The 70,866-nt window shown below is 35.3% G+C and overlaps 1 pseudogene; it reads right to left on the minus strand.

The window, feature by feature from the left end:
- Positions 1-7,770: 7,770 nt before the first annotated feature.
- Positions 7,771-30,551, minus strand: LOC103010415 (platelet glycoprotein 4-like; annotated as a pseudogene).
- Between the last annotated feature and the right edge of the window lie 40,315 nt (positions 30,552-70,866).

The following is a 70,866-nucleotide window of genomic DNA, read 5'->3' on the forward strand; positions in this document are numbered from 1 at the left end:
ATATACAATCTGGGTGCCTCCTGTTCTGCTACTTCTGTACCTGCTCCTGGGGCAGGTGAATCTGAGTGTGTGAGCCCTTTAAGAGTCATTTCTCTGTTTGTTATACCCTTGTGGGTCTCGTGGATGCAAGACCTGTTGGCTTAGAAAGCTGGATGTTCTGGGGGCTCATCTTTCAGGTGCAGATATTAAAAGCTAAGGTGCTCAATGTAGGGTTCAAACTCTTCGCTCCTTTGGGAAGAGATTTGGATTTTAAGTCTCCTCCTGAATGTTGGTTGCCATGCTGGGGGTGGGATTTTTGACGAGATTGTGTCTCAGCCTCTCCTGCCTGCTTTGTTGTGGAGTCTTTCTCATTTGCTCTATGTGTAGGAATTGCTCAGCTAGCGTTTAGTTTATTCAGAGAAAATTGTTTCTTATATAGTTGTAGATTTGAAGTGTCTGTGAGAGAAGGTGAGTTCAGGATCTTCCTATGTTGCCATCTTCAACTGGAACCAGAGGTAAATATTCAGTAATAACACAACAACTATAAATAATACAGAAAAATAACACATTTCAGCAATAAATTGTTTGTAGAAGAAATTTCTGAATCCTAGTGACTCAACTGCCTATTCAGTTGGTTACTCCTCTGATACCCCTCCTTATACTTCTATAAACATGCTGCATGTGTACTGGTGGCAGGCTGGGGTGGGAATGGAATGGGGGATGGGCAAAAGGAAGTGGCTGACTATCAATACAGATAGTTCTCACTATCTTATAGGACCTTTAATTTTAAATGATTATTCAGATATCTATGGAAAAATAAGCAACATTAACGTATGTTAATATTTCAAAAAAGTTTCAGAAGAAAGAAAATTTTTAGAATCCTGCTCCCTGGTCTCTATCAAAATCTGAAGATATTTAATACTTTCTCACAATCCAGATTTCTATTTTAAGATGGTTCCTCAGAAGTCTCCAATAATTAAATTCTCCTCTTTAATACTTAGGAGGTGGAGTTTATAAAACTACCCACCACTGATTTCCTATCCTTTCATGTAGGCCCATCTTTTTGTAATGACCATAGTCCTCAACTATGTAGACTGAGGGTAGATTAGAGAAAAACAGTAGCTGTCAACTTGGCTCTTTGAGCCTAGATAGTTCTCTCCTCCACACTGACCTTATTTATTCTTCTATAACTGTATAGACACTCATTCTTCTCTAGAAATAAGCCCTCATCTTGGTATTCTTCTCCTTTTCTCCTGCTCCTTATCCCACTCTAGACATCCTCCAAACTAGCAATCCAGAGCACTATTTTGCCCAGAGTAAAGCTCCATAGCTGTTAATATATTCCTTATAACTTATATTAATACGTAAAACTCCTAGATGCTGAAGAGTCCCTTTATTCCAGTGGATAATTTCCATCTCAGATAAATTCTGGAGACTATCTCCAGTGTTAGGTCAAAGGCAGGTAAGAGATACTATCTCCTACTTTACATGCAGTCAGTATGAATATTTGTCATAAATATTGTCAAGCAGATCAAATAACATATTCCAGAAAATTGAGACAGTAAAGTCAGTAGCACTTCATCTTCTACCCTGCCATATAGATTAGCTCTAATACTATCTGAAAATACCATTTACAGGCTCAACAAGGCAAATGACAAAACTTAGTGGAATATTTATAGCAGATTTTCAAGTCTGATGCGTTTCCTTTTGTCTCAGTATGCTTATATAGCTTTGCTCTCTTAAGTCCTTGATAAATCAAAGTAATACCAGCAACAAGTCAAATAAAACTGTTACATAGGTGGTCCAATTTCTGTATGACTTAAATCAGGACTTTTCCAATTTTTTTTTTAATATGTGAATCACTTGAGGATCCTATTAAACTACAGGTTCTTATTCAGTAGGTCTGGGTTAGCATCTGAGATTCTGCATTTTTAAAAAAGTTCTCAGGTGTTCTGAGGCTGCTGACTCAGATTTCACAGAATTAAAGAAACAAAACTTTAAAACATTTATGTTTTCCTAGCTATGTCACAGTTCTGCTTCATGAGTGTGTAGAATGGAGCATTTCTGAAATGTGCACACATAAGCTTAGTAGCATCTGAGAACAGTTGGGAAAAGAATATAGGAGTTAATATGTCAATAATTCATGCATAGAGAAAAGCAGCTAATATATAATTATAGTAGCAATATCAAACAACTTTGAAGTCAAACACATTCAAAAATTATAAATGAAAAGTAAATCATTATTCTAATCATGGAAGTCTTTATGTTCACAAATATTTAAAAATGCAGCTACCTTTGAGCCAGGAAAGGAAAAGCAGAGTATGCCTGTATGTATTTGATAACAATATTCAACACTAATTCATTTTTAGTTCATTAGCTCAGCTCACTGCAAATAACTCAGAAAAACAATCATAGGTAATTCTGTTAGTGTATGCAGAAAAGGGTAAGGAACAGTGATCATTTAAGTGGAGTGAATGAAGTGGTTATTTAGAGTTGTAGACGGGCCAGAAGAGGCAGACGAAGAGAGAGCAGCCACAGTGTCTCTAATACATTGAACTTCAACCAGAAACACTGAACTGAGAGTTGTAACACACCTGCAACGAACTCCAGCTCCAAAGATAATTAATGTGTAGCTCAGATATGGATGATGGGACAGATTATTGCACGTGTAAAAATCTAAACACAAATATCCAGCACCTTCACAAGAGTAAAATTTCAGGGATAACTAGTTTGCCTATAGCTACATTTTTTTCCTGAAATGAAATCCTCTTTTTTTCTGAGAACTGAAAGCTGTGTACATTCTTCTCTTTCTTCATGTACTTGTCAGCAAGAGTAAACATTAACCCATTTTAATATGCTATAGATTCTCTAATTTGTGTTAACGCCTTTGCAGATGCTATAGATTTTCAAACTTTTGAACAGCTAGAGTTTTGTGGTGATTTACAAAATGGTGCTGTTTTTCTATGGAATAAAGCATACAAATTCATCCATGTGTGAAATTACACTTTCTGTAGGGCAAACTACAAGTCATACATTGAATGCATTCCCAAAAGTGCCTCATCCCATCTCAGTGCGTGCACACACACACACACACACTCACACACATCCAAATATATTTTTCATTAAAAAATCTATAATTTTTTAAAGAAAGTATCATATTTTCTACTGGGTATTTTTAATGTATTTCACTATTGTTTGTGTATGGATTTTCTTTCATCTTGTTCATAATTTATAGAGTTTAAAGAAAATATGGTGAGGAATGATAAAGATTAGAATATGCATATATTTATTTAAATAATACTAAAGACACGTAAGCCAAAATCTTTTTCCTGATGTATAAATACTATGAGATTCATTTCTGTGTGAAGATTTAAAAATCTGAGTCATTGATTGGTTATATGGTTCTACCATGAGGTGGATATGCAATTTCTCACTCACTTCTTTTGAAGAGTTTCTACTTTACATCATTCAGCCCTACTTATTTTAAGAACTTAAAAAGTATCCTTTATATTCCTCCTAGATCAACATGTCCACAAATATCCTAATGCAAAGGGAGTAGACTTTCAAGTATCAGAAGAGGATGTCTAGGATCTCACATGTCCATATCTTAGGAGGATACTTTTTTTCCCCTCCCAATTAAATGAAAGGACATTACATCAGTATATTTTGAGTATCTTCAGATTTTCCAAAGATCCTTCAGAAATGGTAGTATCTTGGTTTGGGGTTTTCAGTATTTACTGTGGCACCTAATATGAGGAGACTGAATTATTCTTGATTTTAGTAGCCAAGCAAATCAGTTACAAATACTTTGTCCTATAAATTTCTGTTTGTAAAACATAAGACAGAATGTGGTCCATCTTCCCTTTCTATGGGGAGCCTTTTTAGGAGAACTCGTGCTCTCTGCCAAAAGTGAACCCCTGCTGAAGAAAGTAGGGTTATCCTTCACAGTCTAGAACTTAAATCCTGCTGCTGAAAAGGATGAAACCAAGTATCTTTTATTCCTTTTCCCCCAACTTGCTTTAAAAGTTAGCTTAGTGGTCAAGATTGAATTAGTGGTCAAGAGTGAATTTAGAAAGAATGTTTCAGAAGAAAATGTTTCAGAAAGGAATATAGATGCATAAAGAAATAAAAGTTCAAATAGACTACTTCAGACATAAAATTAGAGTGTTTTGTGACATAACAGGAACTAGGCAAAACACAGGAATTTAAGAAAGGACATCTTTTAATGATTGAAACCAGTCTTTCTGCAGTTACTATGAAAGCAAGAAATATTACAACAAATAACTATGAATGCACATTCTACACTTTGTACTCTTCCACACAATAATTTCTTTATTATCATTTATATCTCTTAATACTAGCACAGCATTCTGAAGTTGCCAAGCATAAATTGTATGCAACTGAGTGAAAAGATCAAAATCTACTCAGTTTTCCAGAAGAGCTGCAGAACATGGAAAATGACAAAGTCCTTCTACATGTCCATTTGCAGAATCATTGACAAAAATATAAGCCATATTCTTATAAAGAGCATGGTTGTAGTGCCTACTGATACTGTACAAAGGATTCCATAGAGAAGGAAACTTAAGTAATGTATAATAAATGGTTCATAGGCCAAACATTTGGTTACCATTCTTAAATGTCTTTCAGAATAGTTGATGCTTGTGAAATGCAATGTCCTGACAGTCCTGGGGTCTGTGTGTTGCAGGGACACTGATGAGGGTAATGGTATTTCCTCTTTGATGAGGAAGACAAGAGTTCAGGGTCCAGGATTTGTTTATATTGCCTACTCTTCTGCCAGATTTGCTACCAGGGAATGATTTAGTGAATCAATACCAAATAAAAATAATGGGATCATGAATAAGTGAAGTCTATAGCAACTTAAATCAATTCAATTGTGTGTACCTGTTGAATTTTAAAAGGTACCTATTTTTGTTCAAAGTATGGACTTCAGTGGCATCCTAATAATCCTTTAGAAATGTGTGATGCTCAGTGCAAAAAAAAGTGCCCCCAGTTCTTCAACTATAAGATAAGGTGTGTTTTGCAAAAATAAAGCATACAAATCTTCATTTTGTAGGTCGATATTAAGAATGGTCCTGACCTATTTGGTGCGTGAATGTAGAGACTCATTTGCTTCCTGGAAAGTGGAAGAGAGGTAAGTACTTAGTACTTATCAGAAAGTTGTGAAAAAATAAAACAGGTAATACTCAAATTCTATATATATATATAAGATATCATATTTTCTATAAGTTAGCCCAGTTTCTCAAGCTGTGGAGAAAAGTTCTCTGATGAACTTCATGGATAAGGCAATTATTTTCCCATTCCAGGATACACGGTAGGCTGCTTCCCAGCTCTCAAGAGCTACGCATGGCCAGCTAAGGAGGGGTAGCGCGTTCAATCTGCTCTGGATGAGCATTTCCACTCTTTGCTGTCCCTTCAGACCATCCTCCACTTAGCGGTGTATATACTGCTACTTTCCAAAGGACTATTGGCTTACTCTCTTTGTGATTCATTGAGTAAAAGCACACCTTAGCTCCACTATCTTTGCTTTATTCCCTCTTGTACACCCATTTCCTTATTTTTTCAATTGTGTGTAAATCTGCCCAAAGGCATAATTATAACAATACTAAAACTGAGGCTTGTTTAAGGAAATCTATATCTGTGATTCTTCTAAATCTAGTAAATCAAGTAATCTACAGAGAACAGTGTTCTTCTCTATGTGTAAAGAAAAAAAGAGACAAATCAAATGTGTAAAGAGCAGTAACTTTTCCTTGTAACTGTCAAATGCTTAAGCCAAGTCAATATACCTGTTGACGAAGACACTCTAGAAAGTTTTCAATCTTTCACCTTAATTTAGCCACATAGAGACCCAAGATATTGGACACTCAGAGCTCATTAAGCACTGATGAAATAGATCATATAATTTTAGTAGAGAATAGTATCAGAAAAGTTTTACAATTACAATACTTCATTTTGAAAAACATATTTTCCCACTAGAACAAGGTTTTGTTGTAATTTGGCTTTTAAGTGGATAATCTTTTCTGTTATATAAACAGTTGTATGAATTACTTTGTTTAATCATAACTTATCTGTTAATTGACTAATGACAGGTCTTAAAGGTGATGCAGTATTTCCTTTATTATAATGTGAATATATTAGATTAGCATTTTGAATATATTCTGTTCAAAGGATTGTAGGCAGAATTGTTCAGTCTTTTTTTTAGTGAATAAATATAGGCAGAAAGCATCAGAACAAAAGATTGAGTTGCCTTCCTAGGCCCAAGCTCTCAGTCTCACATACACACTAATATTGTTCCAAATGTTCCGCTTTATGTTTTTAATATTAGATTTGATTCACATTTTGAAAATGGACAGTTTTACACTGTTAAAATTTTAAATTTTCTGGAATGTCTCAAATAGAATGGTTGCTGATGAATCCCTGGCTATTGGAAACATAAAATTTTATTAGGGATTAATTGTGATAATTCATGTAAAATAGCATACTTTTGGTGCATAATAGAAGCTCAGTAATTATCAGTGGCAGCTCCAGAACTTCTGTATAAGACAGCTTACAGTCAGCAATCTGATTGGAAGTAGGGTAAGAAGACTTGTTTTGAAGTTGTGATTTTCATACTAAGTATATTGCTTTTATTTTGACTGTATATATTTTTTGAGGTTCCAGGGAAGGGAGGGTGGATGGAAACTATGGTTAAGTGGAAAATTACCCCCCTCAGGCCATACTTATGCCACGTATGATTATTAAAGAAAGGCTTCCATTTAGGGGAGATAAGGTCAGACAGTCATTCCTCTATGTACAAGGGGCAGAGGCAGTAATGTCCAAAACGCAGAGGCCTGAACCACCTCTACAGTTTTGCTAAAACTCCTACTGTCCACATTTACCTGATTCTTTTCCTGTAAACTCTGAGTAATTCAGTTTTCCTGCATTGAACATTGTTTTTATTCTATTTTCTTGTACTGTTGTATTCAGTTTTAGTTCATGAATTGTAATCATTGATCAGGGCATCCACATTAAACATATAGGGTACACGCCGTGATTTTGGATGGCATGTCTATATGCTAAAATCCTGTTTCTGTATTAATATGTTATCTTCATTTTAAAATAGCATATTTATCCTATTTTATCTCTATCATTTACTGAGTTTTTATTTCTCATTAATTTCTAGGTTATTAATTTTGCTTTTTATTTTCTTTTCTCTTGTAAATTTCAGTCTCCCGAAATATCTACCATTTTCATTTTTACATAACCTTTCCTAGTCAGAGATGTATTAAATTAATTGTTTGTGATTTCTAAAAAGCTAGAAATAATCAAGAAATGAAATGCTGGGCTTCCCTGGTGGCGCAGTGGTTGAGAATCTGCCTGCTAATGCAGGGGACACGGGTTCGAGCCCTGGTCTGGGAAGATCCCACATGCCACGGAGCAGCTGGGCCCGTGAGCCACAATTGCTGAGCCTGCGCGTCTGGAGCCTGTGCCCCGCAACGGGAGGGGCCGCGATGGAGAAAGGCCCGCGCACCGCGATGAAGAGCGGTCCCCGCACCGCGATGAAGAGTGGCCCCCGCTTGCCGCAACTGGAGAAAGCCCTCGCACGAACCGAAGACCCAATACAGACAAAAATAAATAAATTAATTAATTAAAAAGAAAATCCTTAAAAAAAAAAAAAAAAAAAAAAAAAAGGCAAAGCAGCTTTTAAAAAAAAAAAAAAAAAAAAAAAGAAATGAAAAGTTAGCACATATATAGCTTTTGTGCAACATTCTAACTTTTCAAGGGTGACAATTTCATATTTGAGCCCATTCCTCCCAGAATAAACATGTAATATAGTGATATGCTTGATATTAATAGGCCTTATTACTCATTCAGCCTTCATTTATGTTTTAACTTACATTAAGCATCTCAAAACTTCAAGAATGTATTAAAAACATTAGTGACTAGACATATTCAGAAATATTTGCAGCCTAATTTATAACCTCTTTTTGATAAAATGAAAACAGGTAATATATAAACTAATGTTATTGAAGCTGTATATAATTTTTGTTATATACTTACTTACATTACTTTGATCTGCATGCACAGTATGAAATGATAAAAGCAGTAAACATCACACCAACACTAAGATCATTTCTACCAGACCAAGGAGGTTTATTTTTCCAGTCACTTGATTTATGAACATTGCTCTCTTCTTATCACCCAATGGTGCCAGTCTGTAATCAAGTTAATAATTTTTAGCATTATTTGGGTAGTTTAGTGGAACAAAATACTCAAAACCCTCCACTTATGTATCAGTCTTTTTTCAAAACACTGCATAAATTTTAGTTGTCTTTATCTGTAAGACAAACCAATGGAAGTCCTTTTGCATGTCAAACAAGGTAATAAATGACAAGGTGGAATATTTAGAGAGAGAACTATAATCCTCTTCCCTTTAAACATGTTATATAGCAGTTTTCAATACACTGGCTTCACTGATCAATACAATGGTCTTACAGAAATATTTTCCAGTTTTCCAAAGGATGTTTCCTAGTGACAGAGGGAAATGGCAAAGGTCAACAGTTTCCTTCCTCTAAAGGCTTATGAAATGCGTTTCCTAATTCTGTGGCTAATCAGTTCCATGATTCACAATAAAAATATCTTGTCAGGTAATAGATAAACTGCCTATACCTACTCAGACCTGGTCTTTATAAACTTGGTTGGCTTTTATTAGCAGTTCAAAATTCACATTGTTATTTGGAGTTTCACGTTTGCCTGACTCTTTCCCATCACAGGCAGTATGACAAGAAGTAGTGTTAAATAGATGCATTATGAAAATAATCTTAAATGATAGGAAGTACTTTGTTTTTCTAAAATAAAAGCACTGAAATCTAACATAATCCTGACATTTCTGTGTGGCTTGGTTCTCTCAAAATAATTAATTATATAATTAATAATATATAAACTTGTCCATATGGGTAATGGAAACTCATACAACTTCAAATACTATACACACTTATTCAATTTTCAAACATCAAAAGCTTTTTCTATATACAAAGAAGTTTACTGTTTTTGGTGACTAATAGATTAAAAAATACTAACCTCATTAAGCCAAAGAATAGGCATCATATAGTTCTGCTTCAGACCCCTTAATGCTCTGTTATATACATTGAAAATAATTATGAAAATTTATACTAATACATTACACATATATAACAGAAATGTTAGTAATTACTAGTGTAAATGAATGTTCAGAAATTAGCTGCTCTTGCAACTAATTTTTGTTCCCTGTAATGAATCATTTAAATTTTAATATGGCTGTTTCTCAGACATCTTTCACTCTTATAAATCTTTCTAATACAGATTTCTAATTAGATTAACTTTTTCTAAGCATATATTTTCCCTTTCAACAAATTATGCCTAGGAAACTAAAATATGATTCTAGAAACTATTGTCATGGAAATATTTGGACAGCTAGCAAAATGAGCAATGCCACCATATACTCATTCCAAAATGTGTGTAAATACCATTTCAATACAAAATATATATAATTCTAAATTACAAATGAAAGTTACAAGCATTTAATAATTATTTAATGACATTAAGCCAAAGAGAAGTTGAAATTTTATATTCTTTCCCCTTCCTTTCATAGATATATTCTTACAAGAAAATACTAAAAATCATAATGAAGCTTGTTCAAGAGACTCACTCAATTTTTCTTGCTGGCTTAACCAGTATATTGATCTGCAGCTGTTTTGTAAATCATAAAGTAAATCCAGATATCTAAAAAGAGAACAAACTAAAATAATTACCAACTTCCTTTAAAAAAAAAAAGTCTTTTATAAATCCAAAATTTTTTTTTACTGTTATGTAGAACCTAAGGTGAAACTGTACTACTTGAAACTTATGAAATTTATTAAATAATTAATTGAACATACTAAATATCACATACATAACTCTCCATAATTAAATTTTATGTGTATATGCCTGTGCATATACAGATGTATACGCATATGCATATACATGCACACGCACAATTCCTTTTCCCAGCCTCGTGTCTAAGCTTTGGTTAGATTTGTGATATTTGTCTGAGCTGGTTTTGGAGGATGAACAACAACAACAACAACAATACTGTTACCTAGAACTCATATAGTCAATTTAAATACTGAACTATGCATGTTCAACTATATATCAGCCAGAACCTGTGTATCATCAGTATAATTATAATACTACTTCTATCATTATTTAAACTGAAACATGCCTGCTAAAATTCTGGCATGTCGTTTAAATTTTGAAAAGGAGAATATTAAAATAAATTAAAAGGTGAAACTGTTACACTACAGGAAATTTAATAGATTTTTCCTGATGCTAAGTATAATAGATCTTGCCTCAAATACACATATACCCATAAAATCTCTTTTAATCCTTTGTAATCTACAGTGTCACTTCATATAAGCAATGCTTGCAATTAAGTATATAATGAGCATAAAATTGTAATTTATACCAAATTGTTTTAAGCCAATTAGAATCATTCCATCATTGCTTTCCCTGACCTGTGAACAATTAAAAAGGTCTATAAAATTCCACCTGCTAAAAAACTAAAATAGAATTACTGTGACATTTCATAAGCAACAATAGGAAGAGATCAATGTAATTTTCATTGAGATAAAAGTAAGTAATTTATCAATATTGTGATGTAATAAATAGGATCAATAAATGTGATTGAGAAAATGGAGATAATTTAATTTTTCCTTCATTTTTAGAAAACAGTATTAAACCAATCAGATCAATAATGTAGTTGCTTACAGGTTCAGCATCTAAGTACGTACTATGTTCTTCTTCATTTGGATCTAAGCCTTCAAAAGGTTCTGTAATTTCAGGACTTGCATGTAGAAAATGAGGAAGTGAAATGTACACAGGTTTTCCTGAAAACAAGTTTTAACAGACAATTGGGATAAATCATTTTCCTCATTACACATACCTCTCAGAAAAGATTTCCTTGAAAATAAAGCTTTTTCAGTTAAAAAAAGAAATGCAAATTTGGCTTTGAATACTAATTGGAGGGCCAGGGTAAGGGAAGATGATAACATCTAATCACTTTTGAACAAAAATAAAATATAAACTTCTCCTAGTAACCAGTCAGTTGATGTCTGTTGTTCATCGCTTAGGTGTTTATTTTAAATATGTAAAGCTTAGCTGTTGAACACAAAGTTACAACCATATACCTTCATGTTTCAGGCAGTAATATGTCTATGGACTGAGAATTTATTCAAGAGGTTTTTCTCTCTTTAGTCACACTAACTCCAACATGAAGTAGGTGAGCAAAATAAGATAGACTCCAAATTTCATGTTTGAGCCAATTCTTGTTTCAGAGACATCCTGAAATATACTTATTTTTATTTACCATTTTCTAGGGTAGAAAAAGTTAGAAAAATGTCAGCTGGATAAGTTGGGATGCTCAAAGTATTCTGGGAACTATTTTCATTTTACCCTAAATCTAAAAGGAGCACAGGGATTCTGCACAGCAAAGAAAACCATCAAAAATGAAAAGGCTACCTATGGGATGGGAGAAAATATTTGCAAACCACATATCCCATTAGTGATTAACATCCAAAATATACAAGGGATTTACACAACTCAAAAACATAAATAATCCAATTAAAAAATGCGTGAAGGACCTAAAGTTATATTATCCAAAGTAGCACAGGGAAATATCAGTATGGTTTTACCTCTAAGTTTTGTAACACTGAAACAACTGGGAGCTTGAAAGCGGTACAAAAATCAGAACAAAAATACCCTGCCATCACCCTAACCTTCTGCCCTTATTGCTTTCTCACTTTAAATTTCTGGTGGAAAGGAATCCCGGGTGAAGTTTACATTTTAAAGAATAATGCAAATTATGCCATGGATAGTGACACTGAGAACTTGTACTCACCTTCTTTGCATTTGCTAACATCTAGCACACCATATAAGGTACAGTTTTTGGAGGTAATTTTTTCTGTGCAGAAACAATCGTTGTCTGGATTTTGAAGTGGAGATGCAAAAGCCCTGGATGGAAAAATGAATCTATACACAGGGATTCCTATCAGATCAATTTTGGCTTCAAACACAGCATAGAATGACCTAAACACAGATAAGAAAGAGCTTCATTCTGGGAAACTGAACTTCATTCTGGAGATCCATTTTTTCCTATTTTAAAACTTATATTATAGCTTTAACTTACAAAAATTAGATATAATCTTGTTAGAATTCAGGCTTAAATCTTAGGGGAAAAAAATCTTGGGAAATTTTAAGGCATAGCAGAACTCAGTACTTGAGTATGAGCTATTCTTGTCTTTGTTTTCAAAAGCTCCTGAGATTATTTTTTTGCTTATGAACTACCAGAGAGTATTTATATTGAAGACATTTCTCATAGTTAGTTTCCTCTATGGACTAAATATTTATATGACTCCCTCAAATCCTTTATTTGTGCCCAGTTTAAATGAAATAAACATAAAGTTTCAATCTTCCAAACTTAATCCTGGAGAGAAAGGCTGCTCACTTGCTGGGGTGCGCGCATGTGGGTGTTTATTGTATATCTGCTACGCTCCATCATTTACTACGTGTCCACCATAACCCCTAAATTTGTTGTCTAAGCTGTGAGTCTGTTTCTGTTTTGTAAATAAGTTCATTTGTATCATTTTTTTTAGATTCTACGTATAAGCAATATCACGTGGTATTTGTCTTTATCTGTCTGACTTACTTCACTTAGTATGATAATCTCCAAGTCCATCCATGTTGCTGCAAATGTCATTATTTCATACTTTCTAATGGCCGAGTAATATTCCATTGTATATAGGTACCACATCTTCTTTAACCATTCATCTGTCCATGGACATTTAGGTTGCTTCCATGTCTTGGCTATTGTCAACAGCGCTGCTATGAACATTGGGGTTCATGTATCCTTTCGAACCACGTTTTTCTTCGGATATATGCCCAGGAGTGGAATTGCTGGATCATATGGTGGCTTTATTTTTAGTTTCTTAAGGAACCTCCATACTGTTCTCCATTGTGGCTGTACCAGTTTACATTCCAACAAAGAGTGTAGGAAGATTTCCTTTTCTCCACAACTTCCCCAGGCTTTATTTGTGGATATTTTGATGATGGCCATTCTTATCAGTGTGAGGTGATATCTCATTGTAGTTTTGATTTGCATTGCTCTAATAATTGGTGATGTTGAGCATCTTTTGATGTGCCTCTTGGCCACCTGTACGTCTTCTTTGGAGAAATGTCTATTTAGATCTTCTGCCCAATTTTTGATTGGGTTGTTTGTTTTTTTGAGCTGCATGAGCTGTTGAAGATTTTGGACATGAATCCCTTGTTGGTTGCATTGTTTGCAAATATCTTCTCCCATTCTGTGAGGTGTCTTTTCATTTTGTTTGTGGTTTACTTTGCTGTGCAAAAGCTTCTGAGTTCAGTTAGGATTTGTCTTGTTATTTCCATTACTGTAGGAGATGGCTCAGAAAAGATATTGCTATAATTTACATCAGAGAGTGTTCTGCCTATGTTTTCCTCTGAGAGTTTTATAGTATCCAGTCTTACATTTAGGTCTTTAATCCATTTTGAGTTTATTTTTGTCTATGGTGTTAAAGGGTGCTCTAATTTCATTTTTTTTTAACATGTAGCTGTCCAGTTTTCCCAGCACTATTTATTGAAGATACTGTCTTTTCTCCATTGTACAGTCTTGCTTCCTTTGTCGTAGATTAATTGACCACAGGTGTGTGGGTTTATTTCTGGGCTTTCTAGCCTGTTCCATTGATCAATATTTCTGTTTTTGTGCCAGTACCATACTGTTTTGATGACTGTAGCTTTGTAGTATAGCCTGAAGTCAGGGAGCCTGATCCTCCAGCTTCGTTTTTCTTTCTCAAGATTGCTTTGGCTACTCAGGGTCTTCTGTGTCTCCATACACATTTTGAAATTTTTGTTCTAGTTCTGTGAAAAATGCCATTGGTAATTTGATAGGGATTGCATTGAATCTGTAGATTGCCTTATGTAGTATAGTCATTTTGACAATATTTGTTCTTTGAATACAAGAACATGGTATATCTTTCCATCGGTTTGTGTCATCTTCAGTTTCTTTCATCAGCATCTTATAGTTTCAGAGTATAGGTCTTTTGTCTCCTTCAGTGGGTTTATTCCTAGGTATTTTATTCTTTTTGATGCAGTGGTAAATGGCGTTGTTTCCTTAATTTCTCTTTCTGATCTTTCCTTGTTAGTGTATAGAAATGCAAGAGATTTCTGTGTATTAATTTTGTATCTTGCAACTTTACCAGATTCATTGATGAGCTCTAGTAGTTTTCTGGTAGCATCTTTAGGATTTTTTATGTGTAGTGTCATGTCATCTGCAAACAGTGACAGTTTTACTTCTTCTTTTCCAATTTGCGTTCCTTTTATTTCTTTTTATTCTCTGATTGCCATGACTAGGACTTCCACAACTATGTTGAATAATAGTGGCAAGAGTGGACATCCTTGTCTTGTTCCTGATCTTAGAGGAAATGCTTTCATCTTTTCACCATTGAGTATGATGTTAACTGTATTTTTGTCATATATAGCCTTTATTATGTTCAGATAGGTTACCTCTATAGCTACTTCCTGGAGAGGTTTTTATCATAAATCATTGTTGAATTTTGTCAAAAGCTTTTTCTACATCTGTTGAGATGATCATATGGCTTTTATTCTTCCATTTGTTAACATGGTATATCACACAGATTGATTTGCGGATATTGAAAAATCCTTGCATCCCTGGGATAGATCCCACTTTAGCATGCTGTGTTGTCCTTTTAATGTATTGTTGGATTTGGTTTGCTTGTATTTTGCTTAGGAATTTTGTGTCTATGTTCATCAGTGATATTGGCCTGTAATTTTCTTTTTTTGTGGTGTCTTTGTCTGGTTTTAGTATCAGGGTGATGGTATCCTCATAGAATGAGTTTGGGAGTATTCCTTCCTCTGCAACTTTTTGAATAGTTTGAGAAGGAGAGGTGTTAACTCTTCTCTAAATATTTGATAGAATTCGCCTGTGTAGTCATCTGATCCCGGACTTTTGTTTGTTGGGAGATTTTAATCACAGTTTCAATTTCAGTACTTGTGATTGGTCTTTTCATATTTTCTATTTCTTTTTGGTTCAGTCTTGGGAGACTGTACCCTCCTAAGAATTTGTCCATTTCTTCCAGGTTGTCCAATTACTGGCATATATTTGCTTGTAGTTGTCTCTTATAATTCTTTGTATTTCTGTGGTGTTTTTTGTAACTTCTCTCCTTTTTCACTTCTAATTTTATTGATTTGAGCCCTCTCCCTTTTTTTACTTTATGAGTCTGGCTAAAGGTTTATCAATTTTGTTTACTTTTTCAAAGAACCAACTTATAGTTTTATTGATCTTTTCTATCATTTTCTTCATTTCTATTTCATTTATTTCTGCTCTGATTTTTATGATTTCTTTCCTTCTACTAACTTCAGGTTTTGTTTATTCTTCTTTCTCCAACTGCTTTATGTGTAAGGTTAGGTTGTTTATTTGAGATTTTTCTTGTTTCCTGAGGTAAGATTGTATTGCTATAAACTTCCCTCTTCGAACTGCTTTTGCTGCATCCCATAGGTTTTGGATTGTCAGGTTTTCATTTTCATTTGTCTCTAGGTATTTTTTAATTTCCTCTTTGATTTCTTCAGTGATCCATTGGTTGTTTAGTAGCACGTTGTTTAGCCTCAAACTGTGTTTTTTTACTTTTTTTTTTTTTTATTATAGTTGATTTCTAATCTCATAGCATTGTGGTTGGAAAAGATGCTTGAAATGATATCAGTTTTCTTAAATTTACCAAGGCTCATTTTGTGGCCCAATGTGTGATCAATCCTGGAAAATGTTCCATGTGCACTTGGAACAGTATATTCTGCTGCTTTTGGATGGAATGCTCTCTAAATATCAATTAAGTCCATCTGGTCTAATTTGTGTTTTAAAGTCTGTGTTTCCTTTGGTCTTCTGTCTGGATGATCTGTCCATTGATGAATGTGGGGTATTAAAGTCTCCCACTATTATTGTGTTACTGTCGATTTCTCCTTTTATGGCTGTTAGTATTTGCCTTATATATTAGGGTGCTCCTATTTTGAGTGCATATATATTTACAATTGTTATATCTTCTTGGATTGATCCCTTGATCATTATGTAGTGTCCTTCCTTGTCTCTTGTAAGTCTTTAACGTCTATTTTGTCTGATATGAGTATTGCTACTCCCCCTTTCTTTTGATTTCCATTTGCATGGAATATCCTTTTCCATTCTCTCTTTTCAGTCTGTATGTGTCCCTAGATCTGAAATGGGTTTCTTGTAGACAGCACATATACAATTTTTGTTTTTGTATCCATTCAGCCAGTCTATGTCTTTTGGTTGGAGCATTTAATCCATTTACATTTAAGGTAATTATCGATATGTATGTTCCTATTGCCATTTTTTTAATTGTTTTGGATTCGTTTTTGTAGGTCTTTTTTCTTCCTTCCTCTTTTGTTCTCTTCTCTTGTGACTTGATGGCTAACTTTAGTGTTGTGTTGGATTCCTTTTTCTTTTATGTGTGTGTATCCATTGTAGATTTTTGGTTTGCTATTACTGTGAGGATTTGATATAGCAGTCTATATGTAAACAAGGTTGTTTTAAGTTGCTAGTGTTTTAATTTCAAATGCATTTCCCATATCCTGCATTTGTGCTCTCCTCTTCTCACAATTGCTGGTTTTGATATCATATTTGTGTGCAGGTGATTTCCTGCCTTGACTTTATGTTTGCCTTTATTGGTGAGCTTTTAAATTTGTAATTTTCTTGTTTCTAGTAGTGGCCTTTTCTATTCTGCTTAGAGAAGTTCCTTTAGCGTTTGTTGCAAAGCTGGTCTGGTGATGCTGAATTCTCTTAGCTTTTGCTTGTCTGTAAAGCTTTTGATTTCTCTCTTGCATCTGAATGTGAGCCTTGTTGGGTGGAGTATTCTTGGTTGTAGGTTCTTCCCTTTTATCACTTTAAATATGTCGTGCCACTCCTTTCTGGCCTGCAGAGAAATCAGCTGAGAAATCAGCTGAATCAGTTTCTGCTGAGAAATCAGCTGATAATCTTATGGGAGTTACCTTGTATGTTATGTGTTGTTTTCCCCTTGTTGCATTTAATATTTTTTCTTTGTCTTTAATTTTTGTCAGTTTGATTACTATGTGTCTCAGCATGTTCCTCCTTGGGTTTATCCCGCCTGGGACTCTGTGCTTCCTGTACTTGGGTGACTGTTTCCTTTCCTATGTTAGGGAAGTTTCCAGCTATTATCTCTTCCAGTAACTTTTTGGGTCCTTTCTCTCTCTCTTCTCCTTCTGAGACTACTATAGTGCAAACGTTGGTGTGTTTAATGTTGTCTCAGAGGTCTCTTAGACTGTCTTCATTTCTTTTCATTCTTTTTTCTTTATTCTCTTCTGCAGCAGTGATTTCCACCATTCTGTCTTCCAGCTCACTTATCCGTTCTTCTCCCTCAGTTACTCTGCTATTCATTCCTTCTAGTGTATTTTTTTAAATTAATTTATTTATTCATTTATTTTTGGCTGTGTTGGGTCTTCATTTCTGTGTGAGGGCTTTCTCTAGTTGCGGCCAGCAGGGGCCACTCTTCATCACGGTGCGTGGGCCTCTCACTATCACGGCCTCTCTTGTTGTGGAGCACAGGCTCCACACACGCAGGCTCAGCAGTTGTGGCTCATGGGCCTAGTTGGTCCATGGCATGTGGGATCCTCCCAGACCAGGGCTTGAACCCATGTCCCCTGCATTGGCAGGCAGATTCTCAACCACTGCGCCACCAGGGAAGCCCCCTTCTAGTGTATTTTTCATTTCAGTTATTGTATTGTTTATCTCTGTTTGTTTGTTCTTTAGTTCTTCTAGTTCTTTGTTAAACATTTCTTGCATCTTCTTGATCTGTGCCTCAATTCTTTTTCCAAGATATTGGATCATGTTCACCGTCACTACTCTGAATTCTTTTTTGGGTAGATTGCCTATCTCCATTTCACTTAGTTGTTCTTCTGGGATTTTATCTTGTCCCTTCATCTGGGACGTACTTCTCTGCCATTTCATTTGTCTAATTTTCTGTGATTGCAATTTCCATTCTGCAGGATGCAGGATTGTAGTTCTTCTTGCTTCTGCTCTCTGCCCCTTGGTGGGTGAGGCTGTCTAAGAGGCTTATGCAGGCTTCCTGGTGGAAAGGTCTTGTTCCTGCCCACTGGTGGGTTGAACTGGGTTTTGTCCCTCTGGTGGGCAGGGCCATGCTCATGAAGACGTTAAGCAGCCTGTCTGCTGATGGGTGTGGCTGTGTTTCCGCCTTCTTCATTGTTTTGCCTGAGGCGTCCCAGCACTGGGGCTTACAGGCTGTTGGGTCAGGTTAGGTCTTGGGGAGGAAATGGCGGCCTCCAGGAGGGCTCATGCCAATGAGTACTCACGAGAATTGTCCCTGCCAGTGTCTTTGTTTCCACCATGAGCCACAGCTGCCCCCCACCTCAGCAGGAGGCCCTCCAATACTAACAGGTAGGTCTGGCCCAGAGTCGTATGATGTCACTGCTTTTTTCTGTGGGTCCTGGTGTGCCTGGGACCTTGTGTGTGCCCTCCAAGAGTGGAGCTTCTGTTTCCCCCAGTGCTGTGGAATTCTTGCAATCAAACACCGTGGCCCTTCAAAGCCAGATTCTCTGGGGGCTCCTCCTCCCTTTGCCAGACCCCCAGGCTGGGAAGCCTGGTGAGGGGCTCAGGACTTTCAATCCTGAGGGAGAACTTCTCTGGTATTATTATTTTCCAGTTTGTGGGTTGCCCACCTGGCAGGTATGGGATTCGGTTTTGTAGCAGTTGTGCCCTTCCTACCATCTTGTTGTGGCTTCTTCTTTGTCTGTGGATGTAGGGTATCTTTTTTGGAAGTTTCTAGTGTTTTGTTTTGTTTTTTGGTTGATGGTTGTTCAGCAGTTAGTTGTGATTTGGGTGTTTTTGAAAGAAGGGGTGAGCTCACGTCCTTCTATCCTGCAATCTTACCAGCCAATCAGTCCAGAAATTTGTATACATGTAATTTTTAAATCCTCCAGTAGCCACATTTAAAACTGATAAAAATATCAGTTATATTTTATTTAACCCAGTATATCCAAAATAATATCATTTTAACATATAATCAATATAAAAATTAACAAAATCTAAAGATCTTTGTACTTATAACACATTTCAGTTTGTACTAGTCACATTTCAGGTGCTTAATAGTGATAGGTTACTAGCTGCTACCATATTCAGCAAGTCTGTATACTGTACATATTCAATGGTATTCAATTTTGTATTAAATTTTCCCACTCCTTAAAAATAAATGAAAAAAAAAAATGAAAGTTTAAAAAAAAACAATGGCAAAATCACATGTTGTTAAAACTGTGATTGTGTTTTTCTACCCAATCACTAGAGTGGCAATTTTCTTACCTTGAGCTTCCTTTACAAGTTCTTTTGGTAAATGTTGTTCTTACTTTCGATTGTGATTCATTCACCTAACCTTATGGCTGATTAATGTTTTTAAATCATTTATTGAAGTTCTCTCACTAAACAGAACTTCATGCAAATAGTTTGAAAATGTATACATCAAAATAAAAAAGGCATTTGTTGAGTTTATTGAACCTCTACAATTGTTAAGATCCATGGCACACACTGGATATAAGAAGAAATAACTAGATAATTCCTCCATTTACTCCACAAATGAATATCAGTAAAATGAGCCACCACTGAATGTGTTTGTTCAAAACAGTAAGACCCATCCTTTAGTTATGAATACCACACTCTTTTTCTTGTAACTGCACCAACCTTGGAATCTTCTTACATTTCACTTATACTCTTGTGTTAAGTGAAATATAACAGAATATCACAGTGAACTTGATCCTGACATTGAGATAATAGGATACTGAAGGTTAACTTAAACTCCCCAGATAGGTCCTTAAATGGGCATTGTCTACAGCTGCCTTCCCAACATCTTAGCCATTAAAGGAAAATCATACATCAAAAAGCCTTAAAAATCATCTGAAATATCATCAAAGATTATGTCATAATGACACCATAAATTACCATGGGTCATGACCCTAAGATAGTGGATACTAGCAGGACTCTTTTTTTAAAAAAAATACATTCAAATGTAAATCAATATTTTTATTTTATGTCTCTTTAAGCTTATTGAAGAAGGTATAGGAAGTACTTCTAAATCATAATAAAAATGTTGGAATTCTTCCATTTCATCAGTCTCTTTTCCTAGTGCCATAACCAACAGTCTCTCTCACACAGATTTTGTCTGAGTCCCTGGCCTGTCCAAACTACCTCCACTCCTAGTTTGTTTTACTTCTATTTTCCTCTTAGATACTTTTAACTTCATGCCTGTTGCTCATGTATTTATATTATGGTCATTAATGAATCCTCCAATTCCTGTTTTAAAACTTCACTACTTCTTAGTTTTGGACAAAGTTTTTAAATACATTTTTTAAACTCATAAAGAATACTATTTAAAAGAAGCACAGTATATTTCTCTCTGTATCAAAGGATTGATGTTTATTCTTAGGAAATTACTAAAGTTAGTGGTATTGGGACACCTGACAGTTTATTCACAGAAATGCGTCACTTGGAAAGGAATTTCTTCACCCATCCCCATGGCCCAAAGCTCTACAAATCAAACTCAACAGTGGTTTTGCTGTTTTTTTTTTTTTTCCTAAAAGAGTGTTAACAAAATTAAACATGCAAAACTCACCAATACCTTTGTGAAAATGAACATTCCCTGTGTTTCCTTTTTATTCCCTACCTTTAACATAACTTTGTTTTAATATTTTTTATCTTCATTATATACTTTCCTATAAAGTATTGCCTCACCAGCTTTGTAAACATTATGCTCTGCTTCTATTGATATTTCTTAGTAGCTGAAAGCTCACCTCTGATTTTAATTACCTCATCTTGATTCCCCTTGCTTTTTAAACCTTAATTCTTAAACTAATAGGCATATGTGTACTTTGCTTTTCTTCAAGGAGAATAATAAGTTGGATCTAGCTATACTTTAAATCTAAGTTCATAGCACCTTCTTTCTTCCCAACTCTAATTCAGAATGTTCATTTGTGCATACATTTTTCATGGTTAGTACATTGGTTAGTACATATGTAACCTTGTTTTTGTTGCTTCTGTTGTTCTTTTCTCTGTAATTCTGATCATCTTATTCAAAATAGATGGCTCTACTTGCAAGTTCATTGATTCTACTTCATATTGAAACCTCCCCTTGGATGTATGTTTTATCTTTTGTAATTATATTGATGTTTAAATTCTTTCAGTTTTAAATTATTATATATACAGTATATACAAAACATGTGAACAGTAACTACTACTCTAAGTTTTTCTAACCCCTGACTTCTGTGGCCAGGAATGCAGTTAATTAAGTAAAGTTTTTACAAAGCAAACATTTCCCTAGGAATACAGTAAAGGTTTATCCTCAGTGGTTAATCTTGAGAAATTCAGTCACATTAGACAGACATTTACTAAGCCTGTATAAGAACAGAGATTCTGAATTATGTTGTAAGGATATAAAGACAGGTAAATGCATACCCCTCCAGAACATTGTAGGTACGACGGTGGATTTGTGGGAGAAAGGAGGTGATCTCACTGTGATTATTACCACAAAACAAATGCCCTTACCTGTACCATTAATCATGTCACAATAGCTTGCCCACTAAGAGACATGCCTTAGGAATACAAAAAAAAAAGAAAAGGAAATGAACATTCTCATTCCAAGAACACCATCTCACATTACTTTGTCTATTATGATTCAGTACTTCTGCTAAAATAATAAATATTGATTAGACTAGACGTGACAAATGCTAAGTTTAAGAAATATTCTAAATCATTTGGTCTATGTTTTGTTTGAAGTTTTCATCTTGTTGAGATAAATGAAGTGCCTGTTACCATTAAGTGGCCAGATTATAAAATAAAAACTGCCAAATGTTGTTAGTTAGAAACAATTTGGAGCAGCCAGACTTCTTCAAAAAAATTTTGAGAAATATTTATCAGAAATTTAGATCTCTACTTAGGGTTAAGTTTTTTTTGTTGCAATGGGAGAAGTGGCTTGTATCATAGTATGTTGAGTGTTCAACTGAATAGGAGGAAAGTATTAAGTGGATAACTGATGCAAACTCAGTATGAGGGAGAAAGGGGAGTGTGGAGGAGGACAGAAAGAAGCAGATGTTTGATCAATAGCGATTGGAAACATGCAGATAATCAATTTATACTTTTCCCTTCTTTTAAGTCTTGCATGAACTGGCATTAAAGTAGGACAAAGTTTATTAATTTATACTCCGGTATCTATTTAAGATGTTTGTATTGTTTCCTGATATATATACATATAACAGTAGAGATAGTTTGCCACTTTTTGATAATGGAAAGCAGGTTTTTCAAACTCCTAACATACCATCCAGTAAGATGTCAAGGCAAGATGTTGCTTCTTTTTTAAACAAAATAAGCTATTAATCATGTTCAGTCTTGCCGTGGTCAGTTAAATTAACCTTATCATAATCTTAAACTCATGTGAAATTCTTACTCCAATTAGGAGCATATAGTAACTCTCCTCAAACCTCTCTGTAATATTGAAATGGAAGAAATGCTCACTTTCCTCAGTATACAAACACATATGTGATATCCCCTAAAATGAGCATTTAGAAGTGTTCATTTTCCTCCATTAGATTTTTCTATAAAAAATACGTGACTATGGACTCTGTAGAAGAAGAAGGATTACATGAGTGAGTATTTAACTGTTTTATGCAAATTTTAGATAGGAACTCAGTGTGAGGTAATGGTTACTTAATTAATAAAAAGATTTCATCTCTTTTGATTTTGATTACTTTATTCTTCGTCAGGAAATCACTGATGTAAAACTCATTTTAACTTTGAGGAGAAAGGCTTTTTCCTTGATATTTATTGGGATTATTCCTATTTTAGACATATGAATTAGGTGTCTCCAGATAAACAGTCAGGAGCTAGGGAAAAGTAGGAAATCATGGCTATATGAACGTATCTCATTCTACTGCTACTTCACAGGAGGCGTGCTCTTTATCAAGTTTAATATGTCAGTGTTAGGGCAGGAAATAGTAATTCCATTTTCATATTGATAAAGTTTTAAAAAGCTGAGTTATCAATATATAAAATTATTTCAAGAAAATTTTGAAGGGGAAAGTCATGAAAGCATTGGCATAGATTCATTAAGCTTCCATCTTTATAGACATATTTAGTCATGTCCCTGGAGTGAACAATTTTTATATTTCATGCTCAGTAAAGAAATAGAACAACAGTAAGATATATTTTCCTACCTGTTGGATGATAAGTTAACATATTGACTTTCTTCCTTTTCATTTGCAGTTATGTAGTTGTATGAGTGCACAATAACGCTGGTTATGCAGCAGAGATGGAAGTAGTCCCTTTATATTTCTTTATGTAAGAGAACCTGTGCATAAAGGTCAACCCTCAAGTGGGGCTGATACTCAGCACCTATGCACTAGTGTGACCAGTCGTCACAGCTAAAGGGTTAACGCCTGGCAGAATGGGAGTTTCTAGGGGTGAGATACAGGCAGATCTGTTCCATAGGTTGGTGCCTGTGCCTTACCAGTTGTTAAATAAGTTTCTTGCTTGCCTTAGAGTATTCTAGTGACACACACACACACATACACACTTTGTGTGAATACTTACTTTTTGCCTTTAAATGTGTCAATTATGGCAGTATTGCTTATGTCGTCTTTTCCATTGAAAACTTTATAAACTCCATCTGAAGTATTGTGGTCTGAAAAGATATGTACAAGAAAAAATTCCTTCTAGAACAAGCCATATTTTCCAAGTTATAAAATATGTAATTAACTCACTTTTGCATTTCTCAAACACTGGTTGTTCATAATTATTTTATGTGATTTGAAATATATATGCAATAAAGTTTTTAAATTATTGGTTTTTCACATTTTAAAAAGACAGAATGTTAAAGGTGCCTAGAAATAGCTGTAGATGCTGAGACAAAGGAAGAAAACAAATATCAGAATCTGACGTGATCGAACTCCAGCACTCTTTGTCGTAATTAAGCCAGAAAGGCCATTGTGATCACTACTCCTATTATACTGAGGTGAGGGGATAGTGAACAAAACCTATGAGAACAATGACAGATTTCTAGAAGTAGTCTCAATGTTATGATCTCTAATAAGTGGTTACTAAAGATTAGGTACATAGAATTAAAAACAGAATTAGCCAAGGAAAGAAGAGTATTTGAGTTAAATAATAGTAACTGAATTCATTATTCCTCAAGGCTTTCTATACTTATATTTAATTGATATATAAGTTTACAATCCTAAAAACCATCTAAAATAGAATAACAACAATGAATTGGAAAATATAACTAATATCTCATATAGTGCCAAGTGAAATCATATTCAATTTTTCAGTTCAATTGTCATCTTGTTCTATTCGTGACTCAAAATGTTAAGCTATAACTAAATACATCACCAAGTTCACATTTTTTAAAATTTCCTGCCATTTCATGACATTTGTAGATTACTAGGAGTTCATATCAACTAATTTTATGAACACATGACATTGCTGAGTTATCATTCTCATGTAAATTTTGGGTAACTTTTAAGTTTACATTAAAACAAATTTGTAAGAGGTCTAGAGAAGGAGGAATGATATGATAAATACATTTAACACAAAAATATGGCATTGAGCTTGATTATTTATAGATAGGAAATCAAAGCCAAAACTGTATTCAAAGCCTTACCAGCTTACAATCTAATTTCAGACAATTTATTTATTTGTCAAAGAATGGAAACTTGATTAAATGTCAGCTTCTTAATTTTAATTGTTAAATTCAGATACGTAAATTTTCCCAACTAGGATAGCTGAATTCATGTGAGAGAGAGACTTTTAAGTAATTAGAATATGTATTCCCTGATCAGAAATACACACTAAATAATAAAATTATGAATTGCCAATGCCATCATATTTATCCAGTTAAAGTCTAACAACATCGACATTCATATTTGGTACTCACAGGATAAAACACACCAACTGTAGTAGTAATAGGGTATGGAATCAAGCTCAAGAATGGATCCTTATAGCCCCACAATAGTTCTTTCAAAGTTCTCTTTTGAAACATAGAAGAGCTTGATCTTTTGATAAGTAAATTGAGTACTCCTTGAATAAATATATTTGGATAGAGATGGGGTGCAGTCTCCAAAAAAGAAATCACGGTTTAAGACAGCAATTGCAGTATCAGATTTTTAACAAATAAATGGAAAATACTAGAATTAAGCTTAATAAAAGAGTTGTCAACTATATCTTTAAAATGACTGCCAAATCTTGCCAGGACTAAAAGTGTATTGTTTTTGTTTCTTCATCTCTGAATGATTACATTTCTCTGGAGACTTTCAAAGTTAAATCCTACTTTTTAAAATGATACACTTTAAGTGGTCTTCTAATTCAGTTGATTATTACATGATTTTGTCATCTTCCCAAAGGGCCATAATTCAAAATAATGCCATAAGAACACATTTTCATAAAAATGACAAAATAAATAATATCTAATGATAGTTGTAATCATGAGATTAATCACAGTGGATTCTAGAGATTTCAAAACCAATAATTTTGCTCTCTGTCTACTCACTGCTACAGCCGATTGAGAACAGTAAAAGTGTCATTCTCGGTTCCAACTGATAGTGAGGGTTCAAAGATGGTATCATCGGGCTGCAGGAAAGAGACTGTGTGGGTCTCGGAGTCCCAGGTTATATTTTCCTTGGCTAGATAACAAACTCTGAAAAACAAAAGTAAATAAAATTCAAAATAATTGTTGCAAGTGAACATTAAGTCTCAAATGCCGTTCATTCATGCAACAAATAATCTTTGAGTGCATAGACTATGTCAGAAATTAGGCTAAACAAGTAGGTTAAAATGATCAGTAGGCCAATGCTGAGCCTCTAGCAAAGTTCAGAAGAGGAATCTTAGATGTGCAGAGCAGAGGAGAAGGAATACGTGTTATTATAGTGGGTTACACAGATTCTGTGGGAAAACACAGAACAGGAGCAAACCCAGGCTTGGGATGGTTGTGGGGATAATGGACAAGATGGGAGACTGGGATTGACACGTATACATTATTGATACTATGTATAAAATAGACAACTGATAGGAACTTACTGTATAGCACAAGGAACTCTTCCTAATACACTGTGGTAACTTAAATGGGAGGGAAGTCCAAAAGGGAGGGTATCTGTATGTGTATGGCTGATTCATTTTGTTGTGCAGTGGAGGCTAACACAGCATTGTAAAGCAACCATACTGCAATAAAAATTTTTTTTAAAAAAGATACAATTCCACATAAGTGGTCTGAATGACAAAGAGAAGTTTAGTTAGGTAAAATAGGATAGAAAGTAGCATGTATTAGGTAAGAAGTAGGAACAAGGTGTAATTTTAGAAATGCAGATGTTTCAATATAGTTGGTTTAAGGAGTGAGGAGAGTGGTGGAAATAAAGCGACTGTAATAGGCAAGATCTGGAACATAAAAGGGTTGCATCCCATACTTAAATGTTTAGCTTTTATCCTGAGAGTCAGGAGGAGACAGCAGAGAGGTTTAAACAGGGGAACAGTAAGAGCACGTTTTCTTTTCTTTTTCTTTTTTTAATTTTAATTAATTAATTTATTTTTGGCTGCGTTGGGTCTTCGTTTCTGTGCGAGGGCTTTCTCCAGTTGCGGCGAGCGGGGGCCGCTCTTCATCGCGGTGCGCGGGCCTCTCACTGTCGCGGCCTCTCCCGTTGCGGAGCACGGGCTCCAGACGCGCAGGCTCAGTAGTTGTGGCTCACGGGCTCCAGACGCGCAGGCTCAGTAGTTGTGGCTCACGGGCTTAGTTGCTCCGCGGCATGTGGGATCTTCCCAGACCAGGGCTCGAACCCGTGTCCCCTGCATTGGCAGGCAGACTCTCAACCACTGTGCCACCAGGGAAGCCCAAGAGCACGTTTTCTTATATTAGAAAGACTGTTCAAAGTGCACAGACTTTCCTGTACTGGCTTTTCCATAATTTCCAGTATTTTAATGAGAATTAAAGATAGCTAATGGAATACCATTTCCACTTTGGAGATCAGTTCCCCTCCATCCCTGCCCCATATACTGTATACTCATTAGTTCTAAGCTCCTGGAAAGTACCAACTACTTTTTAGGAATGAGGTGAAGGGTGATTATTATGGAAAAAAGCCTTGCAAGTACAAGATATTTACTGAGATAAATTGGGTGTATATTATTCATTGCTCTATCATATATTTGAATGTCTGCTTTGTGAGGCTACAGTAGATACCTGCCGTTATCTAACTAAGGTAAAGACTGAAAAAACATGAAACTGAAGTGTAGAAACCAAAACAAACCAAAGAAAACCTGACCTGATTTCAATCAGGTATAATAAAAAAGTGAATTCCTATAGGATAGGTATTATGTGTGTTTTGTATCCCCAAGCAGTGTCTGGTATATGGTAAGTACTTGGTAAATATTTTTGAATAAATAAATTAATTAATTGTTCATATTCTTTAAAAATGGAATTCACAAAAAGATAGAAATATCTTATTTCTAATATAATTTCATCAAAACTTTATTATTTACTGTTCTCTGAGTACTGTAGGCATACAAAGAATATAAAAATCTGAAACAGCAGCTAAGACAGTCTATTAGTAGTCAGTTACTCTTTCCTCTGAGATAATTGTATTTTAAACTTCGATTACATATTATTAACATTTAAAATTAAAATACTTTAATTTTCAGGAAGATTTATTTATATACAGTAGTTGAAATAATAGCAAAAAAAATTGTGACCCAATTCTAGTTTACTTAGTTGTACTTACAATACTATACCAGTAGATGGCACTCACTGAGGGAAAAATCCTTCAAACTGAGGCCTGTGCTTAGAATGTACTTTTAAAAAGAGAACATAATCACTCAATTTTTCGTTTAAAAATGAGAATATATACAGCTTTTAGAAAGTGTTGGTTAATAAGGTCAAAGGGAGGAATTTGCCTCAGATTTAGCCCAAGATTGCTTTCTGTGTACTCCTGTCAAAGCAAAGTAACTTAAATTATTATTATTATTATTTTTTATGTTGGATCTGAGAATATTTTGAAGGAGGTACCAGGTCTTCACAGAAATGGTATAGGTTGGAATATATATCATTAAGATCTCTATCCAGGCAATTTTATGCTTTGACCCATGTCACATCTTGTCAAAGTTTCATCAAGCTCACTTGAGCAGCCAAAAGCCAAATAAGCCTGTGGTTCTGTTTGAGGAGAGACATCTCCTCCATTTAGAATTTCAACCGAGTTCAGGGTGTAATTGATGGAGAGGCAGGTTCTCCTCAACACGTGGAAGACTCTCAAACTGTTAACTTTTTCTGAAAGGTAAACGGTCGTTTTCCCATTATTTAAGGCATCCAAGCAGACACTAAGGACTCTGTTTTGTTGACATCATGAGACAAGATGACTCATAGTTGATCATAATTTCCTTTAACATTGTTATGTAAATAGGAGTTTATTGTTTATGTACTTTAGCTGCAAATCCAACTTCTCTTCTCTAACCCTCACCTCATTGCTTCTCCAAGTAAATCAATTATATCTAACCCACCCTGCTTTCATCCCAGAGAGAGATAGGTTAAAGCCTCTAAGAATAAAATTTATATAACCTATCAAGCAAGACTAGGACAGTATTCAATATTATGTTTATGTTTTCCTATACTCCAATTAATATCCTTAAAAGTAAAAACATAACCCCTCCAAACAAACAAAAAATTAAACAAAAACTGTGATGAGTTCTCAAATTCTAGAAACTATTCTCTTTTCTTACATGTGGTCAGTTCACAGAGTTGTGATTTTTAAACAGTTATGCTTAGATTCTTATTAGGTCATATGTGAATTCTAGATTTTCATAGGTACACATCGTAGCTACAACATTTTTTGAACAAGATATTCATATAGGCTTTTGATAATGACATAGAACTATAAGACCCTGAAAAAATAAAAATATTTTGGAAGGTAAGATTTTTTTTCTGTAACAATGAAAACCAAGTCTTCTTTGACAGAGCTGTGAATAGTCACAGACCTGTGCCTGAAGACAAGGAGATGTGGGGATATTTACTAGGACAGAATAGGCACCAAGGTGCTCTGCAGCTTATATATCATGTGCTGCGGCAGCAGGCCTCACCCTCCCAACTACTGTTATTTCATTATAGTTGAGTGTGAGTTGTCAATCTAGAAACATATTAATGCATGGAGAGGAAAGAAATTATATAATTGTAGAATATCTGAAACAGATAAGAAAGTTAAACTATGAATTAGAAGAAACCATTATAAATATGAAATTTTGTAAAAATGCTTGATCATAGTGTATAATTAGTTGTAATTATTCTTGAGGAAAAATCACATATTTGTATAACAAAAGATATAGCAGGACTTAACTCTGTTCCCATATGGGCACCATAAATGTATTCCTAATCCTTGGTTAGGTTTAGTGTTTTTAGCACCTCAATCTCTCCTTTCCTTACTTTGATAGAAAAGACACATAGTCTAAAATTTACATAGAAGAAAATATACTCAACAATCTAAGAGCTATCAGTCCTAAGTTTGTATGAATATGGTTAAATCACTTCAAATCCCCTGGTATCAGATTTTTTAATTTACAATTGAAAAGTTCTGGCTAATTATTTTCCCCTAGTTCTTATAGTTTAAGAATGAGTTCAAAAGTCTATTAAACTGTTAAGGCATGTAAGATAAAGGTATAGCTTATTTAGTCTCAGTACTGGAGAAAATATAAGAATGAAACTACTGAATAAATACAAATACCCTTAAGACCTGGAAAATAGTTTGAATAGAAGTCCTTAGCAGGTATTGCAGTTAGGTAGAATCAGTTTAATGCTGTGGTTCTCAGAATTGAGTGTGTATTGAAATCCCCCAGAGTATTTGTAAATCTCATTGCTGAGCTCCAAACCAAGAGTCTCTGATTCATTTGGTCTAAGGAGGGGCCTGAGAATTTGCATTTCTACTTAGTTCCCAGGAGATGCTGATGTTGGTTCGGAAGCCGCCCTTGGAGAACCACTCGTATAACCTACACTTTCAATTTTAGGATTTCAAAGTGCTCTGGTTTTAAAATTGTGATAGATTTTTTTCTATTTAGCATGCATATTTTAGACTTGTTGAGAATACATGCCACAAGTGTAAAACTCCTGTAACTTCCTAAATGTATGGCAGTTAATTGACGCTGATAAATTCATAATAAAATATATATTTCTTATTATCATAAAATCCTTAGATTAGGGTTTTATATAGGCAGAAACAAAAATTTCAGTGTATATTAATGGTAAGAAAATAATAAGTACATTTCAATACAATGGCAGTTGTCAAGTGGAAGCTTTTTCAGAAATACATATGGTCAAGGAAAGAATGCCACTTATTGCGGGGACTCGCTCACCGGTACGTGTAAGGACCTCTTTGCTTAACTTTAATTTTGCTGCTGTTAACTGCCACTCCCTCTGGATTCTGCACATCGAAGATTCAGAACTGTCTGTAAACTGCTGTGCCTGTTTTAACCCAATTTTTAAAAGCAATTGTACCTTCGTCAAGGACAGCTTCCTATGAAAAAGAAAACAAGTTTGGGTTATTTCTTTGTAGTAGGTACGGGCACTTGTCGGAGTTTAAAACCTTTAATTATTCAATAAAAGGACTAAGCTCAAATATCTTCCTCATGAGAACCTTTGTAACTTGCCATATGTTTGCAACAGAAATGTTTTCAACAAATTATGATAGCAATCTCTTTTAGTTAATCTTTTACAAAGAGAATCAGTGTGTAATATTGCAGACATGTCTGTTGATTGTAAGGCCAACCATTGGCAAGCTTTAGAGTGACCTTATGTGAGAGTTCACAACACAGTTTACTAAGGAAATTTTATTAAACCTTTTCCAAAAAGTTCTTATCAGGTTGAACATTAACTTCTCTTCTGCCCTCAGTGAGTTGGACTGAGGAGGCAAAACAGAAAAACAGAGAAAAATCTAGTGGTATTGGAAGCTTTTTCTCTTTTTTCAAAAATTGGATACTTCAGGGGGAAGTCACTTAACATTTGACTTTTCTCCTTCAAAATCCTGCTCAATGTGGCTTCCCTAATTCTCAGTATATTTACAGCAACCTGTTAGTACATGTTTCCAAAAATTACAAAAGTATAATTCAGTACAATTAGGTTACTACTTTTTAGATAAAAGGATGAAGGAAGTTTTCCTTTTATTCTTTTGTGAAATCCATTAAAATAATTGATGCCCCTTGTAGTAATGATAGACAAACAGAAAAAAATACCAATGACAGAATCAGAAAATCCTACATTAGAAATCTCTCCTGTGCTTCAGGAGCTGGGACTGAGTAGAAAGTCACCAAACCCCTTGGGTCAATTTCAGTATCTGTAAAATGAGGGAGTTATCATAGATGCTCTCCTCGATTCCTTCCAAGGCTTTCACTCTCTGGGCAGGAAGCCTATGAAGCTCTAGTAGCTAACACAGACAAAGGTGACTTTGTAGCAGGCAGTGTTTCCAAGTAAGTACCTTGGGAGGAATGCCCAGGTGTAAAGTTCCAACTTACCTTAGTGTTAGAGGAAGAGGGCAGAAGGTATTTCACACAAAATAAGCCTAACAAGACCCATGAATACAGGGACAATCTGACTTCTTTGTTCCCGTCACCTGGAAGCATCAATTCATAGAATGATGGATCAGGAAAGGACATTGAACATTAGCACATTTTCTAGTAGAGCGTGCTGAGGCTCTGAGAAACCAGGTGTCTGACCCACGGGTAACCGAGGCAAATACCTAGAAGTAGAATCATGACGAGGATCCTAGTCTCTGACCCTTAGGCTGGTCCTCTTTTACACCGTGTTTTTACTAATTTTTTTGTTTCTGTCATCTCTGCACTTAGTTGGTAGAACTCAAATTGAGTTAGCTTTCTTCACGATACTTTACTTATTGCTTAATGTAGAAAATAAGGGAATTCCTTAGAGAAGAACAGAGCATCAGGTATAATGCCATTATGAAATCCTGTGTTGTTGCAATCCTTTTACACTGGGTACATTGGAGCTACTAAAGCAATGTGAGACCTTCTTACTTTTTACAAGCAATTGTCCTTGGAAATCTTTTTATTTGCTCCTAAAAAGTCTTATTTCCATAGCAAGCCCAAAATTAAGACCGAATTGCACATAAAGTATTATTGCTATTCCTCTAAATGTAAAGATGTTTACCCTAAATGATCAGAGTGTTATAGCTGAAATCTATATGGAAGCTGAAAGCTATGTTAATTTACCCATTTCAAGAGACTTTATGAGGGGAAAACACACATGAGCATACACACATACACATGATTACTCTCACACTGTAGAATCTTAAGGACTAATACAATATTAAGTGTTTTCATGTACCTCTGAAGGTACATTTTTTTTTTAAAGATTTTTTTTATTGATTGATTGCTATGTTGGGTCTTTGTTTCTGTGCTAGGGCTTTCTCTAGTTGCGGCAAGCGGGGGCCACTCTTCATCGCGGTGCGCGGGCCTCTCACTGTCGCGGCCTACCTTGTTGCGGAGCACGGGCTCCAGATGCGCAGACTCAGTAGTTGTGGCTCACGGGCCCAGCTGCTCGGCGGCATGCGGAACCCTCCCAGACTAGGGCTCGAACCCGTGTCCCCTGCACTGGCAGGCAGACTCTCAACCACTGCACCACCAGGGAAGCCCCTGAAGGTACATATTTTATTTCAGTTTTTAATGAGAGGAACACAATATATGCTTATAGAATTGAGAAGGCACTGTGATAGAATGTATCTGGCAGGGAAGAAAACTCCCTAACTATCATGCTTGTGAATTTAATATCAAAAGGCATCGTAAGTGTATCGTGCTTTTTCTTCTAAATGCCATGAATCACTTTGCCTTGTTTGTTCATCTGGAGACATGATAGATAGGTAGATAGATAGATAGATAGATAGATAGATAGATAGATAGATAGATATTTTAAATGGGAAAGTTGAAGCACAAAGAGTTGAAATCAGTGCATGAATTATCAGCTGTTAGAGTTAGGGTCATCTAACCCGATCCATTTTTTTTACAGGTAGAAGTGGGTCCTAGAGAAACAGATGTCTGATTCAGTGTTGTATGACAATTTAGTAGTAGGTAATGGAGAATCAGGCCTTTTACTCCAATCTTGTGTAGTTTCCATAATACCATGATTTGTTCAGAGACAAAGAGAAAAATATTGAAGCAGTCAGAACAGAAATAAATTTCTTCTGATCGTAACACTACCGTATGTATTAGAAAATTGTATTGGCCTACTTGAGTACTAAGACTAATTTTATCTTCAGTTCCTTTAGTTTTCAAAGGAGGAAAAGTTTTTATGTCCTTTGTGAATTTAAGAGGCCTTGATTTTAAATTGACCTTGGGCTATCTGGTTTATTTTGCACATCTTTCACTAAATTTGAAGTACAAAGGTGATAAATATGTGTACAGAAAAAGTAATATAATTTAAGATCCTCTCACTTGGCTGAGAAGTACATCAGTATGTGTCCCTGACTTTAAATGTTCAGATTATCCAGCCCTAGTAATAACTGGATTCCAGCCTGATGACTCTTACATGGCATGGTCTGCAGCTGCATTGAAAGCCATTTACCTTGAAGCTTCTCTTTGCTACATTAATTTGAAAGCAGATGCTTGGGAGAATAGTATCTTCTATCTAGTCACATGGTCACTTTATTATTGCTGTTACAGGAAAACAATACTCATCAACATGATGGTCAACTTTAGTGTAACTAGTAAATTGTCCTTAATATCTTCCTATGCATGAAGTGTATAGAATACATATGTAAAAATATATATAGTCCCATTTCTCAAGGCTCTTATAGAGTTCTAAGAAACAAATTCATACACAGCAGATTTTAATCTTTGAGTAGATTTCCTTGTCCTAGTCCCAGCCTGACCAAATACATTGGCTTCTTTACTCAAAGTCTAGAGTGAAGTGGTTAGCAATGAAACTAGATGCTATGAGTTTGATCTCCAATTTGGTCACATGCTAACCATTTAAACTTGGGCAGGTTATTTAATTTCTTTGTACCTCACTTTCCTTATCTGTACAATGAGTATAATAAAAATTTTAATATTAGGTTGAACTATATAAAATTAGTATTTTTGAAAGTCAAAATAAGCAGAATATGGAGTAATTAAATATTTATCCTTATAGGTTGTTATAAGAATTAATAAATATGAGCACTGAGAATAGTGTTAGCATATAATAAACATTTAATAAACATTGGCTACTATTATTATACAAATTCTATCCACCCTTTCTAGGGAGAACTCTCATCTCATTTACTTCCCAGATTGCTTTCACTACTTTGTTCTTAACATTACTGTCTAAACCAGTCCTGTGGAAATAACTCATCTAAAATCTTATGACACTTCTTTTTCTGCTATTTAATCATTTTAATATTTACTCCCCATCTAGTGAAATCAAAACTTCCTTAAAAAGTAGAAACATACTGAAAACAGTATTCATCCTCTCCTCTCACTACTAAAATTTGTTCTGATTTGGACCAATTACAAGCAGTTTTCCCACGTTCAGAAAATTTTCTCGTGTGTGAATTATGTATATGTATGTCTGTGCATGTTGAGAGAAAGAAATCTTTAATTCCCTTCTTTGTCCTTTTTCTGAAGTCCTTTGGTAGTTTCTACTTTCCACATTCGTGATAGCTCATGCCATTGACTTTTAGTCTATCTAGCAAGATTGCATAAACCTGCTGGGCCCATACAAATCTAGTAGGAATCATAGTCTAAAATACTGGTAAAGAAATTTTCACATACAATGCATAAAAAGCATGAAGTCCCTAAAAAAACATTCCTTGGAAATAAAGAGTAAGGAAATACATATATATATATGAAGTAAAATATGTGAAGTAAAATATATGGACCATTTTAGGCTGTTCCAACTGCTGGTGTCAAGGTGTCATCTTTTAGAATGAGAGGGCATCATAGAGTCCCAACTCTGTACTTTAAAAATTAGATAACAACATGAGATGATTTTCTGATCTTTTAAAATTAAGCACTTTAATTCTTCTTTTTCTAATGGCACTTTTATACAGGTAATAACTTTCTCAATTTGGTATTAGTCCATAAAATGAAGCAAGTAATCTGCAATGATTTCAATGGTAAACAAAATCTGATCAGTACTAAAACTTGTATAAATTTGTAAAAATAACAGCAGTAACCTAAATGCTCCTGAGGCAGGGGTAAGACACTTTGCTCTCTGGGATTACACATAACTCAGAGATGTGTGCCAATTTCTCGGTCCTTTGTCTCTACATTCAAACTCTCTAGAAAGTAAATCTAATGTTTAGTTTTATCTGTAATCTCTATAGTAAAGATCAACTCTCTGAGCTCTGATCTTTGAAATATACACTGATGTTCAAATCAAATCACTTATAAAACCTCTCCCTTTTTCTCCTAAGGTATACATTTCTATCAATAACTCAGTTGGATATTTTGCATTTTGTTCTTTTTACTCCTCTCTCTCCCTGTTTAGTCCCTCTATCCCATTGCATCCCATCACCCATCAGTTCTATGTACTCCACCACACTAGACCAGAGTGCCTTTTGTTATGTGCAGACTGTGGAAAGATCTTTCTAAAGGGAGTCTTAAATTCTCCTTGAAAGTGGTCATGTCCTATATTAGTGTTTCCTGTTTTGGGTCTCCTCACTTTCAAACACTTTCTATTGGAGAACTACAGAGTACAAAGCTATGTAAATCAGCAAGTCCCTCCTTTCAGATTGCCTACGTTTGGAAACTGACTCGTCCTCTTTTTGGCTAGGTGAGTTGGCAAGCTGATTTAAGGTTGTGTGACTGTAAAATGGGTAAAATATGAGTACCTTCTCTTAGATACTTGTGAAGATTAAATGAATTTGTATATATGAAGCTCTTAGAAACACTAAATAACACTGAATTATTTAGTATATAGTATATTAGTATATAGTATATTTGATATCAATCTCTAAATGCAGATTTTGTTATTTCTAACCCCTACCAGAAAACATACACCAACTACTATTGTCTATCACATCATTAATTAGTCTTCTGCGTAATGTTCAAAGCTTCCTAAATCTTACCACGTGTTGTTGTCTTTCTAATCATCTCTCTTGTTAATCCTGTATTTCTGGCACATTTTCTACATTGTTCCTTCCCTCATCACATTTAGTTGCATTTCCACAACTTTATCCATCGTATTAACCATTTCTTTGACACCTTTATTGCAGTCCACTTTGGACATTCAAAGTTTTATACTTCAAAATGCAACTCAAGTCTCATCTTCTTCCTGAAGTTATTGAGTACTCTGAGAAAGTTCTCTTTCTAAATAACATTTATTTTTCCATATTCTATACTTTAGAATTCAATTATAGAGTTTCACAGGTCTCTATATTTTTTTACAATTTGCTTTTGCCCAGTTAAAACTTATATTTCTTGAGATAAATATTTATTTTATTCTCTCTTAGCCTCTATACAAAAGCAAATTTCTGATGTCTGAAAACGCTTATTTCCTCAGGATTAGCCATTGTGAACTTAGACATAAGTATTAAACAATTAAAATAGATGCTAGCACCTCTCCTGCACCTCTCCTGCCATCTAACATAATCTATATGTATAATATTGTTTAATAATAAGAAGAAAGTATAGTTGTTCACTATTCAGCTATTGATAATCAATTATGTATCACAAAAAAAAATAGTCTTAATGTAAAATGCTATGCACTGGAAGATTGTTGTGACTTTTCTATTCTGAAAACTTTTCCATAATATAAGTTATAGTCTGTGTGTTAGAACTGACCCTGTTCTCTCTACACAGAAAATTGAGAAGGGAAGCACAGTTTATAGAATAAGAAAGGTGTTGAGCAATGACAATTCTGTCACACCATTAGATAACCATCACCTCACCATCACCTCTATGTCTCTGTTGAACTGTATAAAAAATGGTATCAAGAAATCTGGCAATTCCAAGGAAGGAGATGGCATTCAACTTATAATATTTTTTTTCAATTAAATGTATGCAGTTGAAGATAGGCAATCTGTTGGTAACAGAAAAGATAGAAATTACTATATTATTACTAAGCCAATATAGCAGGCAAGTATAGAAAGTGTACCTTAAAATGTCCTATTTTTCTGTCTTTTATACTGAGACAACAGCTGTAATGGTACAATGAGACAATTTATTTAAACTGTAAAACATAAGCATTTTAGCTAAACAACAAAAACAAAACATTGGAAAATAATAACTTCTTGTCCTAAGAAACTTGATTTGAAATTAAATCTACATATTTATTTGTCAAACATGGATGAGACAGATAATGCTCTTGGCAGGAACAGAAATTGCAGTATGAGTTGGTAGTCTAGCCCATTTTATGAATCAGTTCTTGTTCTCCAGTGTGCACTGTGCTTACTAACATCTAGACCATTGACATCTGAACCAGGCTGAGAGCTGAGGCCAGCACTCAGATATGTTTTATTTGGCCAGCATTAGGTTTAAAAAATGAACACACATGCCTTTAGGCAGGGCACACACTTTTAAATTCCAGTAGTTCCTCTTTTCACTTTATCTTATTCTTGGCATCTTCAAATTTTTTTTTTAACTTTGTCTTCAAACCCTTGAAGCCACTTGAAATTTGAATTTTCCATCCCTGGTTTAGGACTTCAGCAGATCTGCTACTCCTTATTTTAGTTTTCTGTCTCTTTATCAATTAAAGTTGGTGAGTGTGAAGCTGAATTAGAAAGAACTAGGATGGAGATAAATTTTGGTTTGTTGTGCAAAGTCTATATACCAAGTCACTTTATTTTTAGTTAAAACTATAGTCAACTTATTATGTATATACTGGGGTATGTCCTATATATCATTTCTGAAAATATTTTTTAAGAGTCAAGTATACAACTTCATCAATGGGAAATATCAATATTTATAAGACAATCATATATTATTACACATATTTTAAAAAGCAGTTTAGCAAACAAAAAATTATTTTTACCAGTTTTACCAAATATTCCTGTATCAATATTAAACACAGTTATGTTTAAGTTATATATAAGAAATATCATTTTACTTTTCTGAACATTAACCAGAGTGCAACTACTTTTGTAAATATACTCTCACAAAATACAGTTACTTATTTCTTATTCAAAAGCATATCAATATACAGTTTGGACATAATTAAAAGCAATTAATAATAAGCAGTTAAGGAATACAAAAAAATAACTAGATGTAAAATATAATATCAAAAAGTCATCATGAGAGGAGGAGAGTACAAATGAAGGTTTTTAAAAATGCATTTGAAATTGAGATCAACAACTTAAAACAATCATGCATGTATATATAGACTGCTATACGAAAACCACATGGTAACCACAAATCAAAAGTCTATAATATATATATACACACAAAAAAGAAAACGGAATAAATCATAACACTAAAGATAGCCATAAAATTACAAGAGAAGAGAACAAAAGAGGAAGGGAAAAAAAAAAGACCTACAAAAATGAATTCAAAAATATTAATAAAATGGCAATAAGAACATAAATATCAATAATTACATGAAATGTAAATGGACTAAATGCTCCAACCAAAGGACAGAATGGCTGAATGGATACAAAAACAGACCCATATATATGCTGTGAACAAGAGACTCACTTCAGATCTAAAGACACAGACTGAAAGTGAGGGGTGGAAAAAGGTATTCCATGCAAATGGAATTCAAAAGAAAGCCAGAGTAGCAATACTTATATAAGACAAAATAGATTTTAAAATAAAGACAGTTATAACAGACAGAGAAAGACACTCCATAATGATCAAGGGATCAAACCAAGAAGAAGATATAATACTTGTAAATATATATGCACCCAAAATAGGAGCACCTAAACATATAAGGCACATATTAATGGACATAAAAGGAGAACTTGACAATAACACAATAATAGTAGAGGATTTTTAACACCCTTCTTACATCATATAGATCATCCATATGTAAAATCAGTAAGGAAACACTGGCTTTAAGTGACACATTAGGCCAAATGGCCTTAATTGATATATATGGAACATTCCATTTGAAAGCAGCAGAATACACATTCATTCCAAGTGCACCTGGAACATTCTCCAGGATAGATCACATGCTAGGCCACAAAAGAAGCCTTGGTAAATTTAAGAAAATTGAAATTATATTAAGCAACTTTTCTGACCACAGTGCAATGAGACTTGAAATAAACTGCAAGAAAAAAACTGCAACAAAACAAAACAAAACAAAACACGTGGAGGCTAAACAATATGTTACTAAACAACCAATGGATCACTAAAGAAATCAAAGAGGAAATCAAAAATTACCTAGAGAGAAATGAAAATTAAACATGATGATCCAAAACCAGTGTTTTGCAGCAAAGGCAGTTCTAAGAGAGAAGTTTACTGTGATACAAGTTTACCTCAGGAAACAAGAAAAAATCTCAGTTAAACAATCTTAACTTACACCTAAAGGAACTAGAGAAAGAAGAACAAAAAGAAACCTGCAGTTAGTAGAAGGAAAGAAATCATAAACATCAGAGCAGAAAAAAATGAAATAGAAACTAAAAAAAAAAAAAATCAATAAAACTAAAAGCTGGTTCTTTGAAAAGATAAACAGACTTGATAAACCTTTAGCCAGACTCATCAAGAAAAAAAAGAAATAGCCCAAATCAGTAAAATCAGAAATGAAAAAGGAGAAGTTATAACTGACACCACAGACGTACAAAAGATCATAAGAGACTACTATGAACAACCGTGTGCCAATAAAATGGACAACCTAGACTAAGACATGGACAAGTTCTAAGATACAGTCTCCCAAGACTGAACCAGGAAGAAATAGAAAATATGAACAGACCAATTACGAGTAATGAAATTCAATCAGTAATTTAAAAACTCTGAATAAATAAAAGTACAGGATCAGATGGCTTTACAGGTGAATTCTACTAAATATTTAGAGAATAATTGACACCTATCCTTCTGAAACTATTCCAAAAAATTGCAGAGGAAGGAATACTTTCGAACTCATTCTATGAGGCCGGTGTCACCCTGATACCAAAACCAGACATAGTACAGAAAAAGAAAACTAAAAGCCAATATCACTGATGAACATAGATGCAAAAATCCTTAACAATATGTTAGCAAACCAAATCCAACAATATGTTAAAAGGATCATACATCATGATCAAGTGGGATTTATTCCAGGGATGGAAGGATTTTTCAGTATCTGCAAATCAAACAGTGTGATACACCACATTAACAAAATGAAGAATAAAAACCATATGATCATCTTAATAGATGCAGGAAAAGCTTTTGATAAAATTCTATTTATGATAAAAATTCCATTTATGATAAAAATTCTCCGGGAGGTGGGCACAGAGGTAACCTACCTCAACATAATGAAGGCCATGCATAACAAACCACAGCTAACATCATACTCAATGGTGAGAAGCTGAAAGTATTTCCTCTAAGATAAGGAACAAGACAAGGATGTACACTCTTTCCACTTTTCTTCAACATGGTTTTGGAAGTCCTAGCCTCACCAATCAGAGAAGAAAAAGAAATAAAAGGAATCCAAATTGGAAAGGAAGAAGTAAAACTGTCACTGTTTGCAAATGACATATATTATACATAGAAAATCGTAAATATGCCACCAGAAAACTACTAGAGTTCATTAATGAATTCAGTAAACTTGCAGGATACAAAATTAATATAGATATCTGTTGCATTTCTATACACTAACATTGAACTATCAGAAAGAGAAATTAAGGAAACAATCCCATTTACCATTGCATCAAAAAGAATGTAATACCTAGAAATAAACCTACCTAAGGAGGTAACAGACCTGTACTTGGAAAACTATACGACACTGATGAAAGAAATTAAAGACAACACAAACAGATGCAAAGATATACTGTGTTTGTGGATTGGATGAATTAATATTATTAAAATGACCATACCACCTAAGGCAAACTAGAGATTTGCCTTGGTGCAATCTCTATCAAAATACCAATGGCATTTTCCACAAACTAGAACAAATAATTTAAAAATCTCTATGGAAACACAAAAGACACCAAATAACCAAAACAGTCTTGAGAAAAAAAAATGGAGCTAGAGAAATCAAGCTTCCTGACTTCAGAGAATTATACAAAGTTACAGTAATCAAAACAGTATTGTATTAGCACAAAAACAGACACAGATCAATGGAGCAGAATAGAGAGCCCAGAAATAAACCCATACCTATGATCAATTAAACTTCACCAAAGGAGACAAGAACATACAATGGAGAAAAGACATTCTTTTCAGCAAATTGTGTTGCAAAAGCTGGACAACCTCATGAGAATCAATGAAACTAGAACACTCCCTCATAACATATACAAAAATATACTCAAAATGGATTAAAGACTTAAATTTAAAACTGGATATCATAAAACTCCTAGAGGAAAACATAGGCAGAACACTCTGTGATATAAATCGCAGCAGTATTTTTTAGCTCTGTCTCAAAAAGCAAACGAAATAAAAGCAAAAATAAACAAATGGGACCTAATTAAACTTTAAAGCTTTTGCAGAGCAAAGGAAAGATTGACAACACGAAAAGACAACTTACTGAATGGAAGAAAATATTTGTAAATGCTATGACCATGGATAAGAGGTTAATATCAAAAATATATAATCATCTCATACAACTCAACATCAAAAACACCCAAACCTAACAACCTATTTAAAAAATGGGCAGAAGAACTTAATAGACATTTTTAAAACAGGAAATCAGATGGCCAATGGGCACATGACAAGATATACAACATTGCTAATCATCAGGAAAATACAAATCAAAACCACAATGAGATATTACTCACACATGTCAGAGTGGCTATTATTAAAAAAATGACAAATAAGAAATGTTGGCAAGGATGTGGAGGAAAGGGAACCCTGATTCATTGTTGGTAGTAATGTAAATTGGTTCAGCCACTGTGGGAAATACTGTGGAGGTTTCTCAAAAAAACTGAAAATAGAACTACCATATGACTCAGAAATTCCGCTCCTGGCTATATATGTGAAAAAAAAACCCCACTAATTTGAAAAGATACGTGCACCCTAATATTCATAGCTGCATTATTTTCAATTGCCAAGATACAGAAGTATTCTCAGTGTCCATCAACAGATGAATGGATAAAGAAGTGGTATATTTTCACAAAGGAATAACGACTCAGCCATGAAAATTTTTGTAGCTATTTGCAGCGACATAGATGGACTTGGAGGGCATTGTGTTAAGTGAAATAAGACAGACGGAAAAGGCAAATACTGTATGATATCACTTATATGTGGAATCTAAAATATACAACAAAGTAGTGAGAAAAAAAAAAGAAGCAGGCTCACAGATATAGAGAACAAATTAGTGGTTACCAGTGAGGAGAGGAGAGGAGGGAGGGACAATATAGGGGTAGGGGATAAATGGTTATTATGAAATTACATGAAATCATGTATGTGAAACTTGAAAATTGTAAAGCACAATAGAATTTAAAGAATCTTTCAATAAAAAATGGTATATATGTGTACAAAAAAGCATATCAACATATTATTTGGACATAAAAGCAATTGTTTCCACTTATCTGCTTACCTACAATAGTTTTTTTTTTCAGAACTTGGTTGACAAAGCATTCATACAGAATATACATAAAAATTTGACCATTTCTCTATCATGTAGACTTTCAGTGGTTCATAATAACCTTTGTGTAGAAGACACAAAGTTGCCAGTTACAATGAAGTATAAAAGAGACACCCTGAGCAAAAAGGGCATAAAAATGCAATGAATCAAAATGACAAGAAATATTCTTGATAATACTTGTAACTTTTTAACTGTCTTCTCAATAAGCATGTCTCCAACTGGCATTAGAATACCTCCAAACACAGCCAGGACTGCACCAATGACAGCACCAGCGATGAGCCCACAGTTTCGATCGCAGCCCATTTTTCTTGTTCAGGGAAACACTAAGGTTCAACACCTGCTTCTTTCAAACTCCCAGGTCTGATGAAAGTGGTTTCCAAGAGGTCTGGTTCTATCATTGGAAGGAGATCATAAAGCAGAAACTTAAATATCAGTACAAAAAGATCAAAGTACAAGGAAAACATGCAACTGAAACAGATCATTTTGCCAGTTATAAATATATATATATTTTTAACAAAACTTTCTAGGTCTTGTCCTTTCTTGATTTGAACTACCTACCAGTGGTAGAAGTAATAAATATTGTCACATAGAGCATTTCTTTAAAATTCTCCTGTTTTAAATTTTCTCCCTATGGATGATTAGCACACTGAAATATTATCTAAGGAGAACATGCTTACTGTACCCTCACCCCCTGCCTGCCTTTTATCAGCCTGGGACACTTACCAGTATCTTCACCCTCTATCTGGCTTCTCCACCCAAACACAACCATCTGCATGCTACCTGGAGTTCTCTTGTAAACTGAATGTGGGTGGACTGATGTCTTTTCCATTTAAATGCTAAGCAGATGTTTTCTTTACTATACGTTTTTCACAAACAGATACGGATTGTACAGGTAATGATCTGATGAGTGTCAGAAAGAATCAGTTCTTTTAATCATTTGTAAGCTATCTGTTAAAACAGAAAAGCATGAGTAAATTGGAAAATACATTGTCAGAAAATTAATACTAGACCGCTTTCTAATATCATCAAAATTGTAATCACTATTTAAAGAAAATTCCATTTTCATGAATATTTAGTGCATGCCTGAATCCTTTCTTGCAAACAGTGTTGAAAACATTGGAATATTTTAAAGAAGAGTACTTTATTTTCAATTTCATTGTTAATAATTACTTTTAGATAGTCTAAAGGTGAAAAAATTTGAAGAAAATATTTAAGGTAGTGGATGCCTAGTTTCTGTGATAGGCCTTGTTTTCTTACTAATCTCAAATATATATATTTTTTAACATATTCGAGTGCAGTATTGTTCATTTTGTCATGGGCAACTGATTAATGACAATTCTGTTAAAATCAGCCAGGTGGTGTCAGTATGTATTTCACCTAGTCAATCTTATCTTTGGTATCTTTATATGATATATGCTTATTTCATAAAGATGGCAAGAAAACTCTTAGTGGAATGAGTAGATCCTATTGTAACAAAGAATTTATTATTCTAATATTTGAAAATATACTCATTTGAGCTATTTTGGTTGCAACAGGATTTTTTATAAATGGAGTTGACCTGACATTGATAAGCGGATTGTGCTTTGTAGCTTTTAATCAAATATTCCCTACTTCAAAATGTCCCTGGCCAGGGGCTTCCCTGGTGGCGCAGTGGTTGAGAACCTGCCTGCTAATGCAGGAGACGCAGGTTCGGGCCCTGGCCTGGGAAGATCCCACGTGCCGCGGAGCGGCTGGGCCCGTGAGCCACAGTTGCTGAGCCTGCGCGTCTGGAGCCTGTGCTCCGCAGCGGGAGAGGCCGCGATGGTGAGAGGCCTGCGCAGCGCGATGAAGAGTGGCCCCCACTTGCCACAACTAGAGAAAGCCCTCGCACAGAAACGAAGACCCAACACAGCCAAAAATAAATAAATAAATAAATTAATTAATTTAAAAAAAAAAGTAACTGAAGTGAAAAACCAATTGAGGACACAAAACAAGGCAAAAATATTAAAAAAAAAAAAAAAAAAAAAAAATGTCCCTGGCCAGGAAAAACAAAAATGTCAACAGAATGGAGGCTATAGATAAAAAAGAGGCACACGTAATATTTTTGTCAACCTTGTAAATATAGTAATAAAAATTATACTTTGTTATGGTCTCAGATTTTCCCTCCATAGCTTTGTTGTGGTAGAAGTACCACTCTTATGAATTTATTAGTATTTCTTTCCACTTTAGGAACCACTTAGTTTTTCAGAAGTATTACCTGCATAGCTAAGAAAATAAGGGAAATTAGATTTTCCCCAAAATGTCGAAAGACAAATGTTATAAAAATTTTCATGGCAGTTTATTAATATTTTACCCTTTTTATCTATTAGGATTTCCCTTTACCTGTTCCACTGTAAGTCAGGATAAACAAACTGAGTCACATTGAGGTCCTTGTGGCTAAGAAGCTTGAATAGTCATGAGTGTCACATGTTTTTTTTTCTTCCATTGTAAGTGAAAAACACACAAGCCTAAACAAGTGACTTATTTTTCCTGTGGAATTTTATGTGTCACTGAGCGAGTAGGGTGGGCTTTTTATTAATTGCTTGGCGATGGAGGGTGAAGAATAACAGGCTACCTCCTATGGCTTTGGCCAGGGTTGTCATAATGCAATGGAACAAGTTATGTAAACCTGATAATGATGACTAGATATTCTCAGGTAGATAACTGTACAGCACCTGAAAATTTTCATGGAACATAATCTTTTAAACAATCATTGTAATTGCTAAGTAGAGAATATCATCCAGGTGTTCTGTACTATATACAAGTGATCATGTTCAGGGGAGCTTATTAAGTAATATTTTACTGGATGCCCATTTCATAGACCATTCCCCAGTTTTCACCTGCAAGTTATACCTAAGGTAGTCATTAAAATACAGGGATCCAACCTGGTGTAATTGAGACTGGTAGAGTGAAGATGAAACCAAAGCCTGATGTGCTGCCACTTAATTGCTCTATACCTCAAATTCCTCATGTGTAACACAAGATGCTAAGATGAGATCTGTAGTTTTTAATTTAAGCAGCTGAACTGGTTCTTCACTCAAATTCTTACACGGAAGACCAAGCAGAGTGACTATGATTACAGCAGTGGTGGGAACCCTGAACCCTGATGTCCTTTGCAGTTCTGACAGATGTAATATAAAATGATTTGAAAATTATAATTTGGTTGTTGCTAAAATGGATATACGTGTGTATATTTGCCACTTTTCAGATTCTATGCCATCACCTAGTTGAGAATCTATCTGACCTTTACCAGAATCATTCTCCTTTATTTGAGCATCCCCATGGACTAAAGGGAAGAGTCCCAAGGGGCAAAGAGTCCCAAGAAAGTCCACTGGAAAACCCAGGGGGCAACACGTTCTTCAGTGCCTCCCTCTTTAAACCTGAAAACTCATTATTATGACTTCTAACAACCCTGAGCTGAGAGACATCAAATCATGGGCAGACCTGCATACTGCCTAGACTCTGTCTGCTTTAAACTTAAAACTGAAGTGACATAGTGTACACAGCCCACTGCTGTTGAGTCAAGTTCATCAGAAAACAGAAGTGTAAATAATTTATTGTGTTGAATTGCATGGTTAGGCAGTTCCTAGTCTAACTCTGGATGATGCCTAAACAATGATACAACAGTTACTCTAACATTCCTGCGTATGTGTACTGATACTTTCAACAGAAAAAGATTGAGTTTATCTACTTTTTCAAATTTTTAACTGCATGACTCACTTTTGTTACCTTGATGTAAGTTTCCATTTTTTTCCCTCTAAGCATAGGGAAGATATTTCACATGAGTGTAGTCCTGCTTTATCAGCAGCTTTCCTTTCTGTGGTTTCAGTTACCCACAGTCAAATAAGGTCAACTGAGGGTAACTTAAACTGTCCAAAGCAAAATCTTGAATAAGGGGATACTGCTGAGGGTTTGGTGCTCTCCATGGTTTCAGGGCCATGCTGAAAGTCTTGGAAGGTACCTCCCGACACCCGTGGATAAGGGAGTGACTACTGTACTTGGGTACATTTATTATGCTTCAGTGCCTTGTCACCATGAATAAGTATTGCTATCATAATCATACTTTAACCTTATGCTTCATACTACAATATTATAAATACAGTTGACCCTTGAACAACACAGAGGGGTTATAGGCACGGACCCTGTGCACAGTGGTAAAACCACATTATAACTATATAGTCAGCCTTCCTTATCTGTGGTTCTGCATGGATTCAACCAACTACCCATTGTGGATTGGGCAGTACTGTAGTTTTTATTGAAAAAAATCTGCATAAAAATGGACCCATGAAGTTTCAACCTGTTTTTTTTCAACCTGTTCAAGGGTCACCTGCAGTTTTATTCATCTGAAGCAAAGGAGGGACAAACACATTATGTAAGGCATGCACTGAGTACATAAGGAGAAAGTTCAGGTTACTCAGCACATCCTATTCGACAGCTTTTCCAATTATGTTTATCTTCAAAAAAAAAAAAATGAGGTTTGTCCCCACTTTTCTCTCAAATGCAGCTATTTGTAGCATGTAAAATTTTTTCTTGCTTACTTGGTTTTCTTAATGCAACATCTTACATATTAAAATTTATTTTATTTGCTAATTTTAGATTAAATTTTTTACATTATTTCTTCTTCATAGAAATAGGCAAGATATTGATGTCTGTAGTAATTTACTGCTTGTTTAAAGTACTTAAATTTAGAAAACAAAGGTGCTGGAAAGAAAACTAATTACTAGGACTTATGTCAAGAAGAGAAAGTAAAAAGTATGTTTTAAGATATCACTAATCACATACTTTTCTTGAGTCTGTAGGGATATCAGCTGTATCCTATCAGTTCATAGATCATAAATTCTATTTCTTTTGTAGAATTCGTGAGTATATCTACATATGGGCTTTCTTTGAAAGAAGGAAGAATAGAATTTTTCTGTTTCTTTTTTTGTTGTCATATCTACATACTGTTTCTAGAATGAGCAGTATGCCTTTGCACTGTGTTGGAAACCTGGTGGTAGGAACTGAGGCTGAGCTATAAAAAACGTCTCCAATAAGTAGTTCAGAAAAGCAGAGAAAGTTCCCAGAGAATCTGTAATTATTCCCATGTGTGGATAGAGCTGTGTTCCCGGAAACTCCACCTAGAAAAGGCATCACCCAGGGACTTCCCTGGTGGCTCTTTGGTTAAGAATCTGCCTGCCACTGCAGGGGACACGGGTTCGATCCCTGGTCCGGGAAGATCCCACATGCCACGGAGCAACTAAGCCCATGTGCTACAACTACTGAGCCTGCGCGCCACAGCTACTGAAGCCTGCATGCCTAGAGCCCGTGCTCTGCAACAAGAAAAGGCCACCACAATGAGAAGCCTGTGCACCATAATGAAGAGTAGCCCCCACTCGCCACAACTAGAGAAACGCACATGCAGCAATGAAGACCCAACACAGCCAAAAATAAATTAATTAAAAAAAATAAATTAAAAAAAATAAAAGCCATCACCCAGAGGTAAAATTTCCTGGGATGTGAACTACGAAACTTTAAAACAGTTTCTGATTACAAGAATATATACTTGTACCGTAAATGAATGCCAGGACCTGGATGACATTTTCTAACTCATGAGTGAGTATCTCAAATTTCCTATTCTATCCGTAAGTCTCCTTTCCACTTTTCCTTAGGGAAAATAGGGAACCAGATCAGACATTTCTGTTTTCCACTAGACACACATTATTATTCTTTTGATACTCAATCTTCCTCACCTAATAAATATAGTATCACCCATAAAACTCAGTTTTAGAGTTTTGGGTGTGATTAACACAACAACAGGTTGAATACGAATGATGAAATTTAGCTTTCAAAATTAATTAAGTTCGTTTTCACACTCTTACTTTACATGATATCTAGGTGTGTTTACAAAGACATGATTCCCTAGACATGAGTGAGATGCAGATACACATCCAAGCTGGTTAAACCAGTCATTTAAATCTGGTTGTGTTTCATCATGTGGAAACAGAAGGTCATTAGACTAGTACCTATTTTACATGCGATCCCACTATGTAAAGATAGTTAAAAGAATAGCTATTCTGGTCAAAGTGGGAACTATGGCTCATTCCCCTTCCAGTCACATCTCATTTGGGCTCTGAGTCATCCCCACAGAACCCAAGGGCTCTGTGGAAAATGTTTAAATAACTAGATTAGGAGATCTCCAACACATTTTTTTCTTGAAGTTACCATAATCCTTTTAATTTACTTGTGCATTTCCATCCTATCAGAATATATGGAGGTAAAAATATGTAATAGAAAAAAGTTTATAGATATCTATAATATAAAACAATAATATACATCACTAAATTATGCTTTTCAAATATAACAATTTAAAACTTGTTTTGGACCGGCCCTGAACCAAGATGGCAGAGTAGAAGGACGTGCTCTCACTCCCTCTTGTGAGAACACCAGAATCACTACTAGCTGCTGGACAGTAATTGACAGGAAGACACTGGAACTCACCAAAAAAGATACCCTAGAGCCAAAGACAAAGGAGAAGCCACAATAAGAAGGTAGGAGGGGTGCAATCACAGTAAAATCAAATCCCATAACTGCTGGGTGGGTGACTCACAGAATGGAGAACACTTATACCACAGAAGTCCACCCACTGGAGGGAAGGTTCTGAGCCCCACGTCAGGCTTCCCAACCTGGGGGTCCGGCAATGGGAGGAGGAATTTCTAGAGAATCAGACTTTGAAGCATAGTGGGATTTGATTGCAGGACTTCCACAGGACTGAGAGAAGCAGAAACTCCACTCTTGGAGGACACACACAAAGTGTGCGCATCAGGACCCATGGGAAGAAGCAGTGACCCCAGGGGAGACTGAACCAGACCTACCTGCTAGTGTTGGAAGGTCTCTTGCAGAGGAGGGGGGTGGCTGTGGCTCACCGTGGGGACAAGGACACTGGCAGGAGAAGTTCTGGGAAGTACTCCATGGTGTGAGCCCTCCCAGAGTCTGTCATTAGCCCCACCAAAGAGCCCAGGTAGGCTCCAGTGCTGGGTTGTCTCAGGCCAAACAACTAACAAGGAGGGAACCCAGCCCCACCCATCAGCAGACAAGCAGATTAAAGTTTTACTGAGCTCTGCCCACCAGAGCAACAGTCAGCTCTACCCACCACCAGTCCCTCCCATCAGGAAACTTACACAAGCTTCTTAGATAGCCACATCCACCAGAGGGCAGACAGCAGAAGCAAGAAGAACTACAATCCTGCAGCGTGTGGAACAGAAACCACATTCACAGAAAGATAGACAAGATGAAAAGGCAGAGGGCTATGTACTAGATGAAGGAAGAAGATAAAACCCCAGAAAAACAACTAAATGAAGTGGAGATAGGCAGTCTTCCAGAAAAAGAATTCAGAATAATGATAGTGAAGATGATCCAAGACCTCGGAAAAAGAATGGAGGCAAAGATCGAGAAGGTGCAAGAAATGTTTAACAGAGACGTAGAAGAATTAAAGAACAAGCAAACAGAGATGTACAATACAATAACTGGAATGAAAACTACACTAGAATGAATCAATAGCAGAATACTGAGGCAGAAGAAGGGATAAGTGACCTGGAAGACAGAATGGTGGAATTCACTGCCGTGGAACAGAATAAAGAAAAAAGAATGAAAAGAAATGAAGACAGCCTAAGAAACCTCTGGGACAACATTAAACGCAACAACATTCACATTATAGGGGTCCCAGAAGGAGAAGAGAGAGAGAAAGGACCAGAGAAAATATTTGAAGAGATTATAGTCAAAAACTTCCCTAACATGGGAAAGGAAATAGCCACCCAAGTCCAGGAAGTGCAGTGAGTCCCATACAGGATAAACCCAAGGAGAAACACGCCGAGACACATAGTAATCAAATTGACAAAAATTAAAGACAAAGAAAAATTATCGAACGCAGCAAGGGAAAAACGACAAATAACGTACAAGGGAACTCCCATAAGCTTAACAGCTGATTTCTCAGCAGAAACTCTACAAGCCAGAAGGGAGTGGCATGATATACTTAAAGTGATGAAAGGAAAGAACCTACAACCAAGATTATTCTAGCTGGCAAGGATTTCATTCAGATTTGATGGAGAAATCAAAAGCTTTACAAGCAAGCAAAAGCTAAGAGAATTCAGCACCACCAAACCAGCTCTACAACAAATGCTAAAGGAACTTCTCTAAGTGAGAAACACAAAAGAAGAAAAGGACCTACACAAACAAACCCAAAACAATTAAGAAAATGATCATACCTAAGCCTACTTAATAGCCTAAGTAGACAATGGAAATTCTGCAACAATCAAATTGGATAGTATGTCATTTTAAATATTAACAAATAAATGTTTACAGATAAACATAAGATTTTAAACATCAAGAAACAAAATACCATAGACTAGTGGGCAAAGTTTTAATATTTTTTAAGCATAAAAGGTAGAAAGATTGATAACTTGGAAAACAACACAAACCTAATTTTTAAAAAAGCCTAATGACTTCAGGAAAACAGTTCCTGTTGCTGTTGTTGTTCTATAACTTCTTAAGAGTGTTTATGTAATAGTGTCATCTCCTATCATTTGGGAGATAGAAATCCTTTTATTTAAAACAAATCATTATGACTTATCTTTAGAAAGGCTAAGAAGGACTTTTCAAACAAATGCTCCAATATTTGAATAGACAATTCTTAGGATAAAATGGTATTTCACAGAAAAACCCTACAGTGAAATCCTCATTACAAAAAGTGTGTGAGTTTAAATATGCTTTAAAAAATCCAGTGTCAGAGCCCAGTGAGTGATTTGTTGCAAGAGGAATTAAAGCAGAAAGGAAGGAAGGGAGGGAGGGAGGGAGGAATCGAAACTGTTTTAAAGTTTTAAACTGTTTTAAAGTTTTGTAGTTCACATCCCAGGAAATTTTACCTCTGGGTGATGCCTTTTCTTTATTTTTTAAATTTATTTTTTTAATTAATTAATTAATTTTAAAAATTTATTTATGTATTTATTTATTTTTGGCTGTGTTGGGTCTTCCTTGCTGCAAGCGGGCTTCCTCTAGTTGCGGTGAGTGGGGGCTACTCTTCATTGCAGTGCACGGACCTCTCATTGCGGTGGCTTCTCATTGCAGAGCATGGGCTTCAGTAGTCGTGACTCGCGGGCTCTAGAGCGCAGGCTCAGTAGTTGTGGTGCATAGGCTTAGTTACTCCGCAGCATGTGGGATCTTCCCGGACCAGGGATTGAACCCATGTGCCCTGCATTCTAAGGCGAATTCTTAACCAATACGCCACCAGGGAAACCCCGGGGTGATGCCTTTTCTAGGCGGAGTTTCCCAGGAAAAACAGCTCTATCCACACATGGGAATAATTACAGATTCTCTGAGAACTTTCTCTGATTTTCTGAACTACTTATTGGAGAAAGAAAGGAAGGAAGAGAGAAAGAGAGAGAAAGAGATAAAGAAAGAAGGAAAGAAAGAAGGAGAGAGAGGGAGGGAGGGAGGGAGGAAGGAAGGAAGGGAAGGAAGAGAAGGAAGGACCCATACACATCCCGTTTCTGACATGGCTTTTAAGGGTCTATTTTTATGTTTTGGTGAGGACCCACCTATCTAAGATCCTCAGCAGCATTTTTTTGGGGGGGGGGTCCATTTTTTTCCCCCAAGTAAGTCAGAGGCCAGAGAGACAAAAGGAACTAACTTGCTGAGTGGCCTCTAATATACTCTGTTTTACTACACAGTCATAATCTAGATGACAAACTGAGTCTAAGGGATGAAAAGTGAAGATGAGAGAATCATCAGTCTCACTTCCCTCCATGATTTAGCTTCCAGATCTCAAATCATGAAGTTTAAATAAAAAGCACTTTTCTATGCGGCATTAATCTAAAGAATGATGAGGCTAATAATTGTGAAAACAACTGGAGACTGTTAATCAACAAGGATGACAAAGAGACCTTAAAAAAGGAAATAGCCTATTTTCTTTTATTTATTTATTTATTTATTTTACTTATTATTTTTTATTTTTGGCTGTGTTGGGTCTTCGTTGCTCCATGCAGGCTTTCTCTAGTTGCGGCGAGCAGGGGCTACTCTTCATTGCGGTGCGCAGTCTTCTCACTGTGGTGGCTTCTCTTGTTGCGGAGCACGGGCTCTAGGTACCCGAGCTTCAGTAGCTGTGGCTCGAAGGCTCTAGAGCGCAGGCTCAGTAGTTGTGGTGCATGGGCTTAGCTGCTCCACGGTATGTGGGAGCTTCCCGGACCAGGGCTCGAACCCGTGTCCCCTGCATTGGCAGGCGGACTCTCAACTACTGTACCACCAGGGAAGCCCTGGAAATAGCCTATTTTCTAACTGGAAGTTTTTCACCATGTATCATTTTCTGTTAGTTTTATAGAAGTTTCATGACCACAGCAAAATCCTTCTGTGAAAACCAAAAAATAAAATTTCTCTCAGATTTTTTCAGCTAAAGAGACAACTACTAAACATTTAAATAGAATTACTATTTAGGATGATATTTTAATATAAAAAAATATGTTCTTAAGTTATTTAAAAGAAAGTCATTATTTTAAAATCTAACCAAATAAAAGGTCTTGCACTTTGGGAGAAAAAAAGGCCCTCAGTATTAAAAATACATTTTTTACAAAGAAATTCTCAGAATCATACAGGCAAAATAAAAATCTTCAGTAGGTTAAACTGTCATGTGTCAGACCGACCAGCTGAATAAATACCTCTAAGTCAGCCTTGAAAGACAACCTAACAGTAACAGGCAGAAATACATTTAGTTCACTAGATCGTATTTAAACCAGTCCTCATTGGATTGCTTGTGCTGTCCCTTCTGGGCCTGCGTTGGATCCTCTCATTTGGTAGCTGTGCAATACACCTGGAAAGGAATCCAAAGCACTCTTCTTCCTCAAGCGTTACATTATTTTTCCAGAGTATTTTGACTGACACATTTATTGTAAAATTAATGTTACAAAAATTTTTTTAGGTATATTGGGATTCTTTTTTCCAATGTCAGACCACTTAATTACGATAAAATAGAAATGGCCTCTGTAATCTCATTATGCTTTTCATTTAAGAAGAGTAACTTATGGGGCTTCCCTGGTGGCGCAGTGGTTGAGAATCTGCCTGCCAATGCAGGGGACACGGGTTCGAGCCCTGGTCTGGGAAGATCCCACATGCTGCGGAGCAACTAAGCCCGTGAGCCACAACTACTGAGCCTGCGCGTCTGGAGCCTGTGCTCCGCAACAAGAGAGGCCGCGATAGTAAGAGGCCCGCGCACCGCGATGAAGAGTGGCCCCCGCTCGCCGCAACTAGAGAAAGCCCTCGCGCAGAAACGAAGACCCAACACAGCCAAAAATAAATAAATAAAAATAAATAAATTAAAAAAAAAAAAAAAAAAAGAGTAACTTATGGAAATTTTAGGTAATCTAAAAAGATGATTCCCTTATATCTGTGACCTTTTATCTTTGTTGTATTAGTAAAAAAGGTAGTATAAAGGCTAATTTAATAATTATTTTGATTAAGAATATCTATTTTATTGTATTTAAGCTGCTTTGATACATTTCCTTCTCAGCCTTAATTCTCACAAATACACACACATATGCAGACCCTGCAGTGTGACAATTCAGAAATAGCCCAACATAGGAGTTCAGATGCCATTTTAAACAGCATATCTTAAATATATTGAAAGGATAGTTAAATTATAATGAAAATATGAAGACTATTAGAGAAAGATGATTCAGAAGAAAATACATGTAGAATAGATGCGTAAGTTGACACTGAATTTACTTGGATCACTATTTAATCAATGACCTAATGCCATCCAGTCCTCTGTCTCTGAAGTGGAAAATGTCACACCCTCCCATGAGCAGCCCAAATAATCAAATTTACATTCCCAAAGGCAGCTGTTAAGTGTTCAGTCACATAGACAACAGTTCCTTAGTAGCTTAGCACACAAGACCCGGAAAACGCAGAGCTATGTAAGGTCTGCAACCATATATTTACATTTTGAGCAAAACATTCAGCTTGAGCAATAAGGCAGAAAAATGCTGTACCCATTTCTCCATTTCTAATGTATGTTCGGGTTTCTACTTTAAAAAGATTGTGTATGTGCAATATTTTGAAAGGTTATTTTTTATGAGGGTATACCTTGCCTTATGTAAATCCACTAGAGCACTAGACAAATTCAGTGGAGTGAAAGCTAAAACTGTCAATGTGCTGAAGTCAGCTTAGGCACAGTGCTTTGGGAACTCTTCTTTTTTTTCTGGAAGACCACTTAGAATTTGGAAACAGACAGACATAAGTGACTCCTGATGTTACCAACACTAGCTATATTGATTGGGGATTAGGAGTTAAATAACTACTTATTCTTATTTTCTTAATCAAAAAATGGAGAAAACTAAATAAGAGAATCATAATAAGAATTAATTGAGGCGAATTGTGTGCAACACTTGACAGGGGCCTGATTATGAGGCAACAAAGTGCTTCCCTTTCCATAGGTCCCTTTCCCCTTTTCTCTCTTCTCTGCTCTAGCTCCTGGAGATTACGTATCTCTATCAGACATATATTTGACCTATTTTTTTGTCCTGTCTCTGCATCTACTAGAATGTTGGCTTCATGGGAGGGGAGAGAGTTTTATCTGTTTAGAGGTATAAAATGAGAAGTCTTGTTCAACCACCAGTTCTGTTCCTCAGAAGTGACTGATGTCAGGTGTGTCCTCACACACTCCATTAATTTTAAGAATTTTAAACTTATATACATATGTATATGGACTAGTACATACACTGAATCATACTTTCTGCAACTTGCCTCTTTTAATGTCAAGTACCTTGGAGATATTCTCATATCATTGATAGTGTTAACTCTCTTTTTTTCCATTATTGAAACATAGTCCATAATAAATGTAGTATTGTCTTTTAAATGACCAGTATCATATTTAATGAAACTTTTGATTTTTCTAGTTCTCTGATCTTACAAAAACAATGCTAAAAATTCATGCCTGTATAGTTTTGTTTATGTGCTTGGGCACTAGTAAACAGAAAGTGAAATTTTTGAGTTGAAAGTATGTACTTTTTTTTTGATAGGGAGAGTTTTACCAAATTTCAGTTCATACAGGTAAACAACAATGTGTGAAAATGCCTCTCTCCATACATCACTCACACTGGTTTATACTGCACTTTAAGTTTTTAGCATTTATTGGTAAATATTTAATTAAGTGAAGTTTAATGTATTTTCTTAATTATATTGGCATTTACATTTTAAAATATTAACGATAATATCTTTTTTTCCCCTTGTGGGTTTGTCCCTTCCTTATTAATTAGTAAGGAAGTAGCCAGCCTTCTTACATTTGACAATTGAAACATTTTTTTACTATTTCAAAGTTTATTTTTATTGTATTTTTATAAATTACTGAAATTTTCAACTTTTATGCCATTAATTTTCACAGTAATTCCTTTTAAGTATTGTCATGTTTTGAAAGGCTTTCTCCAAGAATATGAAAAATGGTAAACAAACTTTTGTCTAGCATTTGTATGGTTTCAGAAAATCCTTTATAACAGTATTTCTAGATAAGCTGATTCATGGAATTTCACACTTGTGAAGTAAAAGAGGTAAAAGAGTAAGTTGAGTAATTGTAAATATCCCAACATATTTGAGTAGCAGATGACAGATGCATAATAAGAGTTCTAGAAGAGGAATCACATGGCCCAAGTCCTGACCACAGCTTTATTAATAATAATGGGTTTTGTGAACTGGGCAGCACACAGTCATCATATTCCTGATTTCCTCTTTTGTCAAAGAGAATAACTACACAACCTACAGCCTTAAGCTGAAAATCAAGTCATATGGTAGATTTAAATTTTAAAATGTAAAGCTATATGTATTGGGTTGGCCCAAAAGTTCATTTGGGTTTTTCTGTAACATCTTTTTTTTTTTTTTTAACATCTTTATTGGAGTATAATTGCTTTACAATAGTGTGTTAGTTTCTGCTTTATAACAAAGTGAATCAGTTATACATATACATATGTTCCCATATCTCTTCCCTCTTGTGTCTCCCTCCCTCCCACCCTCCCTATCCCACCCCTCTAGGTGGTCACAAAGCACGGAGCTGATCTCCCTGTGCTATGCGGCTGCTTCCCATTAGCTATCTATTTTACGTTTGGTAGTGTATATAAGTCCATGCCACTCTCTCACTTTGTCCCAGCTTACCCTTCCCCCTCCCCGTATCCTCAAGTCCATTCTCTAGTAGGTCTGTGTCTTTATTCCCGTCTTGCCCCTAGGTTCTTCATGACCATTTTTTTTTTTTTTTTTTAGATTCCATATATATGTGTTAGCATACGGTATTTGTTTTTCTCTTTCTGACTTACTTCACTCTGTATGACAGACTCTAGGTCCATCCACCTCACTACAAATAACTCAATTTCATTTCTTTTTATGGCTGAGTAATATTCCATTGTATATATGTGCCACATCTTCTTTATCCATTCATCCGATGATGGACACTTAGGTTGCTTCCATGTCCTGGCTATTGTAAATAGAGCTACAATGAACATTTTGGTACATGACTATGTTTGAATTTTGGTTTTCTCAGGGTATATGCCCAGTAGTGGGATTGCTGGGTCGTATGGTAGTTCTATTTTTAGTGTTTTAAGGAATCTCCATACTGTTCTCCATAGTGGCTGTATCAATTTACATTCCCACCAACAGTGCAAAAGTGTTCCCTTTTCTCCACACCCTCTCCAGCATTTATTGTTTGTAGATTTTTTGATGATGGCCATTCTGACTGGTGTGAGATGATATCTCATTGTAGTTTTGATTTGCATTTCTCTAATGATTAATGATGTTGAACATTCTTTCATGTGTTTGTTGGCAATCTGTACATCTTCTTTGGAGAAATGTCTATTTAGGTCTTCTGCCCATTTTTTTGCATTGGGTTGCTTGTTTTTTTGTTATTGAGCTGCATGAGCTGCTTGTAAATTTTGGAGATTAATCCTTTGTCAGTTGCTTCACTTGCAAATATTTTCTCCCATTCTGAGGGTTGTCTTTTCGTCTTGTTTATGGTTTCCTTTGTTGTGCAAAAGCTTTTACGTTTCATTAGGTCCCATTTGTTTATTTTTGTTTTTATTTCCATTTCTCTAAGAGGTGAGTCAAAAAGGATCTTGCTGTGATTTATGTCATAGAGTGTTCTGCTTATGTTTTTCCATAACATCTTACGGAGAAACCCGAATGAACTTTTGGGCCAACCCCATAGATTCTATGTAGTAGATAAAGTCTTTAAAGAGATTCATTTCTTTTTTTACAGTCCAGCAAATGAAAAGAATTTTAGTATCATATGCATTGCAAGTCTAACAAAGACCTATAAATTACAGTGATGATACAGTAACAGAGTTAATATGTATTGCGACCTTACTATCTGCCAGTTGTCAAAATAAATGTTTCACATATGTTATCTCGTTGACCTATCATGCCACCCTACTATGTTCTTTAGAGAACTAGTTGAGGTCACACAGCTAATATTTGCAAAAGAAGGACTGAAACCCAGATAGACTGACTGAGGAACCTATACTCTATTCTAAAAGAAAAAAAAAATATATATATATATATAAATGAGTTCTTGATCAATACCAACTTTACATATTCTTTTCAAGACATTTGTACACATTGAATAACAATTTTAAATAACCTGATATTAGAAAAGAAAATGATATCTATATACAACAAAGAAGGAATGAACAATGACAGTATTCTGTAAGTGGCAAGTAATAGAATTATTTTGAGATTAAATAAAACAAATAAAATTCATTCTAAAGACCTGTAACACATACACTGTACACACACACTGTAAAGTATCTCAAAACATTAGTTACCAGTGTAAAACCATGAGGTAAAACATGTTTTATCACTTTAATCCTTTGGGTAACTAACCATAGAGATTTACACACACATATTTATGCACTTACATAATACACATGATTGTGTATCTGTGTGCATATATACATAAGCAAACATATTTCTTCAATCGCTGCTTTGTTCATTAATAGAAATATTAAACCAATGGGAGGTTATACCTGCTTTATATAGTGAGCAGGGGCTTCACATGCAAGGATAAAAATAAACACATATGTACATAATTTAAAAAGAGAATATTGAATGCACAAGACATAGCAGGATATGGTAATGCCAGTGAAAGCTTGAGCAATTAAAATGGAGGTTACTAATATCAACTTTAAAAGAAAATTTAAAGGACACCATTAAAGATGAAATGTAGACTATCAGGGTCATTAAAATTTAGACTTAAACGATGTAGTTGAATGAATCAAACCACAGAATGAAAGTAAACCTACTGCATTAAAGATATAAAATAAACTTACCCACATGTTTTATAGAAGCCACAGTAGGAGCTGTGTGTAAAAGACAGATTAAAGAGGGAGCACTTTAGTATATGTGGATAGTTCTCATGTGGGCAGGGCAGATCAATATGTAAATTTCATTGGCCTGCTGAAAATGTTGGCAGACCTAATCTTTACTTGAACTTTTGCAAAGCTGACTTAACTCTCTACAAGAAGGGGGAAGAAGTCATTTTTATGATCTTATCTATATACACATACCTATGTAAACTCACACTCAAATATGTATCCTTGTATGTACATATGCATGTGTATTCATGCACATGCATGTTTTTGTGTGTTGCACCTTGTACTTCACTTTGCTGACCTGCTTCAAAATTTTATATGTAACAGGAAATTTTTGTCATGACTAAGAAGTTAAGGTTCAGGTGCCTTAGGCACTCACACAAATAATCTATTCCAGTTTGGAACTTGACTGCTGCCAGCAGAAGTTGAGGGCTGTCCTCATTAATTTCCATCCAAACATTTTCTTAGGAGTAAAGAGGGTTCTTTTTTGAGCCAACATGTATCTTCTTTATCTTCCTTATATTGTACCCATATATTTGGAGCTCTTGAAATATATGAAAGATGCATAGTCCCTCTATCACTTAGCGCCCTATTGAAAAGAAGTACTAAACATTTCTTCGTGTTGGCTTTTCCAAATTGGAATTCTGTAAGTTACTACCCCAAATATTTTTTTAGTATTTTAAGTTTTTTGATAGGAATTAAATATTTCACATTTACATACAGTTAAAATCACTTTTTTGGTATACAGTTTGATGAATTTTTACTCATGCATAGACTAGGTTCTTACAACCTCGTGCACAGACAGTGTGCAGACAACTTCCAGCACCCGTGTAATTTCTTTGTGCCACCCACCCCCCCAGCCCACCCCAGTGCTAACCCGGTGAACCCGGATCTGTTCTCTATGCTTGTATTTTTTGCCTCTTCTAGGATGTCACGCAAGTGGATATTGTTATACAGTATGTGTCCTTTTGAGAATGGCTTCTTTCACTTAGCGTAACACATTTGAAGTTTACCCATATTGTTGGGTGTATCAGCACTTTTTTCCTTTCTGTGGCTGAGTGCTCTTTCATGGTGTGGATAGACCACAGTTGGTTTATCCATTTCTCAGGGGAGGAACACTTGGTCGTTTCCAGTGTTTGGTGGTTACAGAAAAAAAAACCTGTTATAAACATTACATTCAAGTTTCTGTGTGAATATAGATTTTGTTTCACTTGGATACCCCAAATTTTTAATAGAAAACACTGTCTTCCATGCTTACATTTAGAAAATTGGATTAAAGAAATATTGGTGTCTTGGAACATATATCATGCTTATATGTTTAGTGACTCTTCAAGGGGGCTATTTAGTTTGCAGTATTTCCCAAATATTTCTCCAGCAGACCAATTTTTTACCTATAGTATCTATTATTATACCCAAGAATTAGTGTTCTAAGGGATACCATTTAGTAAATGTTACTACAGAATATCTTAATTCTCAATAACAAGCATCTTCAAGGTTTCCAAATGTATTAACACAGGGAGTATATAGGCTGTTGGCGGCTTTAAAAATTTCTAGCTTTTGGGGGTTTTTTATTATTCAAAACTGGTTTTCTTTTCATGATAATATAACTTAACAACATCTCCATGGCTTGACGCAACAACAGTTGATTTCTTTCTCATAACACATGCCTCACACTTGAGAGCTGGTGGGGCTGTGCTCCACACGGTCCCCCAGGAAGTCAAGCTGATGGGAGCCCACCATCTCATCTGCACGTGGTCAGGTGCAGCAGCAGCTGATAAGAACCTGAATGCTCTGCACTGCTTCTGAGGAAGTATTTTGTGGCGCTTCCATCCGTGGACAATCAGCCAGAATTTATTGCAAAACTGCTCCTAATTGTAGGGGTCTGAGAGATGCAGGGGAGTGGACAAAATATTTGGGGCTACCACTGTATCTGCCACAGCTAATAACACTCCTTAACTTCTTTTCATGAGCAAAATTGCCATGGCGTTAACCGATTGATGTCTCCTGAATGTCATGATAGAGTAATCTAAATATTGTACAGTGGCGAATAGCGTTTGCCACAGAATGAGGATGTATTGAATGTAAAGGAAGGATAATCATTAGTAAGATATCCCACATGTAAGAGTAAGAGAAGAATTTCAGAAAGTTATGGCAGGGAATTAAAGGAACGTTTAGCATTCACTTAAAAATGGTAGCTGTGTAGTCCAGGAATGTGTTATATGGTACAAAAAGTTAATAAAACAATGCAGTTACTACCATGATCAGATGATTAAGGTTAGCATGTCAGTGAAAGCCACAGAATAGGAAAGGCAACTATTTCAAATACTTAGCACTTTACATGTACCTCTTTCTGCCTTAGGCACTTTATTTTATTTTATATGTTTTGTTTTCCCTTTTTAATTTTAATTTTATAATTTTTATTGAAATATAGTTGATTTACAATGCTGTGTTAGTTTCAGGTGTACAGCAAAGTGATTCAGTTATATATATGCATATATATATTCTTTTAAAGATTCTTATCCATTATATGTTCTTAGAAGATATTGAGTATAGTTCCTGCGCTATACAGTAGGTCCTTGTTGGTTATCTATTTTATATATAGTAGTGTGTATATTTTAATCCCAAACTCCTAATTTCTCCCTTCCCCCACTTTCCCCTTTGGTAACCATAAGTTTGTTTTCTGTGTGTGTAAGTCTGCTTCTCTTTTGTAAATAAGTTCATTTGTATCAATTTTTTTATATTCCACATACAAGTGATGTCATGTGATATTTGTCTTTCTCTGTCTGACTGACCTCACTTTGTATGATAATCTCTATGTCCATCCATGTTACTGCAGATGGCATTATTTCATTCTTTTTTATGGCTGAGTAATATTCCATTGTGTGTTTATACCACATCTTCTTTATCCATTCATCTGTTGATGGACACTTAGGCTGTTTCCATGTCTTGGCTGTTGTAAACAGGGCTGCTAAGGACATTGAGGTGCTTGTGTCTTTTCAAATTATAGTTTTCTCTGGGTGTAAGCCCAGCAGTGGGATCTCTGGATCATATGGCAACTCTATTTTTACTTTTTTTAAGAAACTTCCATTCTGTTTTCCATAATTGCTGCACCAATTTACATTCCCACCAACAGTGTAGGAGGGTTCCCTTTTCTCCACACCCTGTCCAGCATTTATTAGTTGTAGACTTTTTCATGGTGGCCATTCTGAACTGTGTGAGGTGATCCCTCACTGCAGTTTTGATATGCTTTTCTCTAGTAATTAGTGATATTGATTATCTTTTCATGTGCCTGTTGGCCATCTGTATGTCCTCTTTGGAAAAATGTCTGTTTAGATCTTCTGCACATTTTTTGATTGGGTGGTTGTTGTTGTTTTTTGTTTGTTTCGTGTGGTTTTTTTTTGGATATTGAACTGTGTGAGCTGTTTGTATATTTGGAAATTAATCCCTTGTTAGTTGCATTGTTTGCAAATATTTTCTCCCATTCGGTAGGTTGTCTTTTTGTTTTGTTTATGGTTTCCTTTGCTGTGCAAATGCTTTTAGCTTTAATTAAGTCCCATTTGTTTATTTTTGTTTTTATTTCCATTACTCTAGGAGGTGGATCCAAAAACGTACTGCTGTGATTTATGTAAAAGAGTGTTCTGCCTATGTTTTCTTCTAGGATTTTTATAGTATCCAGTCCTGCATTTAGGTCTTTAATCCATTTTGAGTTTATTTTTGTGTATGGTGTTAGGGAGTGTTCTAATTTCATTCTTTTACATGTAGCTGTCCAGTTTTCCCAGTATCACTTGTTATGGAGAGTGCCTTTTCTTCATTGTATATTCTTGCCTCCTTTTTTTGTAGATTAATTGAGCATAGGTGGGTGGGTTTATTTCTGAGCTTTGTATCCTGTTCCATTGAGCTAAGTGTCTGTTTTTGTGCCAGTACCATACTGTTTTGATGACTGTAGCTTTGTTGTATAGTCTGAAGTCAGGGCACCTGATTCTTCCAGCTCTATTCTTCTTTCTCAAGGTTGCTGTGGCTATTTGGGGTCTTTTGTGTTTCCACAGAAATTAAAAAAAATTTTTTTACTATTTCTGTGAAAAATGCCATTGATAATTTGATAGGGATTACACTGAATCTCTAGACTGCCTTGGGTAGTTTGGTCGTTTTAACAATATTAATTCTTCCAATCCAAGAACAAGGTATATCTTTCCAACTGTTTGTTTCATCTTCAATTTCTTTCATCAGAGTCTTATAGTTTTCCAAGTACAGGTCTTTTGCCTTCTTAACTAGGTTTATTCATAGGTGTTTATTCTTTCTGATGTTATGGTAAACAGGATTATTTCCTTAATTTCTCTATCTGTTATTTTGTTGTTAGTGTATAGAAATGCAACAAATTTCTGTATATTAATTTTGTAACTGTAACTTTACCAAATTAATTGATACAGATGACAGGATATTATTCACAGAAAATCCTAAGGATGTCACCAGAAAACTACTAGACCTTGGCACTGTATATTCATGAACAGATTAAGTGTATTACAGTGATTTTTCTTAAAAGATCAGGAAATAGTGAGAAGCAAGCAGAATAGCAACAGCCAGTAGTACTTTTGAAAAATGCACTTGGTATTCATAAGTAATTCTTCTTAAGTAAAAGAAACCCGTGGTCATAAAAGTTTGGGAAACACTGAACAGTAAATTTTTCTTTTTGGAGATTTATAGCACATTAAGAGCTTGAAAAACATTCCAAGAAGAAATCAGTTTAAAGTCATTAAACCCAAGTTTACCAAGCTGTTTATCATAGAGCTAAAAAGAGTAAAGAAAAATTAACGTATCACACACTGCTGGGCCTGGTGTACAAATGAAAGAAATAGTAGTTGTTGGGCTTATTGTTTTCCTACATGTCTTGCTGGGTGTGCCAAGAAAGACAGTCCCTAACTGTTCATTATGTGGGCCTTTTCTTGGGCTTATGTTTTCAGTGGTGAACCTGGAGGGATGATATAATGCCTCGCTCCTGCCCCCCAAACCATAAGAGGCCTTGCTTACTGCTTGCTGTGAAAGTGGTAGATCCCTGAAACTCAGTCTTCCTGAGCTGCATCATAATCCCACTGCTATGTGCACAATAAACATTTGACCTTGTTGCACCTCCCATGTGAGACTTGAGGTCCAAGGGAAGCGAAAGCAAATAGGCTGATACTCAAGCTTTTTACTGAGCTATAAGAGAATTTTTATCTCTCTCCCAGGAGTGCCATGTCTCTTCTGCCAACATCCATGTACATTTTAAGGTAGCTTACTATCTTGTAACTAGGGTAAATTCAAATCCAGGATATAATAGTACAATGTAGTAATAATAAACTTTCAGCTTTTTCCATAAGTTGATTAATTTGAGTAATTTACCAATTTTGACAGAGGAGAAATATGAGTTACTAGAAAATCAACTCACAGATGCTATGATCTACCACAGTTACAAGGTCTTAATTAACATTTGAGTGCTTACTCTTTCATTTACTGTGGAAAGCACTTGACATGAATTAACTTGTTTACTCCTCAAAGCCACTCCATGACTTAGGTACCAGTATCTTCATTTTACAGATAAGGGAACTAAGACATAGAGGGGTTAATTAATTTCCTAAGGTCAAACAGTAAGCAGTGGGCTTGGAATTCAAACCCCAGGCACCAGAACCAAATTTCTATCCATCACATTTAGAGAAAGGAGATCTAGGAATTTTAAATTTATTCACAATAGAATCAAGAAAAAAAATAATAAAAGACTTAATTGAAGAACAATTTTTTGAAATATTAAAAACTTGAATTTGCAAATGTCTACACATAAAGAGAAAAGCAGATCAAAATTTTATTGTCAAACAAGTACAAAGAATATCTGAGAAGAGAGCAAATGAGTTTTGAACTAGGAGAGCCCCACCAATTCAAGATATGGTTAACACTCCTTATTTAATCATTCAGATTGTATCGAGCAGAGCAGCCCTGTTCAGATGGTAACACTGGTCCCTAATCCTGAAAGTCAAGAGTTCCACTGTTGGTGTGGCAAAGCAATTCAGTCAGTTGAAAAGTATCTATTTCATGTAGCCCCAATTCTTCATGACATATACTTTACATAGCTATGATAGGTTAGTACAACTGTAGTGTTGTAGGAAACTTTCGGGCTAACCAAGTCATGCAAAATGATTATTCACAATATGAAGATCTACAAATTTTAAGCACCTTCTGGTATAGGGATCAATAAACTGTGGCAGGTGGGCCAATTCTAGTCCACCCTCTGTTTTATAAATAGATGTTTCTTGGAACACAGTCACACCCATTTGTTTGGTATTGTCTACGACTGCTTTGTGCTGCAGTGATAGAGATGAGTAGGGGCAACCGCCACTGAGGCCAAATGACCTGCAAAGCCTGCAATATTTCCTATCTTGTCCTTTACAGAAAAAGTTTGCTGATTCCTGTTTTAGTACCTTATGCACATTTTCATCAATAATAAATATTTTATTCAGCGTGTATATAAAAGTGAGTCAAACATGGAGCTTTAATGTTTAGAAATGAACCCTACTATCAGTATACACTGAACTTCGATAGTTTTTGTTTGTAAATATTTCTACAATGTGACAGTGAATTAAACTAGTTGACCATAAATTTTTATTCCATTTAATGATGTTAATGGTTAAAACCACACATCATCTTGCCCATTTCATAGTTACCTTTAGCGGTTTTTCCTTCCCCAAGGGATCCATGAATTTTCTCACTTAATATTTCTCAGGATAGACCTTGCGAACTGTTCACAGCCTTTGATCTACATAGATCTTGGAGACTCTGTCTTTCTCAACAAGTTTAAATCATTCTCAACCAAATGATTTCAGGCAATTACTATCAAATGTTGTTGAAAGAAATTATTTGCCATCTGGGCCTTATACTGAATATACTGTTTGTAATTTTTTGTTTACTTAACAAGTCTGTTGAATATTTTCTTCATATTTTGCATGATAAATTATTCTATTGATAAATAAATAGAAACTTGTTTTTGATCCTGAAATAGGAACTACAGAGTTGTGTAGGAAATTACCTTGATGCAACAGTGTCCCCCAAGCACACTTCCAATCACTATCCCAGTGGTCTTAGAACAAAAAATCTCAGAGCTTTAGATGATTAAATGCCATAATTTTAAACTGAAATTTAAAATACACAGTGATAAGTTAGGTGAGAAATGTGGGGTAGGTTTACAAATTTAGGACAGGGTGCAAGCAGGGTGAAAGCCCTATTATACCTTAATCCTGAAGTACATGATTCAGGAGCAAGGGAGCCAAAAATACAGAAGGTGCTTGGTGTCAAAATCAACTCTCGTTGTATTGGAGAGACACAGGGGCAAGTATTGCCACAGCTGTAGACAACCAGTGACCTGATGGAGAGCATGGATTGTGTTTTTGTTTTTTCTGTGTGATACTGACGGCACAAATGTGGTACCTCTATACCTCCTATAAATGTAACACCTTACACATGCTGCCTCATGTATACTTGATATTTCCATCCCTTCCTATTTTTGACAAATGCTCTACTTTATTAGTCACATTAGCTTCTACACTTAGTTTCATCTGTCCTTGTTATTTGTTCTCTGATTAGCAGCGCTAAATACACTTTTTTTGTAAATTGTATAATTGACACACAGTCGTCTCTCCATATCCATGGGTTCCCCATCCACAGATTCAACCAAGCTTGGAGTTCAGTCTGTGGTTGGTTGAATCTGAAGATACGAACGGTAAACATGGAAGACCAATGGCCCTATGCCATTTTATATAATGGACTTGAGCATCCCTGGGGAATTGGTATCCATAGAGGTCCTGGACCAATCCCCTGCAGATACCTAGGGATGACATTATAACATTACCTTAGTTTCAGGTGTACAACATAAAGATTTGATGTTATTATACACTGTGAAATGATCACCACAGTAAGTCTAGTTAACAACTATCACTGTAAATAGTTATAATTCTTTATTCTTTTTTTTTTTTTTTAGTTTATGGCTATGTTGGGTCTTCGTTTCTGTACGAGGGCTTTCACTAGTTGTGGCAAGTGGGGGCCACTCTTCATCGCTGTGCGCGGGCCTCTCACTATCGCGGCCTCTCTTGTTGCGGAGCACAGGCTCCAGACACGCAGGCTCAGTAATTGTGGCTCACGGGCCCAGCCGCTCCGCGGCATGTGGGATCCTCCCAGACCAGGGCTCGAACCCGTGTTCCCTGCATTAGCAGGCAGATTCTCAACCACTGCGCCACCAGGGAAGCCCAATTCTTTATTCTTGTGATAAACACTTTTAAGATTTACTATCTTAGTAGCTTTCTAATGTGCAATACAGTATTATTTATTAGAATCATCATGTACAATACACCCCCAGGATTTATTTACTTTATTAGTGGAAGTTTGTACCTTCTGACACACTTTACTGATTTACCCCCACCCCTTGCCTCTGGAAACCACTAGTCTGTTTTCTATATTTATGAGCTTTTTTTTTTTTTCTTTTGGATTCTGCATGCAAATGAGATCATCCTCTGTTTGCCTTCATCTGTTTGACTTATTTCACTTAGCATAATGCGCTTAAGGTCCATCCATGGTATCACAAATGGAAAGATTTCACTTTTTATGGCTGAATAATAGTCCATTCCATATATAGGTAGATAGATAGATATATCTATATATATATATATATATCACAATTTCTTTTTGTATTCATTCATTAATGAACACTTAGGCTGTTTCCTGATCTTGGCTATTGTCAGTAATACTGCAACAATATGGGAAATGTATATATCTTTCAAAATTAGTGTTTTTGTTTTCTTCAGATAAATACCCAGAAGTGGAATTGCTGGATCTTATGGCATTTTTATTTTTAATTTTTGGAAAAACCTCCAACTGTTTTTCCATGGTGGGTGCTTCAATTTACATTTCCAACAACAGTGCACAATGGTTTCCTTTTCTCCATATCCTTGCCAAAACTTGTTATTTCTTGTCTTTTTGATGACAGCCATTCTAATAGATGTGTGGCGAAATCTCATTGCGGTTTTGATTTGCATTTCCCTGATGATTAGTGATGTTGAGCATCTTTGCATGTACCTGTTAGGCCATTTGTATCTCTTTTGAAAAATGTCTATTCAGATCTTCTGCCACTTTTTTAACAAGATTGGTTTTTGTTTTTGTTTTTTGTTTTTTGCCATTCAGTGTTACGAGTTCTTTATTCTTTATGTATTTTGCATATTAACCCCTTATCACATATATGACTTGCAAATATTTTCTCTTATTGCATAATTTGCCCTTTTATTTTATTGGTTTCCTTTGCTCTGCAGGAACTTTTGAGTTTGATGTAGTTCTATTCTTTTATTTTCCCTTTTGTTGTAAAATTCGAAAAATTATCACCAAGATTGATGTCAAAGAGTTTACTGCATATGTTTTCTTCCAAGAGTTTTACGGTTTCAGGCCTAATATTCAAGTCTTTAATGCATGTTGAGTTAATTTTTGTGTATGGTGTAAGACAGTGGTCTAGTTTCATTCATTTGCATGTGGCTGTCCAGTTTTTACAGCAGCATTTGTTGAAGAGACTATTCTTTCCCAATTGTATATTCCGAGCTACTTTGTTGTAAATTAATTGATCATATATGCATAGGTTTATTGCTGTACTCTCTATTCTGTTCCATTAATAATGTGTCTGTTTTTATGCAGATAATGTACTGTTTTGCTTACTGTAACTTTGTGGTATAGTTTGAAATCAGGGTGTATGGTGCCTCCAGCTTTGTTCTTCTTTCTCAAAATTGCTTTGGTTATTCGGGGTCTTTTATGGTTCAGTAGAAATTTTAGGATGATTTGCTCTATTTCTGTGAAAAATGCCATTGGAATTTTGTTAGGGATTGCATTGAATCTATAATTTGCTGAGTAGTATGAACAGTTTAACAATATTAATTCTTCCAATTAATGAGCATGGAAGATCTTTCTTTGTGACTTCTTCAATTTATTTCATCAGTGTCTCATATTTTTCAGTGTACAGGTCTCTCACCTCCTTGGTTAAGTTATCCCTATGTAGGAATTGAAGCAATATGAAGCAATTGCAAATGGGATTGTTTTCTTAATTTCTCTTTCTGAGAGTTTGTTATTAGTGTATAGAAATGAACAGTTTTGATATTGATTTTGTATCATGCAACTTTATTGAATATGTTTACTAGTTCTAACAGATCTTTGTAGGGTCTTTAGGACTTGATATTATGTAATATCAAGTCACCTGCAAACAGTGACAGTTTTACTTCTTCCTTTCCAACTTATGTATCTTTCATTTCTTTTTCTTTCTGATTGCTATGGATAGGACTTCCGATACTACGTTGAATAAAAGTTGTGTGAGTGGGCACCCTTGTCGTGTTACTGATCTTAGAGGAAAGTCTTTCAGCTTTTCACCATGGGGTATGATGTTAGTTGTGTGTTTGTCATAAATGGCCTTTATTATGTTGGAGGTGTATTTACTCTAACTTTGTTAAGGGTTTTTATCATAAATAAATGTTGAATTTTGTCAAATGCTTTTTCTGTATCTATTGAGATAATCATGATTTTTTATCTTTCATTTTGTTAATGTGGTGTATTACGTGGATTGATTTGCACATGTTGAACCATCCTTGTGTCCTTGGAATAAATTCCACTTGATCATGGTGCATAATTCTTTCAGTGTGTTGTTGAATTTTATTTGTTAATATCTTGTTGAGGATTTTTGCATCCATATTCACCAGAGATATTGGCCTGTAATTTTCTTGTGGCTTCCTTGTCTAGTGTTGGTATGATGGTTTTGCTGGCTTTGTAATATGAGTTTGGAGTATTTCCTCCTCTTCTATTTTTTAAAGGAGTTTGAGAAGGATTAGTATCAATTCTTGTTTGAATGCTTGGTAGAAATCACTGATGAAGTTGTCAGGTCCTGAACTTCTGTTTAGTGAGAGGTTTCAGTTTACTGATTTCATAGCTCTTAGTTTTACTGATCTTTTCTACTGCCGTTTGGTCTCCATTTGTTTCTGCTCTGTTTTTATATCCTTCCTTCTGCTAACTTTGAACCTCATTTTTTTTTCTTTTTCTAGTTCCTTGAAGTGTGAAGGTAGGTTGTTTGAGATTTTCCTCGTTTCTTGAAGTAGGCATTTATCATTATGTACTCCCTCTTAAAACTGCTTTTGTTGCATCCAATAAGTTTTGGTATTTTGTATTTCCATTCTCATTTGTCTCAAGATGTCTTTTGATTTCTCTTTTGTTTTACTTTCTAACCCATTGCTTGTTCAGTAGTACAGTAGCATGTTGGGGAATTGGCACATATTTGTGAATTTTCCAGTTTTCTTCTTGAAATTGATTTCTAATTTCATACCATTGTTGTAAAAGATGCTTGATATGATTTTAGTCTTCATAAAATTATTAAAATTTGTTTTGTGGTTTATCATATGATCTATTCTCCAGATCTTGTGCACTTGAGAAGAATGTGAATTCTGTTACTTTGGGATGGAATGTTCTATATATACCTGTTAAGTCCATCTGGCCTAACTTATTACAGGTTTTTGTTTTGTGGTTCCCATGAGTCTTACATACAACAGCGTTATAACATACCTATAAAGGTTCACATATAACAACATATTTATAACAGTCTATTTTAAGTTGATAACTGCTTAAGTTTGAACACATTTTAAAGCTCTACATTTTTACTCTCCCCACAGGGTTTATGTTTTTGATGT

Source organism: Balaenoptera acutorostrata, chromosome 7 (genome assembly GCF_949987535.1).
Source record: "Balaenoptera acutorostrata chromosome 7, mBalAcu1.1, whole genome shotgun sequence".
In the NCBI taxonomy this organism is placed as follows: Eukaryota; Metazoa; Chordata; class Mammalia; order Artiodactyla; family Balaenopteridae; genus Balaenoptera; species Balaenoptera acutorostrata.